At 43.4% G+C, this 72,089-nt stretch overlaps 2 protein-coding genes across 6 annotated transcripts in view; both read left to right on the forward strand.

Annotated features, from left to right (window-relative positions):
* Nucleotides 1-10,601: 10,601 nt before the first annotated feature.
* AMDHD2 (amidohydrolase domain containing 2) lies at nucleotides 10,602-53,510 on the forward strand. Of its 5 annotated transcripts, none has more exons than XM_085863017.1 (13): nucleotides 10,602-10,858; nucleotides 11,986-12,125; nucleotides 15,700-15,790; nucleotides 27,108-27,244; nucleotides 28,496-28,635; nucleotides 41,003-41,057; nucleotides 43,190-43,402; nucleotides 43,868-43,956; nucleotides 51,430-51,574; nucleotides 51,789-51,896; nucleotides 52,298-52,366; nucleotides 52,473-52,574; nucleotides 52,827-53,221. In XM_085863017.1, exons 3-13 carry the CDS (start codon nucleotides 15,708-15,710, stop codon nucleotides 52,850-52,852), a joined length of 1,167 nt encoding a protein of 388 aa, XP_085719143.1. In that variant the 5' UTR covers nucleotides 10,602-10,858; nucleotides 11,986-12,125; nucleotides 15,700-15,707; the 3' UTR covers nucleotides 52,853-53,221. The 5 variants fall into 5 exon arrangements, with proteins under 5 accessions (XP_085719143.1, XP_085719141.1, XP_085719139.1 ...); XM_085863013.1 differs by having other exon boundaries at nucleotides 10,604-10,858; nucleotides 53,173-53,509; XM_085863014.1 differs by lacking the exon at nucleotides 10,602-10,858 and adding an exon at nucleotides 11,025-11,290 and having other exon boundaries at nucleotides 53,173-53,509.
* A 6,835-nt stretch (nucleotides 53,511-60,345) lies between these two features.
* Nucleotides 60,346-72,089, forward strand: part of SLX4 (SLX4 structure-specific endonuclease subunit) — a 46,682-nt gene continuing 34,938 nt past the window's right edge. Inside the window, exons 1-4 of the mRNA XM_085862544.1 lie at nucleotides 60,346-60,498; nucleotides 63,647-64,213; nucleotides 64,408-64,578; nucleotides 66,266-66,428. Coding sequence (XP_085718670.1) covers nucleotides 63,913-64,213; nucleotides 64,408-64,578; nucleotides 66,266-66,428 — 635 coding nt within the window. The 5' untranslated portion in view covers nucleotides 60,346-60,498; nucleotides 63,647-63,912. The remainder of the gene's footprint in view (nucleotides 60,499-63,646; nucleotides 64,214-64,407; nucleotides 64,579-66,265; nucleotides 66,429-72,089) is intronic.

Consider the following 72,089-nt stretch of genomic DNA (forward strand, 5'->3'; position numbering starts at 1 on the left):
TGGCCTTGTAATATATAAATGTGTGAGTGATCTAGTCTAGACTCCAAATGATGTACAGTGACATGTGGCCTTGTAATATATAAATGTGTGAGTGATCTAGTCTAGACTCCAAATGATGTACAGTGACATGTGGCCTTGTAATATATAAATGTGTGAGTGATCTAGTCTAGACTCCAAATGATGTACAGTAACATGTGGCCTTGTAATATATAAATGTGTGAGTGATCTCGTCTAGACTCCAAATGATGTACAGTGACATGTGGCCTTGTAATATATAAATGTGTGAGTGATCTAGTCTTGACTCCAAATGATGTACAGTGACATGTGGCCTTGTAATATATAAATGTGTGAGTGATCTAGTCTAGACTCCAAATGATGTACAGTGACATGTGGCCTTGTAGTATATAAATGTGTGAGTGATCCAGTCTCGACTCCAAATGATGTACAGTAACATGTGGCCTTGTAATATATAAATGTGTGAGTGATCTAGTCTAGACTCCAAATGATGTACAGTGACATGTGGCCTTGTAATATATAAATGTGTGAGTGATCTAGTCTAGACTCCAAATGATGTACAGTGACATGTGGCCTTGTAATATATAAATGTGTGAGTGATCTAGTCTAGACTCCAAGTGATGTACAGTGACATGTGGCCTTGTAATATATAAATGTGTGAGTGATCTAGTCTAGACTCCAAATGATGTAGAGTGACATGTGGCCTTGTAATATATAAATGTGTGAGTGATCTAGTCTAGACTCCAAATGATGTACAGTAACATGTGGCCTTGTAATATATAAATGTGTGAGTGATCTAGTCTAGACTCCAAGTGATGTACAGTGACATGTGGCCTTGTAATATATAAATGTGTGAGTGATCTAGTCTAGACTCCAAATGATGTACAGTGACATGTGGCCTTGTAATATATAAATGTGTGAGTGATCTAGTCTAGACTCCAAGTGATGTACAGTAACATGTGGCCTTGTAATATATAAATGTGTGAGTGATCTAATCTAGACTCCAAGTGATGTACAGTAACATGTGGCCTTGTAATATATAAATGTGTGAGTGATCTAGTCTAGACTCCAATTGATGTACAGTAACATGTGGCCTTGTAATATATAAATGTGTGAGTGATCTAGTCTAGACTCCAAATGATGTAGAGTGACATGTGGCCTTGTAATATATAAATGTGTGAGTGATCTAGTCTAGACTCCAAATGATGTAGAGTGACATGTGGCCTTGTAATATATAAATGTGTGAGTGATCTAGTCTAGACTCCAAATGATGTACAGTGACATGTGGCCTTGTAATATATAAATGTGTGAGTTATCTAGTCTTGACTCCAAATGATGTACAGTGACATGTGGCCTTGTAATATATAAATGTGTGAGTGATCTAGTCGAGACTCCAAATGATGTACAGTAACATGTGGCCTTGTAATATATAAATGTGTGAGTGATCTAGTCTAGACTCCAAATGATGTACAGTAACATGTGGCCTTGTAATATATAAATGTGTGCGTGATCTAGTCTTGACTCCAAATGATGTACAGTGACATGTGGCCTTGTAATATATAAATGTGTGAGTGATCTAGTCTAGACTCCAAATGATGTGCAGTAACATGTGGCCTTGTAATATATAAATGTGTGAGTGATCTAGTCTAGACTCCAAATGATGTACAGTGACATGTGGCCTTGTAATATATAAATGTGTGAGTGATCTAGTCTAGACTCCAAATGATGTACAGTAACATGTGGCCTTGTAATATATAAATGTGTGAGTGATATAGTCTAGACTCCAAATGATGTACAGTAACATGTGGCCTTGTAATATATAAATGTGTGAGTGATCTAGTCTAGACTCCAAATGATGTACAGTAACATGTGGCCTTGTAATATATAAATGTGTGAGTGATCTAGTCTAGACTCCAAATGATGTACAGTGACATGTGGCCTTGTAATATATAAATGTGTGCGTGATCTAGTCTAGACTCCAAATGATGTACAGTAACATGTGGCCTTGTAATATATAAATGTGTGAGTGATCTAGTCTAGACTCCAAATGATGTACAGTGACATGTGGCCTTGTAATATATAAATATGTGAGTGATCTAGTCTAGACTCCAAATGATGTACAGTAACATGTGGCCTTTTAATATATAAATGTGTGAGTGATCTAGTCTAGACTCCAAATGATGTACAGTGACATGTGGCCTTGTAATATATAAATGTGTGAGTGATCTAGTCTAGACTCCAAATGATGTACAGTAACATGTGGCCTTGTAATATATAAATGTGTGAGTGATCTAGTCTAGACTCCAAATGATGTACAGTAACATGTGGCCTTGTAATATATAAATGTGTGAGTGATCTAGTCTAGACTCCAAATGATGTACAGTAACATGTGGCCTTGTAATATATAAATGTGTGAGTGATCTAGTCTAGACTCCAAATGATGTACAGTGACATGTGGCCTTGTAATATATAAATGTGTGAGTGATCTAGTCTAGACTCCAAGTGATGTACAGTAACATGTGGCCTTGTAATATATAAATGTGTGAGTGATCTTATCTAGACTCCAAGTGATGTACAGTAACATGTGGCCTTGTAATATATAAATGTGTGAGTGATCTAGTCTAGACTCCAAATGATGTACAGTAACATGTGGCCTTGTAATATATAAATGTGTGAGTGATCTAGTCTAGACTCCAAATGATGTAGAGTGACATGTGGCCTTGTAATATATAAATGTGTGAGTGATCTAGTCTAGACTCCAAATGATGTAGAGTGACATGTGGCCTTGTAATATATAAATGTGTGAGTGATCTAGTCTAGACTCCAAGTGATGTGCAGTAACATGTGGCCTTGTAATATATAAATGTGTGAGTGATCTAGTCTAGACTCCAAATGATGTACAGTAACATGTGGCCTTGTAATATATAAATGTGTGAGTGATCTAGTCTAGACTCCAAGTGATGTACAGTAACATGTGGCCTTGTAATATATAAATGTGTGAGTGATCTAGTCTAGACTCCAAGTGATGTACAGTAACATGTGGCCTTGTAATATATAAATGTGTGAGTGATCTTATCTAGACTCCAAGTGATGTACAGTAACATGTGGCCTTGTAATATATAAATGTGTGAGTGATCTAGTCTAGACTCCAAATGATGTACAGTAACATGTGGCCTTGTAATATATAAATGTGTGAGTGATCTAGTCTAGACTCCAAATGATGTAGAGTGACATGTGGCCTTGTAATATATAAATGTGTGAGTGATCTAGTCTAGACTCCAAATGATGTAGAGTGACATGTGGCCTTGTAATATATAAATGTGTGAGTGATCTAGTCTAGACTCCAAGTGATGTGCAGTAACATGTGGCCTTGTAATATATAAATGTGTGAGTGATCTAGTCGAGACTCCAAATGATGTACAGTAACATGTGGCCTTGTAATATATAAATGTGTGAGTGATCTAGTCTAGACTCCAAATGATGTACAGTAACATGTGGCCTTGTAATATATAAATGTGTGAGTGATCTAGTCTAGACTCCAAATGATGTACAGTAACATGTGGCCTTGTAATATATAAATGTGTGCGTGATCTAGTCTTGACTCCAAATGATGTACAGTGACATGTGGCCTTGTAATATATAAATGTGTGAGTGATCTAGTCTAGACTCCAAATGATGTGCAGTAACATGTGGCCTTGTAATATATAAATGTGTGAGTGATCTAGTCTAGACTCCAAATGATGTACAGTGACATGTGGCCTTGTAATATATAAATGTGTGAGTGATCTAGTCTAGACTCCAAATGATGTACAGTAACATGTGGCCTTGTAATATATAAATGTGTGAGTGATATAGTCTAAACTCCAAATGATGTACAGTAACATGTGGCCTTGTAATATATAAATGTGTGAGTGATCTAGTCTAGACTCCAAATGATGTACAGTAACATGTGGCCTTGTAATATATAAATGTGTGAGTGATCTAGTCTAGACTCCAAATGATGTACAGTGACATGTGGCCTTGTAATATATAAATGTGTGCGTCATCTAGTCTAGACTCCAAATGATGTACAGTAACATGTGGCCTTGTAATATATAAATGTGTGAGTGATCTAGTCTAGACTCCAAATGATGTACAGTGACATGTGGCCTTGTAATATATAAATATGTGAGTGATCTAGTCTAGACTCCAAATGATGTACAGTAACATGTGGCCTTTTAATATATAAATGTGTGAGTGATCTAGTCTAGACTCCAAATGATGTACAGTGACATGTGGCCTTGTAATATATAAATGTGTGAGTGATCTAGTCTAGACTCCAAATGATGTACAGTGACATGTGGCCTTGTAATATATAAATGTGTGAGTAATCTAGTCTATACTCCAAATGATGTACAGTAACATGTGGCCTTGTAATATATAAATGTGTGCGTGATCTAGTCTAGACTCCAAATGATGTACAGTAACATGTGGCCTTGTAATATATAAATGTGTGAGTGATCTAGTCTAGACTCCAAATGATGTACAGTGACATGTGGCCTTGTAATATATAAATGTGTGAGTGATCTAGTCTAGACTCCAAATGATGTACAGTGACATGTGGCCTTGTAATATATAAATGTGTGAGTGATCTAGTCTGGACTCCAAATGATGTAAAGTGACATGTGGCCTTGTAATATATAAATGTGTGAGTGATCTAGTCTAGACTCCAAATGATGTACAGTAACATGTGGCCTTGTAATATATAAATGTGTGAGTGATCTAGTCTAGACTCCAAATGATGTACAGTAACATGTGGCCTTGTAATATATAAATGTGTGAGTGATCTAGTCTAGACTCCAAATGATGTACAGTAACATGTGGCCTTGTAATATATAAATGTGTGAGTGATCTAGTCTAGACTCCAAATGATGTTGAGTGACATGTGGCCTTGTAATATATAAATGTGTGAGTGATCTAGTCTAGACTCCAAATGATGTACAGTGACATGTGGCCTTGTAATATATCAATGTGTGAGTGATCTAGTCTAGACTCCAAATGATGTACAGTAACATGTGGCCTTGTAATATATAAATGTGTGAGTGATCTAGTCTACACTCCAAATGATGTACAGTGACATGTGGCCTTGTAATATATAAATATGTGAGTGATCTAGTCTAGACTCCAAATGATGTACAGTAACATGTGGCCTTGTAATATATAAATGTGTGAGTGATCTAGTCTAGACTCCAAATGATGTACAGTGACATGTGGCCTTGTAATATATAAATGTGTGAGTGATCTAGTCTAGACTCCAAATGATGTACAGTAACATGTGGCCTTGTAATATATAAATGTGTGAGTGATCTCGTCTAGACTCCAAATGATGTACAGTGACATGTGGCCTTGTAATATATAAATGTGTGAGTTATCTAGTCTTGACTCCAAATGATGTACAGTGACATGTGGCCTTGTAATATATAAATGTGTGAGTGATCTAGTCTAGACTCCAAATGATGTACAGTGACATGTGGCCTTGTAATATATAAATGTGTGAGTGATCCAGTCTCGACTCCAAATGATGTACAGTAACATGTGGCCTTGTAATATATAAATGTGTGAGTGATCTAGTCTAGACTCCAAATGATGTACAGTGACATGTGGCCTTGTAATATATAAATGTGTGAGTGATCTAGTCTAGACTCCAAATGATGTACAGTAGCATGTGGCCTTGTAATATATAAATGTGTGAGTGATCTAGTCTAGACTCCAAATGATGTACAGTGACTTGTTGCCTTGTAATATATAAATGTGTGAGTGATCTAGTCTAGACTCCAAGTGATGTACAGTGACATGTGGCCTTGTAATATATAAATGTGTGAGTGATCTAGTCTAGACTCCAAATGATGTAGAGTGACATGTGGCCTTGTAATATATAAATGTGTGAGTGATCTAGTCTAGACTCCAAATGATGTACAGTAACATGTGGCCTTGTAATATATAAATGTGTGAGTGATCTAGTCTAGACTCCAAGTGATGTACAGTGACATGTGGCCTTGTAATATATAAATGTGTGAGTGATCTAGTCTAGACTCCAAGTGATGTACAGTAACATGTGGCCTTGTAATATATAAATGTGTGAGTGATCTAATCTAGACTCCAAGTGATGTACAGTAACATGTGGCCTTGTAATATATAAATGTGTGAGTGATCTAGTCTAGACTCCAAATGATGTACAGTAACATGTGGCCTTGTAATATATAAATGTGTGAGTGATCTAGTCTAGACTCCAAATGATGTACAGTGACATGTGGCCTTGTAATATATAAATGTGTGAGTGATCTTGTCTGGACTCCAAATGATGTACAGTAACATGTGGCCTTGTAATATATAAATGTGTGAGTGATCTAGTCTAGACTCCAAATGATGTACAGTAACATGTGGCCTTGTAATATATAAATGTGTGAGTGATCTAGTCTAGACTCCAAATGATGTACAGTGACATGTGGCCTTGTAATATATAAATGTGTGAGTGATCTAGTCTAGACTCCAAGTGATGTGCAGTAACATGTGGCCTTGTAATATATAAATGTGTGAGTGATCTAGTCTAGACTCCAAATGATGTACAGTAACATGTGGCCTTGTAATATATAAATGTGTGCGTGATCTAGTCTTGACTCCAAATGATGTACAGTGACATGTGGCCTTGTAATATATAAATGTGTGAGTGATCTAGTCTAGACTCCAAATGATGTGCAGTAACATGTGGCCTTGTAATATATAAATGTGTGAGTGATCTAGTCTAGACTCCAAATGATGTACAGTGACATGTGGCCTTGTAATATATAAATGTGTGAGTGATCTAGTCTAGACTCCAAATGATGTACAGTAACATGTGGCCTTGTAATATATAAATGTGTGAGTGATATAGTCTAAACTCCAAATGATGTACAGTAACATGTGGCCTTGTAATATATAAATGTGTGAGTGATCTAGTCTAGACTCCAAATGATGTACAGTAACATGTGGCCTTGTAATATATAAATGTGTGAGTGATCTAGTCTAGACTCCAAATGATGTACAGTGACATGTGGCCTTGTAATATATAAATGTGTGCGTCATCTAGTCTAGACTCCAAATGATGTACAGTAACATGTGGCCTTGTAATATATAAATGTGTGAGTGATCTAGTCTAGACTCCAAATGATGTACAGTGACATGTGGCCTTGTAATATATAAATATGTGAGTGATCTAGTCTAGACTCCAAATGATGTACAGTAACATGTGGCCTTTTAATATATAAATGTGTGAGTGATCTAGTCTAGACTCCAAATGATGTACAGTGACATGTGGCCTTGTAATATATAAATGTGTGAGTGATCTAGTCTAGACTCCAAATGATGTACAGTGACATGTGGCCTTGTAATATATAAATGTGTGAGTAATCTAGTCTATACTCCAAATGATGTACAGTAACATGTGGCCTTGTAATATATAAATGTGTGCGTGATCTAGTCTAGACTCCAAATGATGTACAGTAACATGTGGCCTTGTAATATATAAATGTGTGAGTGATCTAGTCTAGACTCCAAATGATGTACAGTGACATGTGGCCTTGTAATATATAAATGTGTGAGTGATCTAGTCTAGACTCCAAATGATGTACAGTGACATGTGGCCTTGTAATATATAAATGTGTGAGTGATCTAGTCTGGACTCCAAATGATGTAAAGTGACATGTGGCCTTGTAATATATAAATGTGTGAGTGATCTAGTCTAGACTCCAAATGATGTACAGTAACATGTGGCCTTGTAATATATAAATGTGTGAGTGATCTAGTCTAGACTCCAAATGATGTACAGTAACATGTGGCCTTGTAATATATAAATGTGTGAGTGATCTAGTCTAGACTCCAAATGATGTACAGTAACATGTGGCCTTGTAATATATAAATGTGTGAGTGATCTAGTCTAGACTCCAAATGATGTTGAGTGACATGTGGCCTTGTAATATATAAATGTGTGAGTGATCTAGTCTAGACTCCAAATGATGTACAGTGACATGTGGCCTTGTAATATATCAATGTGTGAGTGATCTAGTCTAGACTCCAAATGATGTACAGTAACATGTGGCCTTGTAATATATAAATGTGTGAGTGATCTAGTCTACACTCCAAATGATGTACAGTGACATGTGGCCTTGTAATATATGAATATGTGAGTGATCTAGTCTAGACTCCAAATGATGTACAGTAACATGTGGCCTTGTAATATATAAATGTGTGAGTGATCTCGTCTAGACTCCAAATGATGTACAGTGACATGTGGCCTTGTAATATATAAATGTGTGAGTTATCTAGTCTTGACTCCAAATGATGTACAGTGACATGTGGCCTTGTAATATATAAATGTGTGAGTGATCTAGTCTAGACTCCAAATGATGTACAGTGACATGTGGCCTTGTAATATATAAATGTGTGAGTGATCCAGTCTCGACTCCAAATGATGTACAGTAACATGTGGCCTTGTAATATATAAATGTGTGAGTGATCTAGTCTAGACTCCAAATGATGTACAGTGACATGTGGCCTTGTAATATATAAATGTGTGAGTGATCTAGTCTAGACTCCAAATGATGTACAGTAGCATGTGGCCTTGTAATATATAAATGTGTGAGTGATCTAGTCTAGACTCCAAATGATGTACAGTGACTTGTTGCCTTGTAATATATAAATGTGTGAGTGATCTAGTCTAGACTCCAAGTGATGTACAGTGACATGTGGCCTTGTAATATATAAATGTGTGAGTGATCTAGTCTAGACTCCAAATGATGTAGAGTGACATGTGGCCTTGTAATATATAAATGTGTGAGTGATCTAGTCTAGACTCCAAATGATGTACAGTAACATGTGGCCTTGTAATATATAAATGTGTGAGTGATCTAGTCTAGACTCCAAGTGATGTACAGTGACATGTGGCCTTGTAATATATAAATGTGTGAGTGATCTAGTCTAGACTCCAAGTGATGTACAGTAACATGTGGCCTTGTAATATATAAATGTGTGAGTGATCTAATCTAGACTCCAAGTGATGTACAGTAACATGTGGCCTTGTAATATATAAATGTGTGAGTGATCTAGTCTAGACTCCAAATGATGTACAGTAACATGTGGCCTTGTAATATATAAATGTGTGAGTGATCTAGTCTAGACTCCAAATGATGTACAGTGACATGTGGCCTTGTAATATATAAATGTGTGAGTGATCTTGTCTGGACTCCAAATGATGTACAGTAACATGTGGCCTTGTAATATATAAATGTGTGAGTGATCTAGTCTAGACTCCAAATGATGTACAGTAACATGTGGCCTTGTAATATATAAATGTGTGAGTGATCTAGTCTAGACTCCAAATGATGTACAGTGACATGTGGCCTTGTAATATATAAATGTGTGAGTGATCTTGTCTGGACTCCAAATGATGTACAGTAACATGTGGCCTTGTAATATATAAATGTGTGAGTGATCTAGTCTGGACTCCAAATGATGTACAGTAACATGTGGCCTTGTAATATATAAATGTGTGAGTGATCTAGTCTAGACTCCAAATGATGTACAGTGACATGTGGCCTTGTAATATATAAATGTGTGAGTGATCTAGTCTAGACTCCAAATGATGTACAGTAACATGTGGCCTTGTAATATATAAATGTGTGAGTGATCTAGTCTAGACTCCAAATGATGTACAGTGACATGTGGCCTTGTAATATATAAATGTGTGAGTGATCTAGTCTAGACTCCAAATGATGTAAAGTGACATGTGGCCTTGTAATATATAAATGTGTGAGTGATCTTGTCTGGACTCCAAATGATGTACAGTAACATGTGGCCTTGTAATATATAAATGTGTGAGTGATCTAGTCTAGACTCCAAATGATGTACAGTAACATGTGGCCTTGTAATATATAAATGTGTGAGTGATCTTGTCTAGACTCCAAATGATGTACAGTGACATGTGGCCTTGTAATATATAAATGTGTGAGTGATCTTGTCTGGACTCCAAATGATGTACAGTAACATGTGGCCTTGTAATATATAAATGTGTGAGTGATCTAGTCTAGACTCCAAATGATGTACAGTAACATGTGGCCTTGTAATATATAAATGTGTGAGTGATCTAGTCTAGACTCCAAATGATGTACAGTGACATGTGGCCTTGTAATATATAAATGTGTGAGTGATCTAGTCTAGACTCCAAATGATGTACAGTAACATGTGGCCTTGTAATATATAAATGTGTGAGTGATCTTGTCTGGACTCCAAATGATGTACAGTGACATGTGGCCTTGTAATATATAAATGTGTGAGTGATCTAGTCTAGACTCCAAATGATGTACAGTGACATGTGGCCTTGTAATATCTTGATGTTTGATTGAGTGGAATGAATAAATGAAGGATTAATTGATTGGGTGTTGGTGGTTGATTATTTTTGATTGAATGAAATAAATGAATTAGTGAATGATTTGGTGGTGGTTGATTATTTTTGATTGAATGAAATAAATGAATTAGTGAATGATTTGGTGGTGGTTGATGTTTGATTGAATGAAATGAATGAATTGTTGAATGATTTGGTGGGGTGGTGTATTTTTGATGGGTATCGTGTTTCCGTGGTATTTTTTGTTTATTACACCCCGTTTTTACCCCTCAGCTCGATGTGTTATTGAAATGTTACTGGAATGTTGAATTGTGGAGGAATGTGAGACGGGAACGTTGGTGGTTTCGGTGGTTTCGGAGTTTCGAGAGAACTTGCCGAGTCACGTGATCCCAAGTGACAGTGCGGCACGGACACGGTGCTTGCTGTGCGGTGAGTGAACCGTGCAGCTGTGTCTCGCTGGACGGGTGTCCTCGGTATTATACTCGACATTTCCCCTCGTGGTTGTTTTGTTGTTGGGGCGGGATGGACACGTGACTTTTATAAACACTTTTTGTTGTTTAATCATAGTTCCCTCACGAGTAGTTCAGCGAACGAAGCCGTTCGGCCCACGAAGTGTTCGCGATCATTTTAAAACGACTGAATGCGATGTTTTTATAACGAGTCCACAGAGTCTCTGTGGGATTGACGGGGAGGGTCGTGTTATTGTCCTCTCCATGAGGGGTACATAGATTACAGTAGATCTCGTCTCAGGTCCGTTCGTCCGTGGTTGACGCGAGAAGCATTGGATGTTTCAAGCATGTCGGGATTCCTCCAGATCTCGTTCATTTTAGTGTTAAACAGCAGTTGCGACTGTTTGATAAGGTAACCGTCCGTGCTTGTGGTTTATAATCATGTTTTTTTATATTCTGGTAGGCTTCTTCTTCGTCGGCAATCCGCATGTTCACCCGGCGTTTGTTCGAGGAGGAAAACCCCCTTGGGCAGAGGGGGATATTATTAGTATTAATATTGTTTTGTCATAACATTAATATTATTATCTATGCTATTGTCGTGAGTGTTGTTACTGTGTTTGATATAAGAAGCGAATTTGGAAAAATAGCATGATGAACTTTCTTAACACGGATTATACACCTCAACATGGATTTCACCCAAGGTCTTGGGTAGGGGGGTAAATGAAGTCGCTCGCTCAAAAACTAACTCCTGTATATATATATATATATATATATATATATATATATATATATATATATATATATATATATATATATATATATATATATATATATATATATATATATATATATATATATATTACATACAGTACCAGTCAAAAGTTTGGACACACCGACTCATTCAAGGGTTTTTCTTTCTTTTTACTATTTTCTACATTGCAAAATAATAGTGAAGACATTAAAACTATGAAATAACACACATGGAATTATGTAGTTACAAAAAGAGTGTTAAACAAATCAAAATATATTTTATATTTTACATTCTTCAATGTTGCCACGCTTTGCCTTGATGACAGCTTTGCACACCCTTGGCATTCTCTCAACCAGCTTCATGAGGTCGTCACCTGGAATGTGTCTCCAACGGTCCTGAAGGAGTTGACATGCTGAGCACTTGTTGGCTGCTTTTCCTTCACGGTCCAACTCATCCCAAACCATCTCAATTGGGTTTAGGTCGGGTGATTGTGGAGGTAAGGTCATCGGATGCAGCACTCCATCACTCTCCTTCTTGGTCAAATGGCTTTACACTGCCTGGAGGTGTGTTTTGGGTCATTGTCCTGCTGAAAAACAAATGATGGTCCCACTAAGTGTAAACCAGATGGGATGGCGTATCGCTGCAGAATGCTGTGGATAGCCATGCCGGTTTAGGCCGAGATCACATTTGCCACGGCGGCCGTGAGGTCTCCAAAATCTACGGCCACTAGCAATTATACGGCGCCCATAGTATTTCCACGGTCACATAATGTAGCAGTCACATGTTTTTATTTTTTGGGGAGCCGCACGGCGTATTTAGGCCTAAGTCACATTTCCCACGGCGGCCGTGGGGTCTCCAAAATCTACGGCCACTAGCAATTATACAGCGGCCGCAGTATTTCCACGGTCACACAATGTAGCAGTCACATATGTTTTTATTTTTCGGGGAGCCGCACGGCGTATTTATAAATTGTGGAGACCGAAAATGTGGGGTTGCCGTACGGTCTTTGATTTGATGTTGCACGGTGACCTTAAGGGGGCCCTGCGGCGGCCATAGAATTTTCAAGGCAAATGCAAGGTAGCCTCAAGGTGCCCGTAAGGCGACCGCAGGGTGCCCTAAGGCGAACGTGTGGCCAGACGGACGGTAACGAATGGGTTAAATTTGTTTTTTGTTTTTTTACCAGTTTTTTTTTCGACTTGTCAAATTGCTACGGCGAATGTAGAAATGAAAAAAGTTATAACTCTGCGTTATAATTCCACGGCGACCTTACGACCTGTAAAATATAGCCATATGACGTAGGGCCACCCTGAGGCTATCGCAGAAACTCTGCGGCCGCCGCACGTTTCTGTCAATTCAGAGGGCGTACGGCCGCCGTATCCTCACCATAGAGCAAATGTGACTTAGGCCTGAGTGTGCCTTGAATTCTAAATAAATCGCCGGCCGTGTCACCAGCAAAGCAACCCCCACACCATTGCACCTCCTCCTTCATGCTTCACGATGGGAACCACACACAGAGATCATCCGTTCACCTTCTCTGCGTCTCACAAAAACACTGCGGTTGGAACCAAAAATCTCAAATTTGGCCTCCTCAGACCAAAGGACAGATTTCCACCGGTCTAATGTCCATTTCTCGTGTTTCTTGGCCCAAGCAGGTCTTCTCTTCTCATTGGTCTCCTTCAGTAGTGGTTTTCTTGCAGCAATTTGACCATGAAGGCCTGATTCACGTCGTCTCCTCTGAACAGTTGATGTTGAAATATGTCTGTTACTTGAACTCTGTGAAGCATTGACTTGGGCTGCAATCGGACGTGCAGTTAATTGGCGATTTCTGAGGCTGGTAACTCTCATAAATATCCTCTGCAGTAGAGGTAACTCTGGGTCTTCCTTTCCTGTGGCGGTCCTCATGAGAGCCAGTTTCATCATAGCGTGTGATGGTTTTTGTGACTGCACTTGAAGAAACTTTCTAAGTTCTTGAAATTTTCCAGATTAACTATCCTTCATGTCTTAAAGTAATGGTGGACTGTCGTTTCTCTTTGCTTAGTTGAGTTGTTCTTGCCATAATATGGACTACTACAGAACAGACAAAATAATGGTGTTTCACCAAATAGGGCTATTTACTGTGTACCAACCCTACCTTGTCACAACACAACTAATTGGCTCAAACACATAAAGAAGGAAAGAAATTCCACAAATTAACATTTACCAAGGCACACCTGTTAATGGAAAATCATGAGGTCACTCTGAGGTCCTTTGGGGGTGTTGTGGGTTATTTGCGTCTTTGGGATCTTTTTGGGATTTTAGGTCTTTTGGGTCCTCAGGGTCTTCAGTTTCAGTACCCATGGTCCTGTTTTTATAATACAGTATACTCGTGCACCCACTCCGTACGGAACGACAGGGTCAAGTTATTATCCTTTGTGGGGTATATAGATTACAGTGGATCTCGTCTCACGACCGTTATTCTGTGGTGAACACGATAAGCATACACAATACCTCAACGATGTCAGGATTCCTGCAGATCTCATTCAGTTTAGTGTTGAATAGCAGTCGCGACTGTTTAAAAAGGTAATCCTACGTGTTTGTGGTTTATAATATATATATATATATATATATATATATATATATATATATATATATATATATATATATATATATATATATATATATCTTCTCTTCTTCTTCTTTCGGCTGCTCCCGTTAGGGGTCGTCACAGCAGATCATCCTTATGATCCGCATAGTGATTTGGCACATGTTTTACGCCGGATGCCCTTCCTGACGCAACCCTGGTCGCCTCTTATGACACAGGGATATGGTACACCAATTTTAACCGGGGTATACACCGGCCCAGTATACTGGTACTCATTTCGCCGACCTCGGAAGGATGACAGGCTGAGTCAACCCCCTGGTGTATTAATTCAGTGGCCCAACGGGGTTTGAACTCAGGACCTTTTGGATCCCAAGCCACTGCCCTAACCACTGTGCCAACACCAGGAAATATATATATATATATATATATATATATATATATATATATATATATATATATATATATATATATATATATATATATATATATATATATATATATATATATATATATATATAAATATAAATATATATATATATATATATATATATATATATATATATATATATATATATATATTCCTGGTTGGCCTCTTCTCCTTCTCTGTGGGGCTTGCCCCATGAAACACCATGATAAGTTATTTATACATGTTAACACAGCATTTGTCCAAGGATGAAAACCCCCTTTGGGAGGAAAGAAAATGAAGTAGTTACAAGCTCCATCATGTGACCCTTAGTCCTTCTGTCAAGTTTGGTTGAGAGTGTGTACGTAACCACCGAATGTTTGGCGGTCATAAAACACACAGTCAGTCAGACTCCAAATTGTGTATTTTAGTATGATTATGACTCCGGTGTTCGAACCGCTGCAAGCTAGACACACCTGACGCTTGAACCTTCTACCACCAAGACAGGTGGCTGTAGTAAGTCCTTATTTTTCTTTGAATGATGGTTATCCGAAGCAAACAACAAGCATAAAATCAAATTCTTCTTTTGGTGCCTTTTATGGAATGCCATCTTCAGACATTGAACTAAGAAAGGGAGAAAGTGAAGAGTTCTCTCTCCCCCCCCCCCCCCCCGTTTTGTCCCATTGACGCTTCTTCTTCCTCTTCCAATCTTCTGATCACTCTTCCTCTTACCCGTATTGATGTGCATGACCCCATGTTTCTCTTCGTTTTTTTTTTTCTCTCTCCTGCATTGGAATGGTGTCATGTGGTGTTGGTGTAATGCAGTTTGTGTCATGATGAAACTAATGACCCCCTGTGTTGGGTGTCCTTGTGTAAAGTTCAACTGGAGGTAGAGGAAGTACTTACTGATCTGGAATCCACCAGGAGGTGGGATGGGGTGTGCTGCATTTGGCTGTGCTTTGCTGTTGGGGTTGCAACATACCGAAAAACCAAGACCAGAATTTATTAGCTTAAAAAAAACTCATGCTAAGATGTGTTGATAAATAATCTTTGAACCTCATCACTTATTCTGTCCTCATTTTTCAGTGAAGAATATGCCTACTCACTCAACAACCTCTGATGACACAGTCACTCAGTTTATCAACTGCTTCTTGCTCAGAGACCAAAAGCTCCAACAGTAAGTGACTCTGTTGCTGTACATGGCTACTACTACGACTACTACTACTACTACTACTACTACTACTACTACTACTACTACTACTACCACAACCGATGGAATCAATAAAACATCATTCAGAATATGCTAACCACTTTGAGAATTGAGCTGAATTTGACTTTTGTGTGTTATTCCATTGTCTGAGCAAAAGAGGTTCTCAATAAAGAGTTATAACAGATTAAAAAAAACCCTGACTAATCAAGACAAGAAAAGAAACCTCCAATGCATTATATCCGGACTAATAAAAAAAAAACCAGGAGAAACAAAAGCCTGACGAATCAAGACTGATTAAAAAAAAAAACCACTGACTACTCAAGACTGATTAAAAAAAACAAAAACTCACTGACTAATCAAGACTGTTTAAAAAGCTCACTCATCGAGACTAATCCAGACGCAATTTATTATAATGCGACTCATAAAACACCCACTGGATCAAAAACCCGACTAATCAAGATTGATTAAAAAGCCACCAATTGAGACTTATGCAGACCCAATTTATTATAATCCGACTCATAAAACATCCACTGGATCAAAAACCCAACTAATCAAGACTGATTAAAATGCCACTAATTGAGACTAATCCAGATCCAATTTATTATAATCTGACTCGTAAAACACCCACTGGATCAAAAACCAGACTAATCAAGACTGATTAAAAATCCACTAATCGAGACGAATCCAGACCCAATTTATTATCATCCGACTCATAAAAACACACTGGATCAAAAACCCGACTAATCAAGACAGAATAAAAAGCCACTAATCCAGACCCAATTTATTATAATCTGACTCATAAAACACCCACTGGATCAAAAACCCGACTAATCAACACTGATTAAAAATCCACTAATCGAGACCAATCCAGACCCGATTTATTATACTCCGACTCATAAAACACCCACTGGATCAAAAACCCAACTAATCATGAGAGATTAAAAAGCCACTAATCGAGACTAATCCAGACCCAATTTATTATAATCCGACTCATAAAACACCCACTGGATCAAAAACCCGACTAATCAAGACAGATTAAAAAGCCACGAATTGAGACTAATCCAGACCCAATTTATTATAATCCAACTCATAAAACACCCACTGCATCAAAAACCCGACTAATCAAGACATTAAAAAGCCACGAATTGAGACTAATCCAGACCCAATTTATAATAATCTGACTCATAAAACACCTACTGGATCAAAAACCCAACTAATCAAGACAGATTATAAAGCCACTAATTGAGACTAACCTAGACCCAATTTATTATTATCTGACTCATAAAAACACACTGGATCAAAAACCTGACTAATCAAGACAGAATAAAAAGCCACAAATCCAGACCCAATTTATTATAATCTGGATCAAAAACCCAACTAATCAAGACAGATTAAAAAGCCACTAATCGAGACTAATCCAGACCCAATTTATTATAATCCGACTCATAAAACACCCGCTGGATCAAAAACCCGACTAATCAAGACAGATTAAAAAGCCACTAATCGAGACTAATCCAGACCCAATTTATTATAATCCAACTCATAAAACACCCACTGGATCAAAAACCCAACTAATCATGAGAGATTAAAAAGCCACTAATCCAGACCCAATTTATTATAATCCAACTCATGAAACACCCACTGGATAAAAAACCCGACTAATCAAGACAGATTAAAAAGCCACGAATTGAGACTAATCCAGACCCAATTTATTATAATCTGACTCATAAAACACCTTCTGGATCAAAAACCCGACTTCTCAAGACTGATTAAAAAGCCACTAATTGAGACTAATCCAGACCCAATTTATTATAATCTGACTCATAAAAACACACTGGATCAAAAACCCGACTAATCAAGACAATAAAAAGCCACTAATCCAGACCCAATTTATTATAATCTGACTCATAAAACACCCACTGGATCAAAAACCCGACTAATCAAGACAGATTAAAAAGCCACTAATCGAGACTAATCCAGACCCAATTTATTATAATCCAACTCATAAAACACCCACTGGATCAAAAACCCAACTAATCATGAGAGATTAAAAAGCCACTAATCCAGACCCAATTTATTATAATCCAACTCATGAAACACCCACTGGATAAAAAACCCGACTAATCAAGACAGATTAAAAAGCCACGAATTGAGACTAATCCAGACCCAATTTATTATAATCTGACTCATAAAACACCTTCTGGATCAAAAACCCGACTTCTCAAGACTGATTAAAAAGCCACTAATTGAGACTAATCCAGACCCAATTTATTATAATCTGACTCATAAAAACACACTGGATCAAAAACCCGACTAATCAAGACAATAAAAAGCCACTAATCCAGACCCAATTTATTATAATCTGACTCATAAAACACCCACTGGATCAAAAACCCGACTAATCAAGACAGATTAAAAAGCCACTAATCCAGACCCAATTTATTATAATCCAACTCATAAAACACCCACTGGATCAAAAACCCAACTAATCATGAGAGATTAAAAAGCCACGAATTGAGACTAATCCAGACCCAATTTATTATCATCTGACTCATTAAAACACACTGGATCAAAAACCTGACGAATCAAGACAGAATAAAAAGCCACTAATCCAGACCCAATTTATTATAATCTGACTCATAAAACACCCACTGAATAAAAAACCCAACTCATCAAGACAGATTAAAAAGCCACTAATTGAGACTAATCCAGAACCAATTTATTATAATCTGACTCATAAAACACCTACTGGATCAAAAACCCGACTTCTCAAGACTGATTAAAAAGCCACGAATTGAGACTAATCCAGACCCAATTTATTATAATCTGACTCATAAATCACCCACTGGATCAAAAACCCGACTAATCAAGACAGTTTAAAAAGCCATGAATTGAGACTAATCCAGACCCAATTTATTATTTTCTGACTCATAAAACATCGACTGGATCAAAAACCCGACTTCTCAAGACTGATTAAAAAGCCACTAATTGAGACTAATCCAGACCCAATTTATTATAATCTGACTCATAAAAACACACTGGATCAAAAACCCGACTAATCAAGGCAGAATAAAAAGCCACGAATCCAGACCCAATTTATTATAATCTGACTCATAAAACACCCACTGGATCAAAAACCCGACTAATCAAGACATTAAAAAGCCACTAATCGAGGCTAATCCAGACCCAATTTATTATAATCCAACTCATAAAACACCACTGGATCAAAAACCCGACTAATCAAGACAGATTAAAAAGCCATGAATTGAGACTAATCCAGACCCAATTTATTAGAATCTGACTCATAAAACACCTACTGGATCAAAAACCCAACTAATCAGGACATTAAAAAGCCACGAATCGAGACTAATCCAGACCCAATTTATTATAATCTGACTCATAAAGCACCTACTGGATCAAAAACCCGACTTCAAAGAGACTGATTAATAAGCCACTAATTGAGACTAATCCAGACCAAATTTATTATCATCCGACTCATAAAAACACACTGGATCAAAAACCCGACTAATCAAGACAATAAAATGCCACTAATCCAGACCCAATTTATTATAATCTGACTCATAAAACACCTACTGGATCAAAAACCCAACTAATCAAGACAGATTAAAAAGCCACGAATCGAGACTAATCCAGACCCCATTTATTATAATCTGACTCATAAAACACCCACTGAATCAAAAACCCAACTCATCAAGACAGATTAAAAAGCCACTAATCGAGACTAATCCAGACCCAATTTATTATAATCCAACTCATAAAACACCTACTGGATCAAAAACCTGACTTCTCAAGACTGATCAAAAAGCCACTAATTTAGACTAATCTAGACCCAATTTATTACAATCCGACTCGTAAAACACCCACTCGATCAAAAACCCAACTAATCAAGACAGATTAAAAAGCCACTAATCCAGACCCAATTTATTATAATCCGACTCATAAAACACCCGCTGGATCAAAAACCCGATTAATCAAGACAGATTAAAAAACCACTAATCCAGACCCAATTTATTATAATCCAACTCATAAAACACCCACTGGATCAAAACCCGACTAATCAAGACAGATTAAAAAGCCACGAATTGAGACTAATCCAGACCCAATTTATTATAATCCAACTCATAAAACACCCACTGCATCAAAAACCCGACTAATCAAGACAGATTATAAAGCCACTAATCGAGACTAATCCAGACCCAATTTATTATAATCTGACTCATAAAAACACACTGGATCAAAAACCTGACTAATCAAGACAGAATAAAAAGCCACAAATCCAGACCCAATTTATTATAATCTGGATCAAAAACCCAACTAATCAAGACAGATTAAAAAGCCACTAATCGAGACTAATCCAGACCCAATTTATTATAATCCGACTCATAAAACACCCACTGGATCAAAAACCCGACTAATCAAGACAGATTAAAAAGCCACTAATCCAGACCCAATTTATTATAATCCAACTCATGAAACACCCACTGGATAAAAAACCCGACTAATCAAGACAGATTAAAAAGCCACGAATTGAGATTAATCCAGACCCAATTTATTATAATCTGACTCATAAAACACCTTCTGGATCAAAAACCCGACTTCTCAAGACTGATTAAAAAGCCACTAATTGAGACTAATCCAGACCCAATTTATTATAATCTGACTCATAAAAACACACTGGATCAAAAACCCGACTAATCAAGACAATAAAAAGCCACTAATCCAGACCCGATTTATTATAATCTGACTCATAAAACACCCACTGGATCAAAAACCCGACTAATCAAGACAGATTAAAAAGCCACTAATCGAGACTAATCCAGACCCAATTTATTATAATCCAACTCATAAAACACCCACTGGATCAAAAACCCAACTAATCATGAGAGATTAAAAAGCCACTAATTGAGACTAATCCAGGCCCAATTTATTATCATCTGACTCATTAAAACACACTGGATCAAAAACCTGACGAATCAAGACAGAATAAAAAGCCACTAATCCAGACCCAATTTATTATAATCTGACTCATAAAACACCTACTGGATCAAAAACCCAACTAATCAAGACAGATTAAAAAGCCACTAATCGAGACTAATCCAGACCCAATTTATTATAATCTGACTCATAAAACACCCACTGAATAAAAAACCCAACTCATCAAGACAGATTAAAAAGCCACTAATTGAGACTAATCCAGACCCAATTTATTATCATCTGACTCATTAAAACACACTGGATCAAAAACCTGACGAATCAAGACAGAATAAAAAGCCACTAATCCAGACCCAATTTATTATAATCCAACTCATAAAACACCCACTGCATCAAAAACCCGACTAATCAAGACAGATTATAAAGCCACTAATCGAGACTAATCCAGACCCAATTTATTATAATCTGACTCATAAAAACACACTGGATCAAAAACCTGACTAATCAAGACAGATTAAAAAGCCACTAATCGAGACTAATCCAGACCCAATTTATTATAATCCAACTCATAAAACACCCACTGGATCAAAAACCCAACTAATCATGAGAGATTAAAAAGCCACTAATCCAGACCCAATTTATTATAATCCAACTCATGAAACACCCACTGGATAAAAAACCCGACTAATCAAGACAGATTAAAAAGCCACGAATTGAGACTAATCCAGACCCAATTTATTATAATCTGACTCATAAAACACCTTCTGGATCAAAAACCCGACTTCTCAAGACTGATTAAAAAGCCACTAATTGAGACTAATCCAGACCCAATTTATTATAATCTGACTCATAAAAACACACTGGATCAAAAACCCGACTAATCAAGACAATAAAAAGCCACTAATCCAGACCCAATTTATTATAATCTGACTCATAAAACACCCACTGGATCAAAAACCCGACTAATCAAGACAGATTAAAAAGCCACTAATCGAGACTAATCCAGACCCAATTTATTATAATCCAACTCATAAAACACCCACTGGATCAAAAACCCAACTAATCATGAGAGATTAAAAAGCCACTAATTGAGACTAATCCAGGCCCAATTTATTATCATCTGACTCATTAAAACACACTGGATCAAAAACCTGATGAATCAAGACAGAATAAAAAGCCACTAATCCAGACCCAATTTATTATAATCCGACTCATAAAACACCCTCTGGATCAAAAATCCAACTAATCAAGACAGATTAAAAAGCCACTAATCGAGACTAATCCAGACCCAATTTATTATAATCTGACTCGTAAAACACCCACTGGATCAAAAACCCGACAAATCAAGACGGATTAAAAAGCCACGAATTGAGACTAATCCAGACCCAATTTATTATAATCTGACTCATAAAACACCCACTGGATCAAAAACCCGACTAATCAAGACAGATTAAAAAGCCACTAATCGAGGCTAATCCAGACCCAATTTATTATAATCCAACTCATAAAACACCCACTGCATCAAAAACCCGACTAATCAAGACAGATTATAAAGCCACTAATCGAGACTAATCCAGACCCAATTTATTATAATCTGACTCATAAAAACACACTGGATCAAAAACCTGACTAATCAAGACAGAATAAAAAGCCACAAATCCAGACCCAATTTATTATAATCTGGATCAAAAACCCAACTAATCAAGACAGATTAAAAAGCCACTAATCGAGACTAATCCAGACCCAATTTATTATAATCCGACTCATAAAACACCCACTGGATCAAAAACCCGACTAATCAAGACAGATTAAAAAGCCACTAATCCAGACCCAATTTATTATAATCCAACTCATGAAACACCCACTGGATAAAAAACCCGACTAATCAAGACAGATTAAAAAGCCACGAATTGAGATTAATCCAGACCCAATTTATTATAATCTGACTCATAAAACACCTTCTGGATCAAAAACCCGACTTCTCAAGACTGATTAAAAAGCCACTAATTGAGACTAATCCAGACCCAATTTATTATAATCTGACTCATAAAAACACACTGGATCAAAAACCCGACTAATCAAGACAATAAAAAGCCACTAATCCAGACCCGATTTATTATAATCTGACTCATAAAACACCCACTGGATCAAAAACCCGACTAATCAAGACAGATTAAAAAGCCACTAATCGAGACTAATCCAGACCCAATTTATTATAATCCAACTCATAAAACACCCACTGGATCAAAAACCCAACTAATCATGAGAGATTAAAAAGCCACTAATTGAGACTAATCCAGGCCCAATTTATTATCATCTGACTCATTAAAACACACTGGATCAAAAACCTGACGAATCAAGACAGAATAAAAAGCCACTAATCCAGACCCAATTTATTATAATCTGACTCATAAAACACCTACTGGATCAAAAACCCAACTAATCAAGACAGATTAAAAAGCCACTAATCGAGACTAATCCAGACCCAATTTATTATAATCTGACTCATAAAACACCCACTGAATAAAAAACCCAACTCATCAAGACAGATTAAAAAGCCACTAATTGAGACTAATCCAGACCCAATTTATTATCATCTGACTCATTAAAACACACTGGATCAAAAACCTGACGAATCAAGACAGAATAAAAAGCCACTAATCCAGACCCAATTTATTATAATCCAACTCATAAAACACCCACTGCATCAAAAACCCGACTAATCAAGACAGATTATAAAGCCACTAATCGAGACTAATCCAGACCCAATTTATTATAATCTGACTCATAAAAACACACTGGATCAAAAACCTGACTAATCAAGACAGAATAAAAAGCCACAAATCCAGACCCAATTTATTATAATCTGGATCAAAAACCCAACTAATCAAGACAGATTAAAAAGCCACTAATCGAGACTAATCCAGACCCAATTTATTATAATCCGACTCATAAAACACCCGCTGGATCAAAAACCCGACTAATCAAGACAGATTAAAAAGCCACTAATCCAGACCCAATTTATTATAATCCAACTCATGAAACACCCACTGGATAAAAAACCCGACTAATCAAGACAGATTAAAAAGCCACGAATTGAGATTAATCCAGACCCAATTTATTATAATCTGACTCATAAAACACCTTCTGGATCAAAAACCCGACTTCTCAAGACTGATTAAAAAGCCACTAATTGAAACTAATCCAGACCCAATTTATTATAATCTGATTCATAAAAACACACTGGATCAAAAACCCGACTAATCAAGACAATAAAAAGCCACTAATCCAGACCCGATTTATTATAATCTGACTCATAAAACACCCACTGGATCAAAAACCCGACTAATCAAGACAGATTAAAAAGCCACTAATCGAGACTAATCCAGACCCAATTTATTATAATCCAACTCATAAAACACCCACTGGATCAAAAACCCAACTAATCATGAGCGATTAAAAAGCCACTAATTGAGACTAATCCAGACCCAATTTATTATCATCTGACTCATTAAAACACACTGGATCAAAAACCTGACGAATCAAGACAGAATAAAAAGCCACTAATCCAGACCCAATTTATTATAATCTGACTCATAAAACACCTACTGGATCAAAAACCCAACTAATCAAGACAGATTAAAAAGCCACTAATCGAGACTAATCCAGACCCAATTTATTATAATCTGCATCATAAAACACCCACTGAATAAAAAACCCAACTCATCAAGACAGAATAAAAAGCCACTAATTGAGACTAATCCAGAACCAATTTATTATAATCTGACTCATAAAACACCTACTGGATCAAAAACCCGACTTCTCAAGACTGATTAAAAAGCCACGAATTGAGACTAATCCAGACCCAATTTATTATAATCCGACTCATAAAACACCCTCTGGATCAAAAATCCAACTAATCAAGACAGATTAAAAAGCCACTAATCGAGGCTAATCCAGACCCAATTTATTATAATCCAACTCATAAAACACCCACTGGATCAAAAACCCGACTAATCAAGACAGATTAAAAAGCCATGAATTGAGACTAATCCAGACCCAATTTATTATAATCTGACTCATAAAACACCTACTGGATCAAAAACCCAACTAATCAGGACATTAAAAAGCCACGAATCGAGACTAATCCAGACCCAATTTATTATAATCTGACTCATAAAGCACCTACTGGATCAAAAACCCGACTTCTCAAGACTGATTAATAAGCCACTAATTGAGACTAATCCAGACCAAATTTATTATCATCCGACTCATAAAAACACACTGGATCAAAAACCCGACTAATCAAGACAATAAAATGCCACTAATCCAGACCCAATTTATTATAATCTGACTCATAAAACACCTACTGGATCAAAAACCTGACTTCTCAAGACTGATCAAAAAGCCACTAATTTAGACTAATCTAGACCCAATTTATTATAATCCGACTCATAAAACACCCACTCGATCAAAAACCCAACTAATCAAGACAGATTAAAAAGCCACTAATCGAGACTAATCCAGACCCAATTTATTATAATCTGACTCGTAAACCACCTACTGGATCAAAAACCCGACTTCTCAAGACTGATTAAAAAGCTGCTAATTGAGACTAATCCAGACCCAATTTATTATAATCCAACTTATACCCACTGGATCAAAAACCCGACTAATCAAGAATAATAACAAAATAAAAACCCGACTGATTAAAACTGATTATATAGCCACTAAATAATAAATGACCGTTTTTATAGCCATTTTTCCCTGCTGTGCAGGGGTTGGGCTTTTTCTTGAGGCAATGTTTTATGGCCGGATGCCCTTCCTGATGCCAACCCTGGTCACCTCTTACGACACACAGGGATATGGTACACCTATTCTAACCGGGGCATACACCGGGACCAGTACACTGGTACTCATTTCGACAACCTCGGAAGGATGGCAGGCTGAGCCAACCCCCTGGTGTTAATTCAGCAGCCAACGGGGCTTGAACTCAGGACCCTGGGATCCCAAGCCACCACCCTAACCACTAAGCCAACACCAGGCTTGATTATATAGCCACTAATCGAGACTAATCCAGATACAATTTATTATAATCAGACTAATAACCAGAGTTGGTGTCAAAGCCACCCAATGCTCGCCTGTTTATACATTTATCGTTTTTAAAAGACTAGTCTAATAATATTTTTTTATAAAGCATTGCAGTGAAGTCTAATCGAAATAATTTTAAAGCAATATATGTATTTGTATATTGTAATCAGTAAAAAATAGTGTGGTAGATAAAAACATTAGAAAGGAAAATACTTTAACGTTGATGTGCTACAACAAAGTTAAGTTCAAAACAGGTCAAAAATGAAAAAAAAATTTAAATTATTTTTTAATTTCAACTTCACTACACCAATTATATACCCCAAAGGAATCTCCATGCCAAATATCAGCATCCTAGTACACATATTAAATGAATGGCAAGCTTCTAAATGACTTGCACCAAAACGTTTAACATTTTCACGCTCACACTGACGCTCACACTCACGCCGGGGTATCGCTATAGCTCTCTGTTCTTCGAACAGGCGAGCTAAAAAACAGAGTTGGTGTCAAAGCCACCCAATGCTCGCCTGTTTATACATTTATCGTTTTTAAAAGACTAGTCTAATAATATTTTTAATAAAGCATTGCAGTGAAGTCTGATCCAAATAATTTTAAAGCAATATCTGTATTTGTATATTGTAATCAGTAAAAAAAAGTGTGGTAGATAAAAACATGAGAAAGGAAATAACTTGCACCAAAAACTTTAACATGTTGACGCTCACACCGGGGGTATCGTTATAGCTCTCTGTTGTTCGAACAGGCGAGCTAAAAACCGCTGGATCAAAAGCCTGACTAATCAAGACTAACAAAAAAAAACCCCAACTTACTAAGGATTGATCAAAAATCAGATTAATCAAGACAAATCAAAAACCTGAATTATGAAGATTACTCAATAACACAATGGATCAACAATCCAACAAATCAAAAATCAGATTAATCAAGACAGATCAAAAATCGAATTGATCAAAACTAATTGAAAACTTGAGTAATCAAGACTGATCAAAAACTCACCAGACAAAAAACACAACTTCAAGATTGAATAAATAAAAAAACTTCACTAACTAAATTGGTTTGAGGTTTTGATCGAATTTTTTTTTTTTTGTGGCCATCTCATGGTACGAATTGGGTGGTTTTTCTTTTCCTCTAAACAAGACGTGTTGTTGTTTTGTTGTGGCCATCTTATGGTACGAATTGGGTGGTTTTTCTTTCCCTCTAAATAAGATGTGTTGTTGTTTTGTTGCAGAGAAGACCTGTGGGTTCGTCAAGGTAAGATCCTCAACCCTGAAAAGGTATTCTTTGATGAGAAGATTCCAGCTGATGTCCAAGTCGACTGCTGTGGGAAGATATTGGCTCCCGGTTTCATTGATGTTCAAATAAATGGTACGTGACGGACGGACGTGGTTGAACCCATGGGATTCTCATCTGTCGTGCACGCTTCGAGGGTCTGAAGGGAACATATCCCAAAGTTTCCCTAGACTTCTCGGGTTACTTATGTAGATAGGGTTCCAAAGGTCCCTCGAGGATATCAACAAACAATTTGTTTGGCGCAAACAAGGCAGTGTTTATGAGGATGCACGTGCACATTGGAGAATAAAGTAACGAAGGAAGTCAACTTGTCTTTTAATGTGCTACTGAATGTTTAGTACAGTTACAATACCACTGAAGTATTGTAAGTTGCATCATTTTGGTACTTTTACTCTCCTTGTATCAAATCTATGTGTTGTTGAGCCAAACAACAACACACAGCTTTGATGCAAGAGCAGCCAAACATTTGGTGCTTGTAGAAGTGCTGGTTTTGCAGTGAATGGTGGTGGTAGTGATCATCATTCCGTATACAGCCTGTGGCTGTTTGTTGCAGCTGGAGCACCACTGTGCCGCTGATGCAGTGCCCCCTGTTTCCAGGAAGCTGGTATTCATTTTGCCAACTTCAGAAGGATGACAGGCTGAGTCAACCCACCTAATGCTATGGAACGGCACGACAGGAGCTCAAACTCAACTCCAAGATCTTGAGCCAGCCACCTTAACAGTAAAGCCAACATCAGATTTGGTGGGAGTGATGACTGCTGTTGTCAAGATGGTGGCACTGTTGTGGAAATGTCGGTTCTGATTGCGGTGGTGACTCCCTTGTCAAGATAGTGGACATAACAGTATTGTAGTGGTGGTGATTGTGGAGTTTGGAGTGGTAGTGGTGGGAGAACTTCAGCTTGATGTAGATGTAGATGTCGATTGTGGTGAAAATGGATGAATTTGTTGTAGAATCAGGATTAATCCTGTACGTTGTTGTACAAATCTAAATGCCATGGAACCATGGATATGGATATGATATGTGCCTTTATGTGGATATGATTTTTTACTAAAAACACAAACTCTCCACAATAGTAATGTCCATGCTTTGCTCATCTCGTGCTTGGTTCGAACGTCTTTGTGCGATGAGAGTTTTGTTCACTGTTTGTGGCGCCAAAGTTCGAACCTTTTATGAAGAATTTCAAAATCCAGCCTCGATTTGATGTCCTTGTCTAACTGTCTTGGACATGGTTGGCTTGTAGTTCTTTTGTTGTTTTTTTGTGTGAAGTACTTCATCCTTTTTTTGTTGGTGTTGCTTGTTTTAATGACCTTGGGACTTGGTTTCAGGAGGATATGGAGTGGATTTCTCCTCCAGTGGAGCTTACTTGCGGGATGGAGTGCAGTTGGTGGGAAAGAAACTTTTGTCCCACGGTGTCACCTCCTTCTGCCCAACCATTGTTACATCCCCGACTCAGGTTTACTATCAGGTAAATGGACTTGTGTAATGGCAGAAGTGCGGGAGGGGGGAGGAGGAAGCAATTGCATGTCCGAGCATAAGGTGTGTGCACACGTGCGCCGTCGGTCATCATCTCCACTCGTGAGTCTCGAAGACTAAAGGGACCCTTCCCTGGTTCCGAAACATCCCTCTGCACCCCAGCAAGGAACCACGACTCAGGAACCAAGCAGTCTCCTTATACATGCTCTGTTTCCCCATGTGTCTCCGAAGTATCGATGTCAGTCTGCACCACCTCCCAGATGCGCCGTCGGTCATCATCTCCACTCGTGAGTCTCGAAGACTGAAGGCCCTGTCACACCTTGACGATTTAGCCAGCGTATGCCTGACGTATGCAAAATTTGGCTAAAACGCTGGCACACGTCGAATACGTTATGGGTAAGTTTGTATACGTTAAGAGCATGCTGGCATACGTCGTAGTACGCTGGCTTTTTTCGTAGTACGCTGGCATACGTCTTTGTACGCTGGCATACGTCGTAGTACGCGGAGGTGTTAGACAAATTTTCCATGCTTGAAATTTTTCGACGTATGCCAGCGTATGACTCGCACGTTCTGCATACGCTTGGCCATAAGTTGTAGGCACGTTACGCGATCGTTGACACACGTCGACACGCATTACTTGTAAGTTACTCATAAGTCGAAACACGTCGAGGTAATGTTTAGCATCAGTGTTCCAGACTCCCTGTTTTTTGTTTTTTTTCTTCGGTATGACGGTGATGTTGACACTTCGATTTGTAGTGCGGTTATAATATAATATAATTAATAGGCTGCCGCTCAACAATTTAAATCATAACCGCACGAGAAATCGAAGTGTCAACATCACCGTCATACCGGAAATTAAAAAAAAAAAAACCAGGGAGTCTGGAACACTGAGGCTAACCATTACCTCGACGTGTTTCGACTTATGAGTAACGTATGTCGATGTGTGTCAACGATCGCGTAGCAGGCCTACAACTTATGCCAGCGTATGCGGAACGTGTGTCATACACCGAGTACGTCGAGAAATTTTCAACATGCTAAAAATTTGTCGACATATGCCAGCATACTACGGCATATGCCAGCATGCTCTTAATGTATACAAAACTTACCCATAACGTATTCGACGTGTGCCAGCTTGCTTCGGCAAATTTTTCATACGTCGGCAGACGCTGGCTAAAACTTCAATGTGTGACCGGCTTCACACTTCGATGTCGAGTGCGGTTATGATTTGAATCGTCGAGCTGCAGCTTATTAATAGCCTACGCCACGTGATCGTCGGCGATACGCTGTCGCGTGCTATACATAAGTTAGACTATCGTTGGGCATGTGTTGTGAACGCCGACAACACGCTCAGCATTCGTTGGTATAAGTTATCTATATGTGATTGAAACGTTCTGTGTCCGTTACTAATACGTTATGCATATGTCCATCACGTTATTATACACCCAAAACTTAAAAAAATATCAATAGTTCAGCGTACGCCAGCGTTTTACATACATTTTGATACCTTGCCATACGCTGGTTAAAACGTCAAGGTGTGACAGCCCCTTAAAGGGACCCTTCCCTGGTTCCGAGACATCCCTCTGCACCCCAGCAAGGAACCACGACTCGGGAACCAAGCAGTCTCCTTATACATGCTCTGTTTCCCCTTGTGTCCCTGAAGTATCGATGTCAGTCTGCACCACCTCCCAGTACACCCAGTCTTAGTCTCTTCCTTCTCAGTCTCATCCTTCCTCAACGGGATGGAGTCTGCAAGGGCAGGCTGCATTCCAAAAAAGTTGATTGGTGCCACTCGCCAAAGCTATTGTCCTCAGCTCGGTTCTCGCTCCCATTGAAGTCGTCGTATTTGGCACGGTCCTCATTCCCATGGAACTAAGCCTCTTTCATCCTCAACGGGCGGAACTTGGCAAGAGGGAGTCACCAAGGCTTGAGCCTTCGCTTCCGGCAGCATGCGATCAACACATCCCGCCGATCTGCTAGGCCACTTCACAAACGCATGTCGATTGGCATGATATCGGGCGTCTTGTGTGCGGTCCTCATTCCCATCTAAGCTGCCGTTTTCAGATCGTTCTACGTTGCCTTCTAAACTGTTGTATTTGACGCATCTCTCGATCCTTTTTGTATGTGTCGTTGGTTATCTCCATATGTGAGTTTCAGAAGGTGGAATAAAGTCCTCCCAGGTCTCGAAGTATCCACCTCCATTTCAATTTGCGATCATGATTCATGGACCAATTTGTGAAGTTTTCTTGTTCTCAAAGTTTTGTTCCGAGGGCTCTTTTGAGGATCGTCACTGAACCCCGGACAGCTCCCAACTACAGTTTGTTTGTAGTAATATTCCCAGGATTGTTTTTTTGGGGTCTCTGTAAGGTTCTTCTTCATCATTCCCGTTGCTCCAATTATAATCACTGGGACAACTCCGGCATTATTCAGCTTCCAGGATCTTTTCATTTCTTTTTTTAGCTCACCTGGAACATAGTTCCGGGGAGCTTTTGGAATGGCGCCTCTGTCCGTCTGTCCACAAATACTTGCAACTTCTTCTCTGAAATGACACATAGGATTCTGATGAAATTTTACCACAACCTTCATCACCCGTGATGTCCGAAAGTTTGTTCATGAGATTAAAAAAAAAAAATTGGGGTCTGAGGGGGTCTATGGTGGGGGGTTGCCCCGCAAAATATGTATCTGCTTCCTTCTCCGAAACCACACACAATTTTGATGAAACGACCACAACCTTTATCACCCATGATGTACCAAAGTTTATTCACAACGTTAAAAAAATTGGGGTCTGATGGGGTCTATGGGAAGGGTTGCCCCCCAAAATAGCCACATACTTTCTTCAAAGTTGCATATTTTGTGGGTCATCCATGCTTACCGGTGGTTCCCTGGTTTTCTTATCCAGCCACTACTCGATGAGCACCCAGGGGTATTACCCCTATTTTTGTGGATGGTGAGGAGTTTCCTTGTTTTAATATCAGTTTATTATTCCACACCTGTACTGGAATACTGGTATTACTCGTTGGTTTATGGCTTTGATTCTGTTCCGTGGAGAGAGGTATGTTTTCAGGATCAGCCTCGTATTACGCAGGTATTCTTTGGTGATTGTTTGGTGCATTTTAAAAATTTTTTTTAAATGTCACACTTGCGAAGTACCCGTGACATGCACGGAAGCGGGTTCAACAGCCGGTTCGTGAAGGACTTGGGCTAAAAAAAACTTACTGCAGCTGACCCAAATAGAAGTAAGGTGGGTAATATTTCAATGATGTCACAATGGCGAAACTACAAATGCCGAATCCGTGAACGTCACGGGTGGAAACTCTAACATTATTTCCTCATTCTGCTTTAAACTCGATCTCTATATATTTTCATTCCAAACAGCATCCTTCCAACCACAAATTAACACTATGCCATTAATATTACATAATACAAACACTCGTTTTGGGGGGGGAGGAGGATGGTTTCGTGTTGGTCTACCTTGTACAAATATGCACGTAGCTCACTTATCGTAGCTCACTACGAATATGCACGTAGCTCACTTATCTTGGCCAAATTCCATTTGAATGTCATCGGAGTTCCGTTTAATTACAGTGTGTTCTGCTAATTGTTCATTGTTTGGTGCAAAAAGTTTTAAATCAACCAATGTGGAGTAGATGTGTCACCTTTCTTGTCTCTGGACGTTCACTTATTTGACGTTGGGGTGTATAAGTGGGTCCAGGGTCATTAATGAGGTTACTCAGTGGGTCCAGGGCAGGCAAAATAGGAGGGACAGAAGGTGTGTGTGTGTGTGTGTGTGTGTGTGTGTGTGTGTGTGTGTGTGTGTGTGTGTGTGTGTGTGTGTGTGTGTGTGTGTGTGTGTGTGTGTGTGTGTGTGTGTGCGCGCTAATCTTGTTATGTGTGGGGCACATGTTTAGAGCAAAAAGAAAGACAAAAGGCAGTGCCTACTGACATGAATAAACGAGGGGGAAGAGGAAAGGGACTACTGGTGCCCCTTATGGGAGAAAGGAGTGGACAGATAGCATCAGAGAGTGATGAAAGAGAAAGATAGCATAAAGAATGGTGGCAAGGCACCAATGTGAAGACCAGAGGTCGGAAAGCCTGGAGCGCAAGGCCTGGACGGCTCAGGTTAAGGCTGTGAGGAGTTGGACACGCTCCACCGTCTAGCTATTTTACACGTCACTCTGGGTGCACCCTTCCATTACAAAGGTTTCACAGACAGTCTGATTCATTGATGGCGACTGATTCCATGATGCTCCACACTGTGTACTGAAGATGACGTTTCTTTTTGAAGTGTGCGGTTTCCTGTGGGCTATATTTGGAGCGAACCGAGTAAATTAGCTTGCATTGTTTGTGTTGCACATCATGTGTTCCTGTATGATTTTTGTTTGCATCACTGTTGTTGGAATACAAACTTTTCTCTGTTGGTCTAGCTGTCTGAGTGGCTCACTATCAAGAGTTAGAACACCCATCACAGCACAAGAAAGGAAAAATATTGCATAGATGATGAACCGCAAGGTGGTTGCGTGGTCAAATCTCCCACCCGCACGATCAATAGCAATCAATCCATCCATCCATTGGGACCATACTCTGTGCAGAGCCTTGGAGCTGCCTACACAGTCTCCTTGGCTATTGGGTACAATCCTGGACGGGTCGCCACTCCGACACAGGATACCAGCAAGCTGGCACTCATTTTGCCACCCTCGGAAGGATGACAGGCAGTCAACCCCACCTGGTGATAATTCAACAGCCAAGGGGATTTGAACTCAGGATCCTAGGATCCCAAGCCCACCACCCTAACCATTAAGTAAACGCCAGGCATAATAGTAATCGACTGCCAAAAAGGACTGTGCACCATCTTCCGGGAAAGCCAAACGGACGTTTACTTCGGCCTAACGAGATTCTGCCACCACAATAGGTTCCTTGTTTGTTAATACTTGGGCTGAGCAAATCCTGAAAAATCCAGTCACATTTGATGAGCCCCTAACAGGCTTGACGCCAACATTTCAAGGGTCGTGCACCTATCCACACCGGAACTATAATGCCAATGAACCAAACCGCGCATCGCCAATGCATACCGATGTTGGGACCAATTTTAATAATACGGAAGGGCTGAAAGAACGAGGAGGGGGGAGGGAGGAGCGGGGAGGGAGGAGCGGGGAGGGGGAATTATGGTTTATATATAGTCACTCTAAACCCCAAAACACTGTTGTGGACCCGGGGTCTGGGGCGAAGAACCTCGGGTTCCCACCAGACTCTCTGGAATCGCAGGCCGTCACACACGAATCACTTCGTGACGTCTAGCTGTCTGACGTCCAGGCGGGTTGCTAAATTGACCACAAATGCCAATAACTCGACCACGTGGCTTAGGGTCCTCCGTTTACTAAATACCGTTTACCTAAAGGTCACGTGATCTAATTACCGGGGGACACATCCTCGGTACGCACTTACTCAAACCAGATCACCTTACCAGATCAGATGCAGCCAAGCGGAACTGCCAAGCACGTACCGGCTAGGAAACAGATCGTTGGGGAATAACGTCCCTGCTAAATTAGGGTGCGAACCATGCTGGAACAATGAAGGAAAACACGAAAACGAGCTGGGAACATTTCTATACAAAGCATTTATTTACAATTAAGCAAGGAAAAGTATGTGACACAGTGAATGGGTTTATTATTATGTACAGCAGGGAAAGTAAGGAATTTGTGGGGTGCGACAAAAGACAAGCAATCTTACAAAAGCAGACACAGAGCAGAGCTATCCCGTTATATATTGTTGCGAATTCGCGCCCACCGGCGTGCGATCGGCCACGTGACTCGAATTGCGGCACGTCGCCCACCGGACGGACAATTCTGTCGTGACCCTCCGGGAACTATCGCCTGCAGCCAGTCACAGGTGGACCTTTCGACCTCACCACAATCGTGCCAATCGGCCACCCGCGTAGGAAGGGGTTGTTCGCCAAACTCGACCTACCTAAGTACCCACGCGGATGGTAGACCGGGCGATCGTACCTCGTCGCAGGCCGACTCCGGACACGAACCGCTTAAGCGGTCCGTTCCGTGCTATCGGGATAACCGAGCGGTGTTATCGTCGGCCTTGACGGTTCCGATTAATTATCGGGCGTTTTAAGCCCACTACCAACGAACCCTTTACGTGAAGCAAGATTGAGATTCAATTAAAGAAAAGACGAAGCGAAACGGGAAAACAGTTCAACATGATGCACATTTATTCCGTGGCACACGGAGAGCACACATATACAGCCAAACAGAATGCACATATATCAAATGCAACAAAAGAAAGAATGATGCAGAGATACTACCGACTACGCGTACACATGGCAGCACTTATACGGTTTTACTTCACAGACGGCGCCGACACACATTTACTCAAAAGCAAAGGAAAGAAGCCACCCTCATAGGCAAGGGGGCAGATGGGCTCATAGGCCAATGTGTGCGCGGGACCTAAAGGAGCGGTCAGGTCCGCGAGACCGGGGGGTCCTACCCGCGTCCTCGTGACGAGCCACAAATGTGGCTGCGTGGCGGTGCCCCGACTTCGTGCTCCTTCGCGGGTTTCGTTGGCACCGCTTGGAGTGGGGTGGGAACGGGGCCCCCTTTGTGCACTCTCTCAGCGCGGGGGAAAGGGGGGAATTGTTACACACGCATTCAACACACGCACTCCTGTGTGTTACGACACTCACATACCATTCCATGACATTCACACCGGGAGACGCGGCTGCATGCTCACGCATGCCCACCGACATCTCCCTCACATGCAGCGACCTTACACACGCTGTCTCTCTCACACTCGGCCGTTCACTCACGCACCATGCCTTACTCACACACGTGGAGGCACTCACGCGCGGTGTTTCACTCAAACACAGCGCGCTGGGAAGCACGCACTCCGGCACACTTGCCACTACACCACTCACACATGGGGCCGCTTCCACACGCGGGGGCGCACTCACACCTTGCACCACACACACCGGGACAACCACACTGGGGATTCGTGTCCCCGCAAGGGACTCCGGGGCCTCTATACCCCCCAAGCTCCTCGTGCACCCGTTCGCAGCACTCCTCCCCTCAAACTCGCTCGACACGACCGAACCCACCTGGTCGTGACTCGCCTCAAGGGGGCATACTCCCTCCCCTCGTTCCTGGAGGAGGCCATCCAGGTGCACGCACCGGGGCTCTAACCAGTCCGCCAGCTCCCCCTCATGGTCCTCCACTACCTCTGTGTGTGTGTGCGTCTCTAACCTCGTCCAATTCACCCTCTATCTCCTGTGTCTCTGTACATTTATTAGTTTCTGTTGTCTCCTCGTGTCTATTAGTCTCTGCTTCTCTCTGGCGTCTTTCCCTTATCTTTACGTAGGTCAACCTTGCTTTCTCCTTAAGTCGCTCCCGTCCTTCCCTCTGTTTCACTCCTTGCTCTTTCACGATCTCCGCGTTCCTCATCCTTGCTTTCCGTCTTAATTGTTCTTTTCTCTCCCTCCCAATTCCTTTCACCTCGTCTCTTATCTCCCTTGTGCACGTCTCCGTCACCCCAATGAGTTTTTCCCCTTGTGTCACGACTCTCGCCCAACACGTCTCCCGTATTAATCGGTCCGTTCCCGCGTCCATTGCGGGGCCGACACAATTCGCACCCTCCCCCATCGGCTCGATTGTATCGCCACGTGGCACCGCCATTTTGCACGCCGTTCTCCGCGCTTCGCTCCTCGCCATTGCCTTTATGCTCGCCGTGCCCGCCTGCAGGCCTCGGCCTATTTGCTGCATCTCACCCCGCTGGGTTTGCATATCGTTCATGAATGCCTGTGTGTGCGCATCCATTTTGTCTTCAAATACTTGTCGCATCATTTTAATGACCCGCCGCGTTGTCAACTGCCCTGGCCGCTCCCACTGACTACATTTAGTGGTGTGGTTGTAATAATAAAAATCCAGATGAATGGCATCACCACTTTTCCCAACCCTGGGGTAAGGATGTGTCTTCCTCACAGGTGTTTTCCACGGATTCCTTTACCATTGTCTCTACTATAAGACTACAATTAGTGGTGGGGTTAGAAAAAGAACCATCCTGGGCCATGGATTCTACATTACTACTACACATACCTAATCCACCCGGCACCCGCTCGCCTTGAGACGCCGTCTTATTTCTCGTAAGGGATTAATTTGGCCTGCTCGTAATTTGGAGGGAATCGGGGGTCGCTCCTCTCACCCCTGAACCGATTTCCCGTGAATTTAGCTGGAGACGGGAGAGTTTGTTTCCCGCTCTCTGACACCAGTGTTGCGAGGAGGGGGATAGGTTTGTGTCCCACGACCTGACACCAGTGTTGCGAATTCGCGCCCACCGGCGTGTGATCGGCCACGTGACTTGAATCGCGGCACGTCGCCCACCGGACGGACAATTCTGTCGTGACCCTCCGGGAACTATCGCCCGCAGCCAGTCACGGGTGGGCCTTTCGACCTCACCACAATCGTGCCAATCGACCACCCGCGTAGGATAGGGTTGTTCGCCAAACTCGACCTACCTAAGTACCCACGTGGATGGTAGACCGGGCGATCGTACCTTGCCGCAGGCCGACTCCGGACATGAACCGCTTAAGCGGTCCATTCCGTGGTATCGGGATAACCGAGCGGTGTTATCGTCGACCTCGACGGTTCCGATTAATTATCGGGCGATTTAAGCCCACTACGAACGAACCCTTTACGTGAAGCAAGATGGAGATTCAATTAAAGAAAAGACGAAGCGAACCGGGAAAACAGTTCAACATAATGCACATTTATTCCGCGGCTCACGGAGGGCACACATATAAAGCCAAACAGAATGCACATCTATCAAATGCAATAAAAGAAACAATGACGCAGAGATACTACCGACTATGCGTACACACGGCAACACTTATACGGTTTTACTTCACAGACGGCGCCGACACACATTTACTGAAAAGCAAAGGAAAGAAGCCACCCTCAGAGGCAAGGGGGCAGACGGGCCCGTAGGCCAATGTGTGCGCGGGACCTGAAGGAGCGGTCAGGTCCGCGAGACCGAGGGGGGGGGGTCCTACCCGCGTCCTCGTGACGAGTCGCAAATGTGGCTGCGCGGCGGTGCCCCGACTTCGTGCTCCTTCGCGGGTTTTTTTGGCACCGCTTGGAGTGGGGCGGGAACGGGGCCCCCTTTGTGCACTCTCTCAGCGCGGGGGAAAGGGGGGGAATTGTTGATGCCCTGGGGGAAGGAGAATGGTTGGCTGGCTTGGGTCCCGCGACGAGCGATCCCACCGCGACCTCGTCGCCGACCGCCGTCTTCCCTGCCTCGGACCCGAGCTCCTTGGACTCTTCCCCCAATTCTCCTCAGCCGACTGCAGAAAACCACCTTGACGCCTTCGCCTCCCGACTCCACTCCGCTCTCCAACCCGACTTGACTGCCTCGCAACAACTCCAACCAAAAACTAACTCTCTGCGCAACAACTCTTCTCATTCGCCTCGCGCTCGCCGTTTTATAGGCCGGCAGGAGAAAACAATATGCAAATTTCCGGATCAGGATCTCCTCGAGGGCGGAGCCACGCTCGCCAATTGGACGGAGGAAAAGGGGCGTGAATCTCCCCTGATCCTAGAATTTGCATATCTCAATTCCAGACAGACGCGCCTGGAGGCGGGGCCACGCTGCCCCGCGCTTCCTAATTGGACGGATCAGAAGTGGGCGTGTAGCATTCCTGATCCGAATTCTCCTCGGAAAGGCCGCTATTTGCACTCGCGGCTCAGCGCGTATCTTGTACGAGCCCAGGACAGCCCGACGCTCGGTGCTCACAGGTGGTGCGGGAATGGCCGTAGAAGGAGGGAGGTGAAGGTGGTGGACGGTTTCCGGCGGTGGCCGATGGCCATGGTGCCGTTTGGAATTGCGGTGATGCGATGTTTGTGGGAGCGAGTTGTGAAGGTAAAGGTCGTGGCTGTTGGCGTTGTTGTTGTTGTCTGACGGTTGGAGCGTGGTTGGTTCAAAATATAGATAGAACAGAAAAACGGCTATCTCAAAGCGTCGCAGCCCGAATGAATCACATTAATTCCCTCTAAACAACGGGTTTGGGCTAACTACACAGGTACTTAAGAGATACCTCACCTACGGGACCTGAATGGTGGTTTGTGAATTTCCACAACCGTAACAATATATTCTACAATCTTAATTTATGCGAGGACAGGCACCAACACACACACACACACACACACACACACACACACACACACACACACACACACACACACACACACACACACACACACACACACACACACACACACACACACACACACAAAAACCCAAGGAAGATTAGATAGCCCAGAGAGAAAGAAAGCAGGTGAGGGTAAACGATCTCTCAATACCTCGTGCGGTCGGCCGACCAACACAACTCAGAACGCTTTGGAAGAGGTAGGTGGGAGGAATACTGGTTGTGTCTAAGCTGTGGGAATGGGAGATGTGGTGCAGTGCAATGTGAGGGGTGCAGTGTCGTGCCAGAGGAAAATGGGATTGCGACTCAGTAACGTTCTTCTTTGTGTGTCCACAGAAGACTGGATAGAGAGAGTGGGAGGAGAATAGATGCGTGAGGAGAAACATCCCTAACTTAGCCGTGTAAAGGTCTGTATGTGTAACGTGTGCCTCAGTGGGACGCTCTGCCTGAGCATTCCCACCTTGTGATATGGCACGTTATCTCCTTATTTATTCACCGGGGCTTGTGGCAACGTGCGCTCCACACCGGTCTGTCTGGTTGCGTGGGGGTGGCGGGACGTCGACAGCATGGCATGGAGTCTCGAATGACGGCCGTCGCCTCGGATCAGGTTCCCAAAGAAGAAGAAGCTCTCTGGACGGTAATCGCACATAAATAATGTTCTGAAGAAGAGAGAGGAGACTAACGGCTCCGCGCTACCCCTTTTATAAGTCCCAGGTGAAGGGTGGAGCGAGGACCGGAAAGTGACGCGCTGTGGCCCAAATCCTTCTCCATTGGGCCACAGTGGCCCTAACCACGCCCTGCCAGGCTCTGGGACCGGAAACCAGCTCAGATGCCTATCAGCTGTGGCACAGCTTGGAGCTCCTGACTTAACATCGGGGTATGCTCCCTGAGCCGGCACCCTGGCCCTGAACGTACACAGAGTGCAGTCTGAATGTCGGAAGGCAGCGGACTTTCTCCGCCACCAACGGACTCCTTCACGAGCCAAAATCCACACCCGGGACCCGAACCAAACTCCCGGATCGCCCTTCTCGCGACCCCTCCTTGTTGCCCCCAGTCTTGCCATGGTTTGACGACTGGATGAGGGTTGTATCAATTCCTGACGCTCACCTGCGACGTTCCCGGTAAGATGCGGTGGAGCTATTAGCATCCGTTGCGTGGTCGAGCATCGTGCGGAACCGAGGACAATCCGACGCCGCTTGGTGTTCCTCAAAATATCGTGGCGAATTGTAGCGATGCAGAGGTACGAAGGGGTGCAGGAATATGGTCGTCTGTGGTCCAAGTGGTGAGATTTGGTGAGTGAGGTGTGGAGTAAGGTGAGGTGCCGGTTGGGAATTGGCAGGCAAATAATGGCGCGCAAATCCTGGGCCAGGTTGTTTAGTGTGCAGCGGGGATGTGGATGACCTGATCCACGGGAGGCATCGCGGTGTGCTTACTAACAATTGCCTATTGAACGGCATGTGTGCTTGCATGCTTGTCATGTACGATGGCTAAAAGGAAAGAATTTGAGTAGGGGTCAGAAATTTGGACAAATAAGGGATGTGGGGAAGAGCATAGACCACAGAAAGAGCAGAGGGTGCAAGACCAGAAGGGAGGCGGAAGAAGCCAGAGAGAGACTACAGACGTATCTGCGATGGCAAAATGATATGCCCACCGATTCAGGATTGTTTGTTAAGATAAGAGGATTGTTAAGAAAGTGGGGAGGGGGTTTCCAGATGGTCCTTTTTGAGAGAGATGGTGACAGTGTGAGATTTGTCAAGATTGAAAGACATGTTCCAAGTGTTTGACCAGCTTGATTTCAGACATTGAATAATAAAAAAAGTGTGAAAAATCTGCTGCCTGTCTCTCTGAAGGATGAGGGATGTCACACCAAAAGGTGGAGTTGTCAGCAAGTAGAAAAAGGGGATTTTCTGGAGAGTCAGAGAGATCGTTCATGAAGATCAGGAATAGGACTGGGCCCAGAACATTGCCTTGGGGAACAACAGCCTTAACAGGAAGAGATTGAAGGATTTCCTAGAGTGCCACATGTTAGTTTTGAGAGTGGAGGAAGTGTGTGCGTGCGTGCGCGTGTTTTTTTTAAATAATTTTTTTAAACCAAGTTCTGCCAAGTAGAGCAGGTGTTTCTTGTGGTTAGAAGTTTCCTTCCCAACCATTTGGTTTGCTGCAGGACCTACCTTTGCTTCATCGCTCTGATGGGGGTGAACATGGTGCTGGTGTTTTGGGTGAGTTGTCTGCGTTACCTTTAACTAGCAATGAACCCGTCTAAGGATGGGTTAATTCCCCCTCTTTTATGATGTCTCTGGTGTATTTATGATGAGTTGTAATACCGGTTTATACCACGTGGCCCCTGACAACACACATACGCAGTGCCCTCCATAACTACTGGAACAGTGAAAGTGAAATTTGTTATTATTGATATATACTCAAGAAATTTGGATTTGAGATTAAAATATGACTATGAGGTAAGAGAGTACAGAAGGCTTGTTTTTATTTCTTGGTATTTCTCTGTGCACTGTATAAGTTTTACTATTACAGAACAAAAGCACTTTTCATGTTCAGTCCCCCAATGTTAGGTAAGCACAAGCATTGGAATGGATGAACTTCAAGTATATTAAAGTACCAGAGTACAATAGATAGTACTTGGTTGTAAATACCTTGCATGCAATAACCCTCATCGAGCAAGTGACATCACCACTCTCTTGGCATCTTTGAGATGCTTTGCAAAGCCTTCACTGCAGCCATTTCCAAGCTTTACGACAACCATTTCCAGTTGTTTGTTTTGTGGGGTTTCTGACTTTAGTCTCTTTAGTACTGGTAAGTTAAATTTATGCTCCATTGGATTGAAATCAGGAGATTGACTTGGTCAGTGTAAAACCTTCCATGTTTTTACCCCTCCCTGATGAACTCCTTTGGTAGTGTTGGCACTGTGTTTTGCATCATTGTCTTGCTGCATGGTGTCGTGCCGCCCAATGAGTTTGGAGGTATTTTATTGTACATTGGCAGACAAAATGTTTCTGTACATTTCTGAATTCATTCTGCTGCTGTCATTATTAGTTACATCATTAACTCGGGCACTCGGTAGAGCACGTACTTCCGCCACGTAATGCCTGATCCACGAGAACATATCGGGCCAAATACATTTTTGAAAGATCATGCTACACAGTACCATATCGTTTTTGGCCCGATCTCTCTCTCGATGGTAAAGAATCACTTAAAAAATTTAATAACTCTTGTATCCATATCCGGATTCAGATCTTCACCAAAATTGAATCAACTCTTCTTTGTCACACACCAAACATGTCCACAAAGTTTTAAATTCGAATCCGTCCACAACTTTTTGAGATATCCTGCACACAGACAGGCAGAGGCAGACAGACAGAAACAGACGAACAAACAGACAGAGAGGGAGTGAAAACATAACCTCCTTCACCTTCGGTGCCCGGGGTAATAGAGATGAGTGAGTGAGTTCCAGAGGCAGCCATGCAAGCCCAAGCCATGACACTGCCTCGACCATGTTTCACAGATGTGGTGGTATGCTTTGGATCGTATCCAGTTCCTTCCTTTCTCCACACTTTCCATCACTTTGGTAAACGTTTATCTTGATCTCATCCGTCAATAAAACTTTGTTCCAGAACTCTACCAACTCGCATCTATACTTCTTGGCAAATTCTAATGTTGCCTTGGTTTTTGGTGCTGATGGCAGGTTTGCATCTTGCGGTGTCGCCTTTGTAATTCTGCTCTCGAAGTCCTCTGCAAACGGTAGTTTGTGATGCGTTCACCGCTGCCGTCTGGAGGTTGTTGGTGATGTCACTGACTGTTGATACACATAGATATATCATCTCCATCTCCATCTCCATCTCCATCTCCATCTCCATCTCCCCCCCTCCCTGTTTCCATGCTTGCATACCAACAAGTAAAAATGAACCTTCTATACTCTCTTTCCTCACTTTCATATTTTGATGTCGAATCCAAATTTCTCGAGTATGTATATCAATAATAATAAATTTGACTTTCACTGTTCTAGTACTTATGAAGGGCATTGTATATCAGAGAGAATGAGGGGCCCCCTCCGTTCTTGGACTATGAGTTTATTGTTTACACCCTAAAACCTACCTGGGCACCCCTGGGTACAATAACCAGCTTTTAACTCATTCCGTGCAGCGGTTCATGACCGCAGAGAGTGCAAATACACAAACGCTCGCTTCTCGCATCACATGCACTGCACGGTAGTACGATTATCCCGTGTGCTGTTGCTCACAAAATGATGTGATAAATGCTTATTTATTATCATCGCCACAATTGTGGCAGAGGTTTGGTGGACACTCCAATGTTGAACACGTCATCTTTTTCTCAGGTGTACATTTGGAAGGTCCTTTTATCAGTCAGGAGAAGAGGGGTGCGCACACTGTAGAACTGGTGCGTAGTTTTGCAGATGGTGGTATGAAGGACGTGCTCGACATTTACGGGGACACGGACAACGTGAGCATCGTGACGCTGGCACCGGAACTGCCACGCAGTCACGAGGTCATTCGGGAGCTGAACAGACGAGGAATCCGTGTGTCACTTGGTGAGGAAGTTTCTTTAACAACAAGATTTGCAGGAAATGACACCTGAAGTACGTTTGTACGTACCGAGTGTCGATAAAGGTGTGGCCTTTATACGGAGTGTGTGAATTGGATTGTCTGCCTTGCTACGATGGACAAACACTCCACAAATGGTCAGAGTTCGACAAGAATAATGTTGGGGGAAACATTTATAAGATGTGGTTACACATCATCTCCACTTTAATGGCTTAATGTAATTACTTTTGGAAAATTTGATAGATTTATACAAGAGGCTTGCCTCTCAGACTCTTTCATGAACGAGTCGATCACACATGATATTAAACATGACGATTCAATGTGGTTTGTCTTATTTGTACACGTGTGACCACAGACTGTGTGCACAGTCATCTTATTTGTTTGTTATTCCTGATGTCATCAAGTACAAGAGATTAAAAATCATCACAAAAGGATTGTTTCTGTCCATCCAGGGCACTCGATAGCAAATCTATCTCAGGCTGAAGCAGCTGTGCAGCAAGGCGCTTGTTTTATCACACACCTTTTTAACGCCATGCTACCTGTAAGCACCATGCACAGCAACCTTGCACCTTTAGATACCGACAAACACCCTGTACAGCAACATTTCACCTTTTAGATACCTCAAAACACCCTGTACAGCAACCTTTCACCTTTAGATACCTACAAACACCCTGTACAGCAACCTTGCACCTTTAGATACCTACAAACACCATGCACAGCAACCTTGCACCTTTAGATACCGACAAACATCCTGCACAGCAACCTTGCACCTTTAGATACCGACAAACACCCTGCACAGCAACATTTCACCTTTTAGATACCTACAAACACCATGTACAGCAACATTTCACCTTTAGATACCGACAAACACCCTGTACAGCAACATTTCACCTTTAGATACCTCAAAACAGCATGCACAGCAACATTTCACCTTTAGATACCGACAAACACCATGTACAGCAACATTTCACCTTTAGATACCGACAAACACCCTGTACAGCAACATTTCACCTTTAGATACCGACAAACACCCTGTACAGCAACATTTCACCTTTAGATACCTCAAAACAGCATGCACAGCAACATTTCACCTTTAGATACCTAAAAACACCCTGCACAGCAACCTTGCACCTTTAGATACCGACAAACACCCTGCACAGCAACATTTCACCTTTAGATACCGACAAACACCATGTACAGCGACATTTCACCTTCAGATACCGACAAACACCCTGTACAGCAACATTTCACCTTTAGATACCGACAAACACCCTGTACAGCAACATTTCACCTTTAGATACCGACAAACACCCTGTACAGCAACATTTCACCTTTAGATACCTCAAAACAGCATGCACAGCAACATTTCACCTTTAGATATCGACAAACACCATGTACAGCAACATTTCACCTTTAGATACCGACAAACAGCATGCACAGCAACATTTCACCTTTAAATACTGACAAACACCCTGTACAGCAACATTTCACCTTTAGATACCGACAAACACCCTGTACAGCAACATTTCACCTTTTAGATACAAACACCATGCACAGCAACCTTGCACCTTTAGATACCGACAAACACCCTGTACAGCAACCTTGCACCTTGAGATACCTACAAACACCCTGTACAGCAACATTTCACCTTTTAGATACAAACACCATGCACAGCAACCTTGCACCTTTAGATACCGACAAACACCCTGTACAGCAACCTTGCACCTTTAGATACCGACAAACACCCTGTACAGCAACCTTGCACCTTGAGATACCTACAAACACCCTGTACAGCAACATTTCACCTTTAGATACCTAAAAACACCCTGCACAGCAACCTTGCACCTTTAGATACCGACAAACACCCTGCACAGCAACATTTCACCTTTAGATACCGACAAACACCATGTACAGCAACATTTCACCTTCAGATACCGACAAACACCCTGTACAGCAACATTTCACCTTTAGATACCTACAAACACCCTGTACAGCAACATTTCACCTTTAGATACCGACAAACACCCTGTACAGCAACATTTCACCTTTAGATACCTCAAAACAGCATGCACAGCAACATTTCACCTTTAGATATCGACAAACACCATGTACAGCAACATTTCACCTTTAGATACCGACAAACACCCTGTACAGCAACATTTCACCTTTAGATACCGACAAACACCCTGTACAGCAACATTTCACCTTTAGATACCTCAAAACAGCATGCACAGCAACATTTCACCTTTAGATACCGCAAAACAGCATGCACAGCAACATTTCACCTTTAAATACTGACAAACACCCTGTACAGCAACATTTCACCTTTAGATACCGACAAACACCCTGTATAGCAACATTTCATCTTTAGATACCGACAAACATCCTGCACAGCAACCTTGCACCTTTAGATACCTACAAACACCCTGTACAGCAACCTTGCACCTTTAGATACCTACAAACACCCTGTACAGCAACATTTCACCTTTTAGATACCTACAAACACCATGCACAGCAACATTTCACCTTTAGATACCGACAAACACCCTGTACAGCAACATTTCACCTTTAGATACCGACAAACACCATGTACAGCAACATTTCACCTTTAGATACCGACAAACACCCTGTACAGCAACATTTCACCTTTAGATACCGACAAACACCCTGTACAGCAACATTTCACCTTTAGATACCGACAAACACCCTGTACAGCAACATTTCACCTTTAGATACCGACAAACACCCTGTACAGCAACATTTCACCTTTAGATACCTCAAAACAGCATGCACAGCAACATTTCACCTTTAGATACCGACAAACACCATGTACAGCAACGTTTCACCTTTAGATACCTAAAAACACCATGTACAGCAACATTTCACCTTTAGATACCGACAAACACCCTGTACAGCAACATTTCACCTTTTAGATACCTACAAACACCATGCACAGCAACATTTCACCTTTAGATACCGACAAACACCCTGTACAGCAACATTTCACCTTTAGATACCGACAAACACCATGTACAGCAACATTTCACCTTTAGATACCTCAAAACAGCATGCACAGCAACATTTCACCTTTAGATACCGACAAACACCATGTACAGCAACATTTCACCTTTAGATACCTAAAAACACCATGTACAGCAACATTTCACCTTTAGATACCTACAAACACCCTGTACAGCAACATTTCACCTTTAGATACCTCAAAACAGCATGCACAGCAACATTTCACCTTTAGATACCGACAAACACCCTGTACAGCAACATTTCACCTTTAGATACCTCAAAACAGCATGCACAGCAACATTTCACCTTTAGATTTCTAAAAACACCATGTACAGCAACATTTCACCTTTAGATACCTACAAACACCCTGTACAGCAACATTTCACCTTTAGATACCTACAAACACCCTGTACAGCAACATTTCACCTTTTAGATACCTACAAACACCATGCACAGCAACCTTGCACCTTTAGATACCGACAAACACCCTGTACAGCAACCTTGCACCTTTAGATACCTACAAACACCCTGTACAGCAACATTTCACCTTTTGATACCTCAAAACAGCATGCACAGCAACATTTCACCTTTAGATACCTACAAACACCCTGTACAGCAACATTTCACCTTTAGATACCGACAAACACCCTGTACAGCAACATTTCACCTTTAGATACCTACAAACACCATGCTCGGCAACATTTCACCTTTAGATACCTACAAACACCATGCACAGCAACATTTCACCTTTTGATACCTCAAAACATCCTGCACAGCAACATTTCACCTTTAGATACCGACAAACATCCTGCACAGCAACATTTCACCTTTAGATACCGACAAACATCCTGCACAGCAACATTTCACCTTTAGATACCTCAAAACATCCTGTACAGTAACATTTCACCTTTAGATACCTCAAAACACCCTGTACAGCAACATTTCACCTTTAGATACCGAGAAACATCCTGCACTGCAACATTTCACCTTTTAGATACCTACAAACACCCTGTACAGCAACATTTCACCTTTAGATACCGACAAACACCCTGTACAGCAACATTTCACCTTTAGATACCGACAAACACCCTGTACAGCAACATTTCACCTTTAGATACCTCAAAACATCCTGCACAGTAACATTTCACCTTTAGATACCGACAAACACCCTGTACAGTAACATTTCACCTTTAGATACCGACAAACACCATGTACAGCAACATTTCACCTTTAGATACCGACAAACACCCTGTACAGTAACATTTCACCTTTAGATACCGACAAACACCATGTACAGCAATATTTCACCTTTTAGATACCTACAAACATCCTGTACAGCAACATTTCACCTTTTAGATACCTCAAAACATCCTGCACAATAACATTTCACCTTTAGATACCTCAAAACATCCTGCACAATAACATTTCACCTTTAGATACCTCAAAACATCCTGCACTGCAACATTTCACCTTTTAGATACCTACAAACACCCTGTACAGCAACATTTCACCTTTAGATACCTACAAACACCCTGTACAGCAACATTTCACCTTTAGATACCGACAAACACCCTGTACAGCAACATTTCACCTTTACATACCTCAAATCATCCTGCACAGTAACATTTCACCTTTAGATACCGACAAACACCCTGTACAGTAACATTTCACCTTTAGATACCGACAAACACCATGTACAGCAATATTTCACCTTTTAGATACCTACAAACATCCTGTACAGCAACATTTCACCTTTTAGATACCTCAAAACATCCTGCACAATAACATTTCACCTTTAGATACCTCAAAACATCCTGCACAATAACATTTCACCTTTAGATACCTCAAAACATCCTGCACTGCAACATTTCACCTTTTAGATACCGACAAACACCATGTACAGCAACATTTCACCTTTAGATACCGACAAACACCCTGCACAGTAACATTTCACCTTTAGATACCGACAAACACCATGTACAGCAATATTTCACCTTTTAGATACCTACAAACATCCTGCACAATAACATTTCACCTTTAGATACCTCAAAACATCCTGCACAATAACATTTCACCTTTAGATACCTCAAAACATCCTGCACTGCAACATTTCACCTTTTAGATACCTACAGACACCCTGTACAGCAACATTTCACCTTTAGATACCTACAAACACCCTGTACAGCAACATTTCACCTTTAGATACCGACAAACACCCTGTACAGCAACATTTCACCTTTAGATACCGACAAACACCCTGTACAGCAACATTTCACCTTTAGATACCGACAAACACCCTGTACAGCAACATTTCACCTTTTAGATACCGACAAACACCCTGTACAGCAATATTTCACCTTTAGATACCGACAAACACCATGTACAGCAATATTTCACCTTTTAGATACCGACAAACACCATGTACAGCAATATTTCACCTTTTAGATACCTACAAACATCCTGTACAGCAACATTTCACCTTTTAGATACCTCAAAACATCCTGCACAATAACATTTCACCTTTAGATACCTCAAAACATCCTGCACAATAACATTTCACCTTTAGATACCTCAAAACATCCTGCACAATAACATTTCACCTTTAGATACCTCAAAACATCCTGCACTGCAACATTTCACCTTTTAGATACCTACAAACACCCTGTACAGCAACATTTCACCTTTAGATACCTACAAACACCCTGTACAGCAACATTTCACCTTTAGATACCGACAAACACCCTGTACAGCAACATTTCACCTTTAGATACCGACAAACACCCTGTACAGTAACATTTCACCTTTAGATACCGACAAACACCATGTACAGCAACATTTCACCTTTTAGATACCTCAAAACATCCTGCACAATAACATTTCACCTTTAGATACCTCAAAACATCCTGCACAGTAACATTTCACCTTTAGATACCTCAAAACATCCTGCACAATAACATTTCACCATTAGATACCTCAAAACATCCTGCACAGTAACATTTCACCTTTAGATACCTCAAAACATCCTGCACAATAACATTTCACCTTTAGATACCTCAAAACATCCTGCACTGCAACATTTCACCTTTTAGATACCTACAAACACCCTGTACAGCAACATTTCACCTTTAGATACCTACAAACACCCTGTACAGCAACATTTCACCTTTAGATACCTACAAACACCCTGTACAGCAACATTTCACCTTTAGATACCGACAAACACCCTGTACAGCAACATTTCACCTTTAGATACCGACAAACACCCTGTACAGCAACATTTCACCTTTAGATACCTCAAAACATCCTGTACAGTAACATTTCACCTTTAGATACCGACAAACACCCTGTACAGTAACATTTCACCTTTAGATACCGACAAACACCCTGTACAGCAACATTTCACCTTTAGATACCGACAAACACCCTGTACAGCAACATTTCACCTTTAGATACCTCAAAACATCCTGCACAGTAACATTTCACCTTTAGATACCGACAAACACCCTGTACAGTAACATTTCACCTTTAGATACCGACAAACACCATGTACAGCAACATTTCACCTTTAGATACCGACAAACACCCTGTACAGTAACATTTCACCTTTAGATACCGACAAACACCATGTACAGCAATATTTCACCTTTTAGATACCTACAAACACCCTGTACAGCAACATTTCACCTTTAGATACCGACAAACACCCTGTACAGCAACATTTCACCTTTAGATACCGACAAACACCCTGTACAGCAACATTTCACCTTTAGATACCTCAAAACATCCTGCACAGTAACATTTCACCTTTAGATACCGACAAACACCCTGTACAGTAACATTTCACCTTTAGATACCGACAAACACCATGTACAGTAACATTTCACCTTTAGATACCGACAAACACCATGTACAGCAATATTTCACCTTTTAGATACCTACAAACACCCTGTACAGCAACATTTCACCTTTAGATACCGACAAACACCCTGTACAGCAACATTTCACCTTTAGATACCGACAAACACCCTGTACAGCAACATTTCACCTTTAGATACCTCAAAACATCCTGCACAGTAACATTTCACCTTTAGATACCGACAAACACCCTGTACAGTAACATTTCACCTTTAGATACCGACAAACACCATGTACAGTAACATTTCACCTTTAGATACCGACAAACACCATGTACAGCAATATTTCACCTTTTAGATACCTACAAACATCCTGTACAGCAACATTTCACCTTTTAGATACCTCAAAACATCCTGCACAATAACATTTCACCTTTAGATACCTCAAAACATCCTGCACAATAACATTTCACCTTTAGATACCTCAAAACATCCTGCACAGTAACATTTCACCTTTAGATACCTCAAAACATCCTGCACAGTAACATTTCACCTTTAGATACCTCAAAACATCCTGCACAGTAACATTTCACCTTTAGATACCTCAAAACATCCTGCACAATAACATTTCACCTTTAGATACCTCAAAACATCCTGCACAGTAACATTTCACCTTTAGATACCTCAAAACATCCTGCACAGTAACATTTCACCTTTAGATACCTCAAAACATCCTGCACAGTAACATTTCATCTTTAGATACCTCAAAACATCCTGCACAATAACATTTCACCTTTAGATACCTCAAAACATCCTGCACAGTAACATTTCACCTTTAGATACCTCAAAACATCCTGCACAATAACATTTCACCTTTAGATACCTCAAAACATCCTGCACAGTAACATTTCATCTTTAGATACCTCAGAACACCCTGTACAGCAACATTTCACCTTTGCATACCTGAAAACACCCCAAACAGCATCTTCGCACCTTTTACATGTCTTGGCACACCTGAACAATAACCTTTCACCTTTACGCACCTGTAAGCATCCTGCACAGCAGCATTCACCTTTCCTGTTGCAGCTATGAGCATTGTGACCACAAGTTTGGGTTGATTTGTTCGCTTGTTTTTCCAGTTCCATCACAGGGACCCAGGTATTGTCGGTTTGTTAACGAGTGACCAAATTCCACCAGGACGTACTATCTATTACGGAATGATTGCCGATGGTATTCACACCAATCCTGCAGCTTTACGGATTGCACACCGTTCGCACCCCACTGGTGAGTATGTGTTGCTTCGTGGTGTGTGTGCTTCAATTACTCCATTACAAAGGCTCAGGTTCAATGCTCTGCATCGAGCATGTCAATAGATAAGTGGAAATTGTTTCTTTCTCTGAGATAGCAATATTGTGCAGCTTTCCGCAATCATGTGGGGAGGATGTTTTTTTTTCAATGGGTACACCAAGAGTGTTTACTCTTTGTTCTGGCTCTGTAGGTATTGTACTTGTTTCCGATGCCATTATGGCGATGGGGTTGTCTCCAGGAATCCACCGACTCGGCCAACAGCATGTTGAGATCCAAGGACTCCACGCCTTTGTCGAAGGTGTGTGTGAGTGGTTCAGTGCGTGCTGGGATAAGGACAATATCGTAGTAAATTACGAAGGGTTCACCTTCCGCTTCGCCGTCACCCTGCGCCGCCCCTCCCTTCCCCAATGGCTTTTCCGTCACCCTGCGCTGCCCCCCCCTTCCCCAATGGCTTTGCCGTCACCCCGCGCCGCCCCCCTCCCCTCCCCAATGGCTTTGCCGTCGCCCCCACGACATCCCCGTCGTCCCTTCTCCTCCCACAACTGATAAATAGGGCATTCTAACAGAGCATCGGTTTTCTTATGTCTTCACTCTTCAGTTAAGGGAACGTCGTGTATGTCCGGGATAATGTTCCGCAGCGATCTGTGCATTGGTGTTCTGAATGTCGTTGTTGGTTTGTTTTGCATTGTTTGTTGAAAGGAACGCAGACTCTTTGTGGAAGTATCGCAACCATGGATATGTGTGTTCGACACTTCTGGAAAGCAACCGGTGAGGAAACGCATTTAGAGAAAAAAGATTGAGCGACTTTGTTTCTCCAGAGACCCCCGGATTACCCTGAGACCCCTGGATCCATGATGTGTTGTGTCCATCTCAGGGTGTTCCGTTGAGGCTGCGCTCGAAGCGGCTTGCCTTCACCCCGCGCAGATGCTCGGCATTTCCAATCGCAAAGGCACACTTGCCAACAATTCGGATGCAGGTTCGTGGATTATGAATGGTGTGGAGGGTTTTGTTCGGTCGTCAGTGGGTGGTAAGTGTTCTGAGCGATCGTGAACTCTCTTTTATCCCTTTGTTGGTTTCACCAGGTTTGCTTCTTCTTTAACACGCCCGTGATACTTGCACATTATAACAATTTCTCGATTGAATTGTGTGTTCTTGGAATTTTAATTGTTTTAAGTTATCATATTTAATTTCTCTGTCTCTCTTGTTCAACTCAATCTCTCAAAATCAGGTTCCTCAACAAACCCACAAGTATAAACTGTGATGCAACCTTCACTTGGACGAGTCATGGCAATCTTTGGAAAATATCCTGAACCTTGTCGGGCCCGACAGCCTGCAGTACAAATTCCCTTCCCCCACAATGGGTGACCACCTACAAAGTTATTTCCCAATCATAAACCTGAACCGTTCACTCACTCGTGGCCACGTGTTCATAAATAGGTCAAGCCCTCAAAAAGCTACGATTATTTTCCCACTCCTTTCATCTTCTCTCTGACTCCCCAACTTTCTCGCTTCCTTTTCATACACTGCGCCTGTTTATTGTATGTAACATGGCGGGTTTGTGGTTGTGTCCCCAGACTTTGTGTTATTGGATGATGAGCTGAGAGTGAGTGCCACCTACATTGCGGGGAAGCGTGTTTGGAAACGTTGCGACGATTGACAAGTGCACTTCATGTCCACGTCGGTCACGGATGTGAGCACACAACTCCTTGATTCATCCACATCGGTCACGGATGTGAGCACACAACTCCTTGATTCGTCCACGTCGGTCACGGATGTGAGCACACAACTCCTTGATTCGTCCACGTCGGTCACGGATGTGAGCGCACAACTCCTTGATTCGTCCACGTCGGTCACGGATGTGAGCGCACAACTCCTTGATTCGTCCACGTCGGTCACGGATGTGAGCACACAACTCCTTGATTCTTCCACGTCGGTCACGGATGTGAGCACACAACTCCTTGATTCGTCCACGTCGGTCACGGATGTGAGCGCACAACTCCTTGATTCGTCCACGTCGGCCACGGATGTGAGCACACAACTCCTTGATTCGTCCACGTCGGTCACGGATGTGAGCACACATCTCCTTGATTCGTCCACGTCGGTCACGGATGTGAGCACACATCTCCTTGATTCGTCCACGTCGGTCACGGATGTGAGCACACAACTCCTTGATTCGTCCACGTCGGTCACGGATGTGAGCACACATCTCCTTGATTCGTCCACGTCGGTCACGGATGTGAGCACACAACTCCTTGATTCGTCCACGTCGGTCACGGATGTGAGCGCACAACTCCTTGATTCGTCCACGTCGGACACGAATGTGAGCACACATCTCCTTGATTCGTCCACGTCGGTCACGGATGTGAGCACACATCTCCTTGATTTGTCCACGTCGGTCATGGATGTGAGCACACATCTCCTTGATTCGTCCACGTCGGTCACGGATGTGAGCACACATCTCCTTGATTCGTCCACGTCGGTCACGGATGTGAGCACACATCTCCTTGATTCGTCCACGTCGGTCACGGATGTGAGCACACATCTCCTTGATTCGTCCACGTCGGTCACGGATGTGAGCACACAACTCCTTGATTCGTCCACGTCGGTCACGGATGTGAGCACACAACTCCTTGATTCGTCCACGTCGGTCACGGATGTGAGCACACATCTCCTTGATTCGTCCACGTCGGTCACGGATGTGAGCACACATCTCCTTGATTCGTCCACGTCGGTCACGGATGTGAGCACACAACTCCTTGATTCGTCCACGTCGGTCACGGATGTGAGCACACAACTCATTGATTCGTCCACGTCGGTCACGGATGTGAGCACACATCTCCTTGATTCGTCCACGTCGGTCACGGATGTGAGCACACATCTCCTTGATTCATCGACGTCGGTCACAGGTGTGAGCACACAACTCCTTGATTCGTCCACGTCGGTCACGGATGTGAGCACACAACTCCTTGATTCGTCCACGTCGGTCACGGATGTGAGCACACAACTCCTTGATTCGTCCACGTCGGTCACGGATGTGAGCACACAACTCATTGATTCGTCCACGTCGGTCACGGATGTGAGCACACATCTCCTTGATTCGTCCACGTCGGTCACGGATGTGAGCACACATCTCCTTGATTCATCGACGTCGGTCACAGGTGTGAGCGCACATCTCCTTGGTTCTGCATTGGATTAATTCGATGCAGCAGCCAGTACTCCATGTTTGTGTTGCTTGATATGGACGCATTGTCGTAAGTTTGGAGAGGTGTGGAGATTTGTTTCTCACATTTAAAATTATTTTTCTCCTTGGGATGGAAGAGGCACAGCATTAAACAGCTGTTTTGGAGGCTCCGTCATCACCTGTTGGCTGTCGATGCACACACATGTCCATGGGAAGTACTTTGTAAACATCACGTGCATTGATTGTTCTTATTGATTCGATGTTTTACAAAATGGAAACCGGTAATATTGATAGACCGTCATGTTTGGCCAATCAGGAACGAGTGAAAGTTGAGACGTTTGGATAATTATCAGAAAGTTTAGCTCGATGACTGAAATGGCATTTTGAGAAAACCGAGTTCATTTTGTATGTGTGTCGGGGAAGGGAATGCAGGAGGAGCCATTGGTGGTTAAAGGGTTAGTTTTTAAGTTATCATTATTTAACCAGATGGAGCAATGATGTACATTCTGAGATCAAGGAGTTTTTTCATGTTACAGGAATCTCAATAAAGGGAATTGTCCCTGAGATTAACTTTGATAAAAATGATTGGTAAATGGATCAATAAATGGACAATCTAAATATTTTGAGATTCAATGACATTTCCATTTTTTTTTTTACAAGACCACAGTATGTTTGTTATCCCGACCACTCTACAGTATGTTTGTTATCCCGACCACTCTACAGTATGTTTGTTATCCCGACCACTCTACAGTATGTTTGTTATCCCGACCACTCTACAGTATGTTTGTTATCCCGACCACTCTACAGTATGTTTGTTATCCCGACCACTCTACATTATGGCCCTTGCTGATATCCCATCCATGATACAGTACATTATGCCTGGTGTTGGCTTAATGGTTAGGATGGTGGGCTTTGGATCCTCGCGTCCTGAGTTCAAATCCCGCTCAGCTGTTGAATTAATACCAGGTGGGGTTAACTCGGCCTGTCATCCTTCCGAGGTCGGCAAAATGAGTGCCAGCATGCTGGTGTGCTGTGTCGGAGTGGCGACCCGTCCAGGATTGTGTCCAATAGCCAAAGTATAAGGAGACTGCTTTAGCAACACCAACGCTCTGCACAGAGTATGGTCCCAATCTCCAATACAATACATCGATATCCCATCCATGATGCAGTACAGTACATTTGTTACGAATCTGGCAGCCATGAGCACACAACATTCAGGTCCTTGTAGAACAGTTATATCAGTAAGTGTGTGTTTTTAGTTAGGGCCCCCTACCTGTGTCTAACGGGAATTACATGTGTGTGCTGCGGAGTTTCGTTTACAACAAACCTCCTTCACTCCACTTCACACACCAACACCATGGCCCACTTGCGTTCGGCCACGTACGTGCGTGGAGATTTCCATCGCCTCAGACCGGGACTCCGCCCAGGAAGGCAGGGGCGTGCCCCTTGTCCAATCACGCCACAGAGAGCGACCTTTCCACGGCACCCCGGCCAATGGGATTGAGATTGCCACAGAGAGCGACTTTCCCACGATGCCCCGTCCAATGAGGGTGGAGAGCGCCTCAAACGGTGATTTGCTCACACCGGAGGAAAAAGGAATAAAAAGGAACGCCAGACTGGGTGAAAAAGGGTCGTCGTGGTGGTCATCATCATTGTGTTGTGGGTTCGAGTCCCGCCGAGCTGGATCATTGTCACCTCTGATCTTCTCCTTGGTCTTGGTCGATTGGTGCGTGGCCGGTTGGAGAGTGCGGTACCTGGTGCTTGGAGCGGCATCGTGTTTCGGGTTCATGTCCCGCAAAGCCGGATCATCGAAGACCGCACAAGGTGGACAGGTCCAAGCACAGGCTCTGGTCTCCAGCTCACCTGTCCTCGAGCTGGAAGCCTTCAATAAAGACCCAACGGGGTCCATGTCTGTGTGTGGGCCCGTCATCAAGTAGAATTGTAGAAGTGTTTGTGTGTAAATTTGCATTTCTTATAGTCATGATAACTCTGCTCTTTGCGTGTTCCTTTCCCCCTGGTATTAATAAATATCCCTTTTGTTGAATGTATCAGCTCGTTTCTGTGCTTCTTTCATTGACTTAGCATGGTGCGTGTTGGGAAGCAGCAAATTGTGCATTTGGACCAGCGGGTCTTGGTAAGCATCCACTCGGATTACGCACGGTTCGAGCATGATAATGGCTCGTTCCGCTCGAGGCCTGCCGAGGGTGTGAATTCCCTGGTAGCTTTGCTGTGTGGATACTGAGGTATATTGAAATTGGCAATTAACCCTCTTGCACACAGCCGAATTATTGGCGATTCACGGTCCTGTAAGGGACCCGTGCCTTTCGGAGTTCTCCGAGAAGCACGATCTAGATTTCGGGTGTTCGGTGGAGCCGACTCTACTGCTCCACCTAGCGGTCGTGCTCGCCACCGAAACTTGGCCCCACAACACATTGATATCCCATCCATGATGCAGTACAGTACATTGATATCCCATCCATGGTACAGTACAGTACAATGATATACTGTACATTATATCCAAATCCTGGATCTGCCCCTGTGCTCGTTCACCTGTATTAGATCACTGCCCACGTGGTCATTGGAGGCGATCAGGCGGCTAAACTTGCATTCCGTTTGGATTTTGACCCCCAATCCCTGTGGTCCCGGCTGCTTGGCTGAACTCTCTCATGTAATCTCGTTAGGAGTGACATGAACCAACAACAAGGACACTCGGTAGAGCGCCCAGCTCCATCACGCAAAGCCTGATCGACGAGGCCCAAGAAATGTTTCAAACATCATTCTGTACATCGTTTACGGCTCCGTCTGTCAATGGTGAACAATCGTTTACGGCTCCGTCTGTCAATGGTGAACAATCGTTTATGGCTCCATCTGCCTTTGGTGAACAATCGTTTATGGCTCCATCTGCCAATGGTGAACAATCGTTTACGGCTCCGTCTGTCAATGGTGAACAATCGTTTACGGCTCCATGTGTCAATGGTGAACAATCGTTTACGGCTCCATGTGTCAATGGTGAACAATCGTTTGAGAAATTCTTGAATCCAGATCAGGATTCTGATCTTCAGCAGAATCGAATCACAGTCCTTGTCCACATCCATGTCCAAGTTTCACCCGAATCCGTCCACAACCGTTTGAGATATCCTGCACACAGACGAACAGACGAACAGACAGACAGGGGTGAAAACATCATCCCCTTCAAGGGCTGGTACTGGTGGAGGTAATACCAGAGTTGGTGTCAAAGCCACACAATGCTCGCCTGTTTATACATTTATCGTTTTTAAAAGACGAGTCGAATAATTAATATTTTTTTATAAAGCATTGCAGTGAAGTACAATTATAAAGCAATATATGTTTTTGTATATTGTAATCAGTAACAAGAGCACAAGTGAGCACAATATGCGCCCTAACAAGAAGGTATATACAGAATTGTGCTACTACATGGAAAACAGCATCTTGGTTGCCATGGCAACCACTTTAGATGACGAATGTATGTCACGACACACCGTCTCCACAGTCTGTACCTATGTACCAAATATGAAACGTGAAAGTTGAAAACTTTGGGAGTTAGAGTACGGATGGACAGACAGACAGACAGACAGACGGACGACCGGTATCACATAATACGCCCCGATATATATATATCGGGCGTATAAAAACATTAGAAAGGAAATAAAAAAATAGTGTGGTAGATAAAAACATTAGAAAGGAAACTCGAGGGGGAGCACTCGGGAGAGTGCAAAACCTCCGCCGCCAATACTGCTGGGTCACTCAAGTGAACCTTATATCTTATTCATTAAATATGATGTCAACAGTGCTGACAGTTATTCTTTTCTCCATTTTTTTTTTTTGGGGGGGGGGGGGGGGGAAATCACTTAAAACATGTAGAAATGCAAAAAAAGAAATCGAAATGTTGTTGAAAATTTTTTTTTCTCCTCCAATTTTTTTTTGGGGGGGGTTGGAAATCACTTAAAACATGTAGAAATGCAAAAAAAAATTTTTTTGTTCTCTAACAATTTTTTTTTGGGGGGGGGGAGGGTTGGAAATCACTTAAAACATGTAGAAATGCAAAAAAAAAAAAAAAATTTGCTCAATTTTTTTTGGGGGGGACCAAGTCCAAAATCTAATGGCATGATCCTTGGACCATACCTAACCCCCCCACCAAGTTTCGTCGAAATCCAAATCACTTAAAACATGTAGAAATGCAAAAAAAAAAAAATTTTCTCAATTTTTTTTTGGGGGGGGGGGGGGACGAAGTCCAAAATCTAATGGCATGATCCTTGGACCATACCTAACCCCCCCACCAAGTTTCATCGAAATCCGTCGAGAAGTTTTTCCGTAATACAAAAAATTTATCATTTTTACGTTCACGCCGGGGGTATCGCTATCTCTGTTCTTCGAACAGTTGAGCTAAAAATGGCAGTGCGAGTCCACCCTGTGCCCCTCCAAGAGACCCGACCATCCCATCCAGGTTCACACTGGGACATTGTGTGTGGGACAAGGTTCCCCAACACTTGCTGCTCATCGTCACACAATGTCCTCTCGGGAGAGGGAGGGCTTCCTCCACTCTTTCACTCCACATCACCTGGCCAGTTGTACTGGACACACTGGCCCATCGAGCCCGAAGGGTCCTCGACTCCACCAATCCTTGTTAAAATTGATAAAATAAATTGGTCCAACATTGATAACAACCCGTCCTCGTGTGCTCCAAATTTAGAGAGTTTCGCTGAGTGGTATATATCGTCCTCGGGGCTTTTCGCTGAGTGGTATTTCTAGAGCCTCGGGGCTTTTCGCTGAGTGGTATATATAGAGCCTCGGGGCTTTTCGCTGAGTGGTATATATAGAGCCTCGGGGCTTTTCGCTGAGTGGTATATATAGAGCCTCGGGGCTTTTCGCGGAGTGGTATATATAGAGCCTCGGGGCTTTTCGCTGAGTGGTATATATAGAGCCTCGGGGCTTTTCGCTGAGTGGTATATATAGAGCCTCGGGGCTTTTCGCTGAGTGGTATATATAGAGCCTCGGGGCTTTTCGCTGAGTGGTATATATAGAGCCTCGGGGCTTTTCGCTGAGTGGTATATATAGAGCCTCGGGGCTTTTCGCTGAGTAGTATATATAGAGCCTCGGGGCTTTTCGCTGAGTGGTATATATAGAGCCTCGGGGGCTCTGAAAACGCGCGGGAATCCAAACGAAGAAGAAGAGGAGGAGGAAGAAGAAGAAGAAGAAGAAGAATAAGAATATTTCTGCGGTCGGACTGTGCGCGGGTTTCTCGACTCGATCCCGGGTGAACAGGGGGCGGGGCCTTTGGGATCCTCTCCACAGATGTTCCGTGAAGCTCGTGATCAGAGATCTGGAAGGTTAAATAAGCTTGATGACGGTGACTTGGATCCACAAAAATTCCTCCTCTTCTCTTCAGCCACCCGAGCACGACGATGAGGTGTTTTTTTTCTTTTACGATTTGAAATATCTGTGATTTAAATGTTGGGAACGGATTCTGATTTCATGTGGTTTATAACACCAGCGTGTTCGTTTGCTTTACTTATACACCGCCCGGATGGTTTGTTCCGTGACTGAGGTGTCGGAGTTCACCTCGTGGGACCTTCCCAAGTATTCAGGAATACCAATTTTACACAAAGGATCCTCTTCTTCCACTTCATGAAATGTTGTGATTCATGTTCGTCACTTCCGGCCATCTCCGGTTTCGTCGATGACGTCATTTCCTCCGCAGGTAAGGTTCGTGCACGGATGTTGTTTCCACCTCTGTTTGTGGATCTCTGTGTGTGAGAGCACGATTTGTCGATATCGCAAACATTATGAACGGGTTGGACAAAACGTGGTGGACAGGCCGGGTGTGTCGTTCGGATAAACCGATTAGATTTCGGTTCAGGTCCGAATCCAGATCCGGCCTATCAGTAGGGTACGAAACGTAACTTGTTCACCTGGCAGGTGTGCTCTCCACTGGGTAACATGGCTGTAAACAGGGTGGTGGTGTGGTCACCACCGGGTAACATGGCTGGTAACAGGGTGGTGTGGTCACCACCGGGTAACATGGCTGTAAACAGGGTGGTGTGGTCACCACTGGGTAACATGGCTGTAAACAGGGTGGTGGTGTGCTCTCCACTGGGTAACATGGCTGTAAACAGGGTGGTGGTGTGCTCTCCACTGGGTAACATGGCTGGTAACAGGGTGGTGTGGTCACCACCGGGTAACATGGCTGTAAACAGGGTGGTGGTGTGGTCACCACTGGGTAAAATGGCTGTAAACAGGGTGGTGGTGTGCTCTCCACTGGGTAACATGGCTGTAAACAGGGTGGTGTGGTCACCACCGGGTAACATGGCTGTAAACAGGGTGGTGGTGTGGTCACCACCGGGTAACATGGCTGTAAACAGGGTGGTGGTGTGGTCACCACTGGGTAACATGGCTGTAAACAGGGTGGTGGTGTGGTCACCACTGGGTAACATGGCTGTAAACAGGGTGGTGGTGTGCTCTCCACTGGGTAACATGGCTGTAAACAGGGTGGTGGTGTGGTCACCACCGGGTAACATGGCTGTAAACAGGGTGGTGTGGTCACCACTGGGTAACATGGCTGTAAACAGGGTGGTGGTGTGGTCACCACCGGGTAACATGGCTGTAAACAGGGTGGTGGTGTGGTCACCACTGGGTAACATGGCTGTAAACAGGGTGGTGGTGTGGTCACCACTGGGTAACATGGCTGTAAACAGGGTGGTGTGGTCACCACCGGGTAACATGGCTGTAAACAGGGTGGTGTGGTCACCACTGGGTAACATGGCTGGTAACAGGGTGGTGTGGTCACCACTGGGTAACATGGCTGTAAACAGGGTGGTGTGGTCACCACTGGGTAACATGGCTGTAAACAGGGTGGTGTGGTCACCACTGGGTAACATGGCTGGTAACAGGGTGGTGTGGTCACCACCGGGTAACATGGCTGTAAACAGGGTGGTGTGGTCACCACCGGGTAACATGGCTGGTAACAGGGTGGTGTGGTCACCACTGGGTAACATGGCTGTAAACAGGGTGGTGTGGTCACCACTGGGTAACATGGCTGGTAACAGGGTGGTGTGGTCACCACTGGGTAACATGGCTGTAAACAGGGTGGTGTGGTCACCACCGGGTAACATGGCTGTAAACAGGGTGGTGTGGTCACCACCGGGTAACATGGCTGTAAACAGGGTGGTGTGGTCACCACTGGGTAACATGGCTGGTAACAGGGTGGTGTGGTCACCACCGGGTAACATGGCTGTAAACAGGGTGGTGTGGTCACCACTGGGTAACATGGCTGTAAACAGGGTGGTGGTGTGGTCACCACCGGGTAACATGGCTGTAAACAGGGTGGTGGTGTGCTCTCCACTGGGTAACATGGCTGTAAACAGGGTGGTGGTGCGGTCACCACTGGGTAACATGGCTGTAAACAGGGTGGTGGTGTGGTCACCACTGGGTAACATGGCTGTAAACAGGGTGGTGGTGTGGTCACCACTGGGTAACATGGCTGTAAACAGGGTGGTGGTGTGGTCACCACCGGGTAACATGGCTGTAAACAGGGTGGTGGTGTGCTCTCCACTGGGTAACATGGCTGTAAACAGGGTGGTGGTGCGGTCACCACTGGGTAACATGGCTGTAAACAGGGTGGTGGTGTGGTCACCACTGGGTAACATGGCTGTAAACAGGGTGGTGGTGTGGTCACCACTGGGTAACATGGCTGTAAACAGGGTGGTGGTGTGGTCACCACTGGGTAACATGGCTGTAAACAGGGTGGTGGTGTGGTCACCACTGGGTAACATGGCTGTAAACAGGGTGGTGGTGTGGTCACCACTAGGTAACATGGCTGTAAACAGGGTGGTGGTGTGGTCACCACTAGGTAACATGGCTGTAAAATCCGGAGTTAAAAGGCCGCCGGTGTGGTTGTGTTCGATGCCCATTGACGCTCTTTTTCTGTGGTGATCTATGAACCCTCCGCCCCCTAAACTGTGACTCGGTCGTCTTGTTACCGTTTATAAGGGTGGTGTATTAGCAAGGGTGATGTGTTGGACTGCTTCATTGTGCTGTACTTCTGGATTGTTTTTAAAATGTAAACAAACGATCTGTATAATCATTATTTTATGAAAGTTGACACACCAGACGACTCGAATATACTTGAACGCTGCACGGGGTATCGTGTTCTTTGAACTCTCCAATTTAATAACAGAATTGTCTTTGTATCAAGGATTGTGTGTTGGCTGTTCCCTTTGTCCAAAGTGTCTGCAGATAGTTGTTTGCACGAGATCACGTTGTACACATAATCGGTACAAGAATGTCTCCATTCTGTGTTGTAATGTTTTTTATTTTATTTTTATTTTTATTTTTTATCGACACCCTCGAGCAAGGTCTATTGGCCGACCACTTTGCCATCACACACAGGTTGGTGCTTGGTGTCCCACCAGGTGTCCAGGTGTCCACCCTAGGTGTCTACAGGACTCACACGGTGCACCATCAACCCTCTTCTGGTGGAACTTCCTAAATCCAGGATCACTGCTCACCTCCACTCATTCGTTCCTCTTTTTTTTTCCCCTCTTGTGGAATCAACTTCCACCTCCTCTTCAATCTCGTGCTTCCCTCCAGGTCTTATACACAGCTGTCCAGCACCATCTCAGATCGTCCTCAATCCAAAACGATGATCTTTTCTTTCGTCATTAACCCCACCCAAATTCCTCATTTTCCAGTTTTTCCTCTTTGGAGTTTCCTTCTCCATGCATGTGTGCTCCGTCCTGATCCGTTCAGTGTGTGTGAGCTCTTCCACGAACTCCAACTCTGTATACAAAAGAAAATTGGAGATTGGTCAAAAGTTTGATGTGTTCTTGTGCTCCTTTACCTTTTCGCAGGTGTGGTGGTGAAGGCCAAAAAGAAAACTCATGAAACGAGCCCTGTGTTTGCCGAACCTGTTGGCGCGACTTCCCTTGTGCAGAGCTAGCTGACCGGACCTTGAGAGGCCTGTTGTGGACGAGTATATTGAGGAAGGTGCTTGGAGATTGTCTCCTGTGGTGAAACGATGCGGCGTTGAACACGTGTGCATTGGAGACCGCCGCTGGCCGGGCCGCAGGGCCTCGCCGGGCCCGGGCTATTTTGTGATTCGGATCGTGAAAGCGAAATGCGCACTTCTGAAAATCTTGTGGTTGTTGGACAAAATGGAAACGTGGAAGAGTCAAACAGTAAAACGGACTGCACAGGAGGAGAAGCGTCTGAAACGGCGGACACGAGTGCCATGTACGGAGGGTGTTCGGGTTCTCTTTCCAAACCGTGTAACTTGAAGGATAGTCAGTCCCTGATGAAACCACATTCGTCGGATCTTCCTTCACGTGACGCTCGTGGTATGTCGAATGTTCAGGCTGCGGGAGCCGGTCCGAACACCGGCACGGCTGTGTGCGGCAACAAAATCTCTCCTGCATCAGGTAACCGAGGGGACGAAACGATTAGTTTCTACAAAGTACTTTTGTAAACCAGTAGTACAGCAGATGGATCGGTTCCCGATATTATCACTCTGAGAAGCATAAAATGTCCACCTGCAAAACGAATGAGTGAGATTGTGATAATTGTGAGAGACGTGATTTTGATTGCCGGGTCTGTTGACTTCGTGTAATTGCAGAGCAGCCGTGCACCGAGTCGACGGTGCGCAGAAATTTCCCCGTCGAGCAGATTAAGCCTCCGGCCCAAGAACTCGTCTTGGAAAACCTCCGGAGGTTTAAGTGGTGCTACCCTAAAAGGATAAGGCTTGGGCCGAGCCCTGGACCTTCACAACTTGTAACCCCTGAGGAAGGCAAGTGCTTTACTGGGCACCGAGTTCTTTAATTGTATTGTTTCTCTTGTTGCCGTGTGTTTGTGGGATGCAGAATTTGTATTTTCAGGTACAGCGACTTTGAATTGAACCTCATAAGCACCGATGGTTCAATCGATTTTGCAAAAAACGTTCGGTCGCAATCAACTTTGGAGACTTTTACCTTCGAGACAGTCTTGTACCGTCGGGCGTCCTTGGGCGTTGGCTCTTCTCTCTCGATCTCTCTCAGGGATATCGCTTCACCCTGAGGAATGGGATCCTGAACATCGTGATCGGGATCGGGATCGGATCATGCTTTGGTTCATCTCTCCATCACATTGTTTTTGCTCCGGTCACTCTCAGCCTCCTTTCCTCAATGATGACAAACTTTGATCTTGATCCTCTAGTCTAAGGCTGAGGTCACATTTGCCACGGCGGCCGTGGGGTCTCCAAAATCTACGGCGGCCGCAGTATTTCCACGGTCACGCAATGTAGCAGTCACATATGTTTTTATTTTTTGGGGAGCCGCACGGCATATTTATAAATTGTAGAGACCGAAAACGTGGGGTTGCCGTACGGTCTTTGATTTGATGTCGCACGGTGACCTTAGGGCGTTCCTGCGGCGGCCATAGAATTTTCAAGGCAGACGCAAGGTGACCGCAGGGGGGCCCTAAGGCGAACGTGCGGCCGGACGGACGGTAACGAATGAGTTAATTTTTTTTTTTTTTTTCGGCTTGTCGAATTGCTACGGCGAACGTAGAAATGAAAAAAGTTATAACTCCACGTTATAATTCCACGGCAACCTTACGACCTGTAAAAGATAGGCAAACGGCGTAGGGCCATCCTGAGGTCACCGCAGAAACTCTGCGGCCGCCGCACATTTCTGTCAATTCAGAGGGCGTACGGCCGCCGTATCCTCGCCGTAGAGCAAATGTGACTTAGGCCTAAACCTTACAAAATTTTTGTATATTTGATTGATTGATTTTAGCTCAACTTCTTGTTCTTCCTTCGTGTCAGACGTGCTTTCCTGTTGACATTGAACATCGAACATCGAGTTTAATATCCTTTGCAAAGGTGAGCGTGCCACAAGGTAACTGGTCAACTTCCCTAAATCGGGAGCGTGAGAGGAGCAGCACTTTTCCAGTTGAATCCCGTTACGTTGGGTTGGATTCGAGACGATACGAATCCATATTGAGCACCTTCCATCAATATGCTGGCTCGTGCTGTGATTTCCACAAACTGTTCATTCCCATGTTGGGCTTTAGGGATGACCTACAGGTACGCACACTTGCCCCTAAGCTGTCCAGCCTGGGTTTGAATCCAGACCCAACTCAAAACTGTCACCCTGGTGTTTCACCGTCAGTGATTCATCAATGTCCCTTGATTGGATGGCAAAACTTGGCGTCCCATCTGCCGGTGGACGTTAAAGACCCCACGGTGTCCGCCACGAAGAGCAGGTGAGCTATCGTCGGCGCACTGAACGAATTACAAATTCCTGCTCTAACCATAGTCGACCATCAGTCGGGCTTGGCCAGCTGGTTCGTGACAGATTTGGGCAAAGCTTCCCCCAGCCAACCCCACAAGAACGTGGTTATAATTGTGGCCATTATAGAAGAAGAAGAAGTTCATTCCCAATTGCTCCATTTGGTTTTAATCGTTCGAACTTTGTTTTCTTTGCTGTTTGTTTCAGAAAAGCAAGAAGCAGCCGATCTCGCCATGCCTTTTCATCGTGAGGAGTTTCACAACGGGCAGCCTGAGCAGGATTTACACAGCAACGGACTTTTCTTTTGCCATCTATGCCATAAGGACCTCACAAACATGAACACTGCTCGAAAGCAGCAGCACCTCAACCGGTTTGTGGTTCAACCACATTGCAACACCTCATCCCCTTCCTTCATTTCTCCTCTTTCTTCCCACTCCATTTTCTCTTTCTATAGCTCTCATTTTCTCTCCCTCCTTCCCTTTAAATATATTATGTATCTCCTTTATTTCCTTCCCACTACCTTGTACTGTACTTTTTTTTGTTTCCTTATTTTGTTGTTGTGGTCACTATGAGCAGGGATTCCCTTGGAATTGATTTTTTTATTTTGACCAGGAGTGAAAACATGGTTTCCCTTGATTTACCAATAGTGAGTGTACAAAATAACGCTTTCTGCAGAGTGTGACCAACTGTTTCCCGTTTTGGCACCTGCTTGCTTCAGGTTCCCTTTGACAGCTTTGTAACTGATTTCCTAGAAGGAAAGTGAAATAAGGATGGAGGCCTTCAATGTCACACACGACATCAGGGCCATCTCTCTTGACAAATCTTGAGGATTTGATACCGTCTGGCACCCCGCCATGATCTCCAAACTTTCTGCTTGTGGCATCCAAGGCCATCTCCTCTTGGGGTGCAATGACTTCCTCCACTCCTGTAGTTAGCGTGTACCTCTAAACGGGATCCTCTCGTCTCGTCTCGTCTCGTCTCGTCTCGTCTCCTCGTCAAGGCTGAGTGCCCCAAGGCAGTGTCTTGGGCCTTGTCTTGTTCCTCTTCTTCAATGATCTTTCTGATTCCCTGGAAAATCCTGCCGATATCTTTGCTGATGATTCCATCCTCTGCCATATCGTCTTTCAGGCAGGCAGAGGCCTCTCCCCTCTCCACAGACCTTAATAGAATCACGAGCTGGTCAAACACTTGGAATACATCCTTCAACTCCGACACACTCACAATACGTCCTTCAACCCCGACACATCCAACACACTCACAATACGTCTTTCAACCCTGACACATCCTGCACACTCACAATACGTCTTTCAACCCCGACACATCCTACACACTCACAATACGTCCTTCAACCCCGACACATCCTACACACTCACAATACGTCCTTCAACCCTGACACATCCTACACACTCACAATACGTCTTTCAACCCTGACACATCCTACACACTCACAATACGTCTTTCAACCCCGACACATCCTACACACTCACAATACGTCCTTCAACCCTGACACATCCTACACACTCACAATACGTCTTTCAACCCTGACACATCCTACACACTCACAATACGTCCTTCAACCCTGACACATCCAACACACTCACAATACGTCTTTCAACCCTGACACATCCTACACACTCACAATACGTCTTTCAACCCTGACACATCCTACACACTCACAATACGTCCTTCAACTCCGACGCGTCCGACACACTCACAATACGTCCAACTCCGACGCGTCCGACACACTCACAATACGTCCTTCAACCCCGACGCGTCCTACACACTCACAATACGTCCTTCAACCCCGACACATCCTACACACTCACAATATGTCCTTCAACCCCGACAAATCCTGCACACTCACAATACGTCTTTCTACCCTGACACATCCTGCACACTCACAATACGTCTTTCTACCCTGACACATCCTGCACACTTACAATACGTCTTTCTACCCTGACACATCCTGCACACTCACAATACGTCCTTCAACGCCGACGCGTCCGACACACTCACAATACATCCTTCAACCCTGACACATCCTACACACTCACAATACGTCTTTCAATGCTGACACATCCTGCACACTCACAATACGTCTTTCTACCCTGACACATCCTGCACACTCACAATACGTTTTTCAACACTGACACATCCTGCACACTCACAATACGTCCTTCAACGCTGACACATCCTACACACTCACAATACGTCCTTCAACTCCGACGCGTCCGACACACTCGCAATACGTCCAACTCCGACGCGTCCGACACACTCACAATACGTCCAACTCCGACGCGTCCGACACACTCACAATACGTCCTTCAACCCCGACACATCCTACACACTCACAATACGTCCTTCAACCCTGACACATCCTACACACTCACGATACGTCTTTCAACGCTGACACATCCTGCACACTCACAATACGTCTTTCTAGCCTGACACATCCTGCACATTCACAATACGTTTTTCAACGCTGACACATCCTACACACTCACAATACGTCCTTCAACTCCGACGCATCCGACACACTCACAATACGTCCTTCAACCCTGACACATCCTACACACTCACAATACGTCCTTCAACCCCGACACATCCTACACACTCACAATACGTCCTTCAACCCCGACACATCCTGCACACTCACAATACGTCTTTCTACCCTGACACATCCTGCACACTCACAATACGTCTTTCTACCCTGACACATCCTGCACACTCACAATACGTCTTTCAACACTGACACATCTGACACACTCATAATACGTCTTTCAACCCCAATACATCCTACACACTCACCCTGTCTCTCTGAAAGGGCCATCTGGCAAACCTTCCCATATACTTGGAGAGGTTAAATCACTCAAACATTTTGGCCTCAACATCAACCATGATCTTTCTTGGGCAGACCATATTTCAAAGATGGCCTCTAAAGCCAGCTGGCTGCCAACTTGGCTTCTTTGGCCAACTACAATCCTTCATGCATACCTTGATGGAGTACTGCTCTCCCCTTTGAGCCGGCACCCCTGCCTCACACCTTGTCTTTCTTGATGCCGTGGAAAGCAAGATCCTCAATCATTGGGATCTCCTGCAACGAAGTTGTGTCTCGGCCTGTTACTTTGACATCACAGGTTTGTGCGCCCCCTGCATTCTACCGCTTCCTGTTTGGCCTGGCATCCCCTGCCATCTCTTGGCTCTGTACTTCCCAATTTTTTGCCAGGCACACATGGTCTGCGAGTAATGCTCTCCTTGGTAAACTTCCAAAATCCATGCTCACTGCTCACCTCCACTTATTTTTTTTCCTCTTTACTCTCGCCTGTGGAACCAACTTTCCCAGTCAGCTGTTCAGTCCTTTTCTTCCTTCGAGGGCTTCAAGACAGCTGTTCGCCACCACCTCAAGTCACCCCCCAGCCATACTCATGTTCTCCTCTACCCCAATTTTCGTTTAGTAGTTGTTGGTTTGTTCCATTTCTCTTCCCCTTGTTCCTATGTTTCATTCAGCTTGTTCACCCTGTTGTGTCCTCCCCCCCCCCCAACCCCTCCTCAAACCCACCCACTTTTACTCTGCTGTTGGTTTTTAGCCCTTTCCATTTTGTTCCCTTCCATTGTGTTGTAGCCCTTTCCTGAGCCTCGATCATGTATACAAAAATAAAGGTGTGTACGCGCGCATCAACAATCAATTGTTAATGAGAAAAGACTGCACAGAATGGTTGAAACAGAATATTTTCCTTTCCCTTCCAAGTACTTGGTTACGCTATCCATTTTTACACTCGTCTCTCCTGCGATGCAATTGAACATCCAAGTGTTGATACACGTGCATTGAATTTTTATTTACTTATTTATTTTGGCCTTGTCATACACTTACCAAGGTCAGGTCAGGTATGGGAGCATGCGCCAGAGCAGTGCGTCGCTGCGTCCACTCTCCGCCGGTACTCCTGGGACCTCCGTCTGGCCATCCCCCAGGTAAATGCCTGGCCCATCCCCATCTCCTTGAGATACTGCTCGACCTGCTGCAACCACGAGGCACGTGATCGGCCCATTGCCCTCCTCCGCTCATGAGGCTCCCTCGCTAAGAGAATCTGGTGAGTAAGATCGGCATCAGGAAAACGAGCCACATGTCTATACAGCCGCAACCGACGCTCACGGACTATGCAGGTAACAAATCTAATTTGAGTCTCTCTCAGCAACCGCTCGTTGGACACAAAATCCGACCAGCGATAGCCAAGGATTCTCCGAAGAGACCTGGTACCAAAGGAATTAAGTTTCCGTCTCAGATCCTTGGTCAGAGTCCAAGTCTCATGAACATAGAGCAAGATTAGAAGCACCAAGGATCTGAAGACTCAAACACAGGTACCGACACACAACACCCCATGATCGAGTGAATCCATGACTCTCCAAGACTGACCCAGACAACTACTGACCTCTGGCTCACAGCCAACAGAGACATGAATATCACTGCCAAGGTAAGTGAATCTCTCTGTGACCTCAACACCCTCACCACAAACGGGTACAGACAGGACAGCAGCATCCAAGATGTCATTGAAAGCCTGGATCTTAGTTTTGACCCAGGAAACCCGTAATCCCAGCAGCTCCGCCGACTCATTCATCACCTCGAGGGCCCAAAAGGATATCTAGAGTCTCAGCAAAGATGACTGTATCATCTGTGAAATCAAGGTCAGAGATCTTAACATTACCAAACAATGAAACTCAGCTTGATCTCTCCGACATCCTCCCCAGAATCCAGTCCATACAAGCGCTGAAAAGTGTGAGGGGCCAGGACACACCACTGACGAACTCCAATAACAACTGGAGACTAGAAGGGTACTCGGTGGAGCGCATACCTCCGCAATGTAATGCCTGATCCACGAGGACATATCGGGCCCAACACATTTTTGAAATATCATGCATTACAGTACTATATCGTTTTTGGCCCTATCTCTCAATGGTGAAGAATCACTTTTAAAATTCTCGTTGCCGGATCTGGATCCGGATCTTCATGAAAATATAATCGGTTCGTCCTTGTCACACACAGAACCTGTCCAAAAAATTTCATCTGGATCCGTCCACAACTTTTTGAGATATCCTGCACACAGAGAGAAAGGGGTGAAAATGTAACCTCCTTCACCTTCGGTGGTGGAGGTAAATAAGTCTGAGATGGTATCACCACATCTCACAGCACTCTCAGTACCAGAGTGCAGTTCAGACACCAGATTGATCAGTTTTGGTGGCACCCCACGAAGACCAAGAATCCCCCAGAGGACATCCTGATTCACCGAGTCAAACGCTTTACGGAGATCAACATAGCTGCAGGCAGCCCCTGACGAAACTCTCGTCTGCGTTCGGTGATGACCCGAAGAGCAAGGATACGGTCAATCGTTAACCACTTTGGTGTAAAGCCTGACTGCTCTGGGTGTTGGTGCTCAAGCAGATGGTGGAGAACCCTATCGAGAATTATCCGAGCAAAGACCTTGCCCGGCACTGAGAGCAGTGTCACCCCTCAGCAGTTGTTGCAGTCAGGGCGGTCACCCTTCCCTTTCCAGAGAGGGACAACAAGGCCCCTCTTCCAGTCAGTTGGGTTGATGCCTGTGTTCCAGGCAGAGCACAGAACTGCATGCAACAACGCGAGTGCAGCATTTCCACCAGCCTTGAGAAGTTCGGCATGGATGCCACAGATCCCCGGAGCCTTTCGCCATTCCAACCGGTTCACCACCGCCTGTGTTGCCACAGACGAAGGTGGACCACAGTTGATTGGAGGGTCAGCAATTGGAATTGTAACACCCCTGACATCCAACTTGACAGCTGGGGGATCAGCCTGGTGCAGCCGCTAAAAGTAACCCACCCAGCGGGACTTCACTTGTGACTCCCCTGTCAAGAGCCCCCCACCCTCTGCTCTAACTGCAGTACACTGAGGGAAGGGCTTGGATGAATGCAATGCGTGAATTCCCCTGTAAGCAGGACAACAATCACTTGACCACAGTTGATGATCTACCCCCTCAGATTCCTCACACATCGGCCTCCTTGTCCA

This window comes from Eptatretus burgeri, chromosome 17, assembly GCF_056783735.1.
Source record: "Eptatretus burgeri isolate ZD-2024b chromosome 17, Ebu_testis_v1, whole genome shotgun sequence".
NCBI lineage: Eukaryota > Metazoa > Chordata > Myxini > Myxiniformes > Myxinidae > Eptatretus > Eptatretus burgeri.

Coding starts and splice junctions, on each gene's coding strand:
- AMDHD2 (XM_085863015.1), top strand. CDS start 15,708: ATGCCTACTCACTCAACAACCTCTGATGACACAGTCACTCAGTTTATC. Junction 41,058..43,189: donor ACATGGTGCTGGTGTTTTGG/GTGAGTTGTCTG, acceptor TCTTTTTCTCAG/GTGTACATTTGGAAGGTCCT. Junction 51,575..51,788: donor ACACCGTTCGCACCCCACTG/GTGAGTATGTGT, acceptor CTGGCTCTGTAG/GTATTGTACTTGTTTCCGAT.